Source organism: Centroberyx gerrardi, chromosome 9, assembly GCF_048128805.1.
Source record: "Centroberyx gerrardi isolate f3 chromosome 9, fCenGer3.hap1.cur.20231027, whole genome shotgun sequence".
Lineage (NCBI taxonomy): Eukaryota > Metazoa > Chordata > Actinopteri > Beryciformes > Berycidae > Centroberyx > Centroberyx gerrardi.
In genome coordinates, this window is record NC_136005.1 from 26,935,510 (window position 1) to 27,007,598 (window position 72,089).

The window sequence follows — 72,089 nt, forward strand, 5'->3', positions numbered from 1 at the left end:
AGTGTTAGCATGGAGCCTACTGTCACTCAACATAGTGTACGCTAAAGTGTTAGCATGAAGCCCAGGAGCCATTGGTCTACTGGAGACACTTGAATGATGTAATCATCACCTAACAGGTAAGTTGACCAACCAATCTCCCAAACATAGCCTACGATGTATTCCATTATTATGTGAAACCTGTTCTAGGCAACTTGGAGAGAGACCAACCTCTTGGGCTGGTGGCTAGCTGTGGCTACTGGCCCCCTGTTGGCTCATCCAAAACTAAGAACTTTTGAGTGCAGCATAGGGAAGGCAGAGCAGAGCAGAGCATTGCAGCAGAGTCAGGGATTAAAGGCTGAGCTCAAGGCAGCTGATCTGACATAGAGAGCCTTTCACTGAGGCCCCCTGCTATAGCAACCTCTAAAGCTCTGACACACACACACACACACACACACACACACACACACACACACTCACACACACACACACACACACACACACTCACACACACACACACACTCACACACACACACACACACACAGCTTCCTCAGTGCAGTGGGACTAAAGCAACAAGCACCAGGCTGGAATGCTGAACTCTACTGTGGAGAATTGATTGGAATGTTGTGTAGGCTGTGTGTGTGTGTGTGTGTGTGTGTGTGTGTGATGTTGATGTATTGTGGAGTATGTAGCACAAAGACAGCACAGTTATTGTTGCTCTGTGATAAGCTTTGCTTTATGAATCCAAGCAGATAGTACTATTCCTCATGTTTCATTGCTTTGTTGTTGTTCTACCCACATTATTAATATGTGCAACACCTCCTGCTCCTGTGTGTGTGTGTGTATGTATGTATGTATGTATGTGTATGTGTGTGTATGCATATATGCATATATGTTTGTGTTTGTGTGTGTGTATATGTCTGAAATTGTGTGTATGTGTGTGTGTGTGTGTGTGTGTCTGCATGTGCTTACCAGTGTGTATTTTTGCATTTGTGTGTTTGTGCATGCAAGTATGCCTGTGTGTATGTGTCTGAGATTGTGTGTGTGTGTGTGTGTGTGTGTATGTGTGTGTATGTGTGTGTGTGTTTGTGTGTGTGGCATATGTCTGACAATATGTGTGTATATGTATGTATGCATGCATGTGTTTATGTAAGTATGGGTGAGTGTGTACATGTGTATACCAGTGTGTCCACCACAGTGTGTGTGTGTGTGCGTGTGTGTGATATTCATCTTAGTCAATGTCACTGATACAGCCAGACCAGATAGGCGTCCATGCTGCTCTTCCCTTCCCCCCATCCCGCCAAATCTCTCTCTCTCTCTCTCTCTCCCTCTCTCTCTCTCTCTCTGGCTCTCTCTCTCTCTCTCCATCCACCTGTATCCATCTTCCAGCCCGGTGGCGTCTGGTCCGTCGGCCGCACGCATCATCAGCGGCTCAGAGGATGCTGCTCTCTCGTACGGCTGCTAGGATAAAGGCAGCACTGTATCCTACAAAACCAATGATGATGTCAGCTTGTTATTGACTCTCCCAGGTCTGAATGACTGAGCAGAGGATAGGGGGTGGGGTGGAATCTATCTATTGCAGTGGAGGTGACCAGCCAGGCGCAAGTGAGCTGTAGTGTGTGTTAGCGTGTGTGGTAGTGTGTGGTAGTGTGTGGTAGTGTGTGTGTGTGTGGTGTGGGGGATGGGTGGGATCCTGCAGTCTTCGTTTCCGCAGACATAATCTGTCCCAGTCGCTGCACAGCTCTTAAATAGTTTACAATAAGCTCTCTCTCTCCCTCTCTCTCTCTCTCTCCCTCTCTCGCTCTCTCTCTCTCCTTATGTAGAAATGGATGATTCCATCTGAGTAGCGAGGCAGAGAGATGGACATAATGGGTATTAAGACAAGAGAAGGAAAACAGAATGGAGAAACAATAATAAAGCAAGCCTACAGTGGAGTAAAAATAACCTCGGCTGCAAGCACATACTGCTTACTGTTTAGAGGACATTTTCAGCACATTATCTCAGGGGCATTTTGAAGTAAAATGGCAGAAAAATGCAAAGAAAAATTCTGATTTAGGTGGATTGAGATTCACATGGTTGAGTTGTTGCAATTTAGACTTGGGCAAATGGATTTTGGTCATGCCTTGCTTATGGGTTTATTCAAAATCTTGGCTTCTTTACGTTTCACCTTTTCATGTCAGTAATTGGATAAAAACATCATACAATATACTTTGCAAAATCTGAAACGATTAAGTCGATTTTGCATTTTTTAACAAAAATCAATGAAAGAAATGATATCCAAAACAATTTTGATATCAAAAGGAAAGGGATACTCTTGCACTGTTAGTTCTTATCAATCTGTGATGTTCAGCGTGTTCCAGAAGTTATTTTGTGATGAAGCGTTGTAATTCACTCCCGAAAGCAAATTCTTCATTGGTTTGCAATTAGCGCCACCCAGTGTGCTGGAGAGGCTACAACGTTGTGCTTTTCATCGCGGTGAGCACAATGCAAGAAATAACCCATTACACACTTCAGTTCATTTCCTTTATGTTTTTGTGACTCAACAATTCATATCCTTTCTGACGTCCTTGGTGTTCATCAGTCTGCAGATTTCTTGATTTACATAATGAAACTGATGGCAGTACTAGGGTCAGGTGCAGGCTGCCAGGTGCATGAAGAAAGGAGCGTACACCAACGTCACAATGTCAGTTTTTAGTCTATTTTCTGGCCTCATTCAAATGAATGGGAAGTAAATATCCGAGCGCTACAAACTCGTCCAGCTGCATCTGATCTTGGTGAGTAGTTTAGATTCTGGTTTTCATGGAGGTCAAGTGCCAAATAACCCCCATGTTAAAACTAAGTGGAATGTTGCTTTAACTTGGAGTCAGAATCTGCATATCGTCATGTGAAGGTGGACACGCCTTGATTTGCATATTCGTCACCTCAAGGTCGCATCGTGCAGGAGGTCGTTAATCTGTGTTTTTCACTCCAGGGTTGGAATCGGTAGAGGGGGGCAGAGTTGTAGTAGGGATGGGACAATATATCGAAATTCAATATATCGCAATACAAAAATGTGACAATACGGATCGTGGAGCGGAAAAATGAATTGTGATTTTAGCTCCATTTTATTCTGCTGTAGTAATCACAAATGAGACGGCTTGAGTTATAGATTTTGAAGTCCTGCTGTACTGTTTCCCTAAGTCAACTGGGAATTTGAGTTTAAAAGCTTTTTATTTCAATGGCTATTGGGAATTATGAGTATTTGGAGGTTTCAGTGGAAGCTGACTCCTCTTCAACCAGAATCACCTAGCATTGACATAATGTTTTTCTGGATAGATTTATATAAGTCGGATTTGTTCGCACATTACCGCCTTTATTGTTGGTGTTTTTCCCTCCTCACAAGAAGACGACTTCTGTCTCTCTTTGTCTCTCTTTGTCTCTCTCACTCTGGAGAGTCTTTGGCCGTGTGAGTTGGATTTCCTAGTTGTAAATGTTAATGTGTAGGGAGTTGAGCTGGGATCGATGCAGATATTAAACCGACCGGTCTCTCTCTGTCTTATCGACCTGATGAGGCAGAACACACACTCACGGCTCTCTCTCTCTCTTTCTCTCTTTCACACACACACACACACACACACACACACACACATACACAAGCGCTTACACTCAGCATTCAAGCAATTTCTTCCCCTCTCGATTCTTCTTCTCCCTCTCACACACCCACATGAAAGCCCACACACTCGACATTCATGCAAGATCTTTTTTTTTCTTTGTCTCCATCTCTTGCCTCGCTAAATAATTTAATCGCTTAACTGCAACAGCCAACCATGCTATTCCAGTCTCCACCATGGAGGTTAAATTATAGTGCAGTAGGAGCACACAGCCATTACTGTGAGGTCTTATGAAGATGTATTATGGAGTCATGCTTTGTTAGGACCTTGTCATTGTCAAAGCATTAAATATGTCAGGGGTGTAGTGAGGTATTACATCTCCTTTGAAGTGGACATAGTATAATATAATTCTGCTGGTGGTGTATAGGGTTAGACTGATATGGGTTTTTGAAGGCCAATACTGTTATTTTTTTGATTAAAGGTGCCAATAGCTGATATTTTGTGCCGATATTCAACATCTTTAAAGATCTACTATGTAACATTTTCAAACACATATTGAAAAAATATTGCCATATTTTAAATTTTCAAGTTATTTTGTGATGAAGTGATGTAATTTACTTTTTTAGCTGCCTACTTTTTTCTTATCAGTGTGGAAAAGCCTCTGAAACAGCACTGAGACCATCATAATAATGGTAAAAATAAAAATATTCATGCATACTCGTGTGGAATTTGATCAAAATGTCTCAATTCTAAAATTAAATGTATGTAATCAATCAAATCACATCATATCCATCATATCAGAGGTAGGTGACACTGACTGGACCTTATCTGATGTTTAATAAAAGGACAATACCAGTCCGGAACCCATATATTGTCATTACAGGGCATGAAGGCAGGCAGAGATAACCTTACTGTGTGAAAAGGAAATGTTTGTTTCTCTCTCTCTCTCTCACTCTGGAGGTTGAGCGAGGATTAGAAAGAACTAAGAAAGAGCGGCAGAAGGGAGGAGGGGTGGAAGAAAACAGGCAAGAAGAAAAGGAGGGGGGGGGATTGTGGTGACATGGAGATTGAACACTTGTTTTTTGAATGTCATTACTAGGGTTAGACTGATATGGGTTTTGAAGGCCAATACTGATGCCAATATATTTGGATGAAATATTTTGGATATTCAGTATCTTCAAATATGAATAGAAAAAAATGCATTTGAATCTGCTATTTAATAACAAAAATAAGCCAATGTTTCAATGTTTTCAATTATAGAAATACAACACAGTACATGTCAAACATATGTAAATACAAAGGACTATTACACTACGCAAAATGCGTTATCACAGGTAAAGTCTTCATAGTCACAATAACTAAAAAGGGCTTGAATAAAGGAAGTCAAGGTAAAAATGTAAAAGCCTTTATTTTTCTATGGCTGGAAAAAATAAAGGCTTTTTTAACTTTTGCGCACAAAGGTAGAGTGCCTTGAGAGGCACTCTAGGAAGCAATGCTTGACATTTTTTTAATTTGGGGCTCATATCACTCTCATTTCATTTGGTGAATGTGGCATTGTCCGCAAACAAAAATAGGTCAATAATGTACATTTAAATGTTTTAGAGTTTTAGTGTCCCATGATGGTCTTAATGCTGTTTGAGGCTTTTCCAACCCGACAAGAATACAGTTCTGGCGGAAACACTGAATACTTGAAAATCTTTGGAATTTTGGGCACGAAAATGGTCAAATTTAGATATTGAATGCTGGCACAAAATATTGTCTATCAACAGCTTCAATCAAAAAAAATAACAGCATCAGTATCGGCCTTCAGAAACCCATAACGTTCAAACCCCAGTCAACACACAGAGGTCAGGGGGTGGCAGACATGACAGGATGAGTAGACTGACAATTAATGGTTAGTGGTCTTTGTGAATGTGCAACGGCTGAAGAAGCGACTGTGGGAGGTGTGTGTGTGTGTGTGTGTGTGTGTATCTATGGGGTCTCTGCTAGCTAACTATAAGGAGAGAAAGCAGGAGGAGGAGGTGGATAAAAGAGAAGGGGCGGAGTACTGCTAACTAACTGTTACTGTTGTTCAGACACTACTGCTCCATGCTGCGGGTCAAATGATACCTGTCTAGAGGCTGGGTGCGGTGATGTAACCGCTTTCAGTCTCAACGGTAAACTTCCCTCATTCTCTCCGTTTAATGCTTAGCAGATGGTGAGGCTGACGAGGAATGGGGAAGAAACACCACGTGCATTTAAAGCTTAAGTCACACTACAAGATCTACTTCAAATCTCGCCTGATGAGGGACAGTTCAGACTAAATGATTGGTCTTAAGTATCTTTGCCTTGCTGTCCTTGCTTTTGTCCATCAACCTAGGTGATAGGGTAAAGATGGGGTGTCAAACATGCTCAAGACAAGGGATCACAGATTTTCTCAGCATTTTGTCTCAAAATGTGCAAATCTCATGACAACACAACCGGTCACATAGACACGAAAAAGGAAGTCTGGAACCATAAGACCCTAACCCTAACCCTAACCCTAGCCCAGACTCACCCCAACTAGCCATGTCAAGCACATTGAGTTTCCTTGTGCTACAAATATAGTTTACTTCGAGTAAATGCTATTTCAGAGAATTTCAGAAGTATTGGTCACATGGTCTAAATCCTGTTGCAAAGGCCTTTCCACCCTGATAAATAGGTAAATATGTCAGTGAGAAACACATAATCTCATTGTTGTGTGTGCAGAGCTGCCACCTGGCTTTATTGGGTGACAAGAGTCCCATGCTGTGTGTTGGGTGTGACAGGGGCCATAGAGAGGTAACTCATCAAGAGATGGGACAGATGACAAAAAGATTAGATGGTATTTTGTCAACACTTTATAACTAGTTTCACCGCATTCCTTCCATTCATTACTGCAAAACACACATACAACTGCTCACACACACACACACACACACACACACACACACTCAAATGACATCACAGTGGTAGAACAGACAGCAACTGGATGTTGGTTTGGCACAGGAAGACAGCTTATTGTTTTGCCATCTTTGGTTCTGACTTTTAGTTTCAGGTCCATGGTCTGGCCATGTAACTTTATATCCACATTATTGAAGATTTTGATAGGCTAAGCAGTCTACAGTTGTTCAATTTTAAATAGTGTTGAACTTTGGTGGTTCTGATATAATTTATGGACAATAAAATAACTAGTCAACATTAATTAAATCACTTCTCAAAATCATCCTTCACATGGTGTAAGCTGCACTTGCAATGACATTAAAAGATGCAAATATATTGATTTTGAGTTACCATAATGGCAGTAATAGGTGCAAATCTTTCAGGGGTTTTTTTGCGATATATTGAATTTCAATATATCGTCCCATCCCTACTGTATTGGTCCTTATGGTTCCATGTAAGGTTGCAGTAATAAAAACACATTTGTTTGTAGATACTTTATCATAGTTAGAAACATTTGAACCACAGTTTCTTTCAGTTTCCGAGGGGAATTTGGCCAAGTAATGCCGTTGTGTTAATTTCCCACTGCTCCAGCAGCGGTGCTGGAGTTTTTGCTGCTGGATGAACAGAGAGAAAACACTGCTATATTTGTATCCCCACCGTGGCTGAGTGCTGCATATAGATTGTGTGTTCTGGTTGCCCCTGTATGAAAGCCATTACGCTGGCAGCGGTCTGCCTCGCCCTGCGGTGGCTCGCTCCACAATTGCCACTCTGGAGCCGATTCCACATCGCTGTTTTCCCTTTATTCATTCGGCAGTGATAGGCCACAAAAGCAACAAAATTACTTACCACTGCTGTACGGCCACATTCCCACCCAAAACACAAACAAGTATGGGGATTGAGATGTTCAAATGAGCACAATTTAAAATGATTCCCACCCTGCTATATGAAATTGTCGGGCCCCCATTGTAGCACACACCTACCCAGGCTGAGGAAATGCATTACTGTCCCCTCTGTATAAAAGCCATTACCCATCCTCCACTCTGCTGTTACTGCCACACTCGCGCTCACTCTACACACCACCCCAGGGCTTTCAGTCTGTGTGTGTGTGTGTGTGACAGCTGTGTGTGCGCGCCTTTTTGTGTGTGAGGGTGTGTGTGTGTGCGTGCGTGCTGGTGTGCAATATGTTTACAGTTAATACGTGCATGCATGCGTGCGTCTGTGCATTTGTCTCTTTTTTACATTGTTTGCTGAATTTACTTGCGTGTGTGTGTGTGTGTGTGGGTGTGGGTGCCCTATGTAGCATCTCTCTAGCACCCTCTGCCCCCTCTGCATCCCCCCCACCCCCCCTCAGCCAACGACTGACGGCTGCCCCTCCTCTCCCCACTACCAATTTAGACTTGTTTGGCTTGCTTTTGCTTTATAGCTGTTGAAAACCTATAGTTTCTTACTGCCGGTGAAATATACTGTAATATACTATAATATAAACATATGCATACGTCACCCACTGTAATGTGGTGTAATGACTTAATTATTGCCTTGCGGAAAGAAGTCCTCATTTCACTAAAGCCTATGGCAAAGTCCCTGCGTCTAATAGTATTTACCACCAAAACTTCCAAACCATTTAAACAGGCTGAATTTCTGCTGATCAAGTGGAGCAATGACTGATGACTAGCAAGATATTATTAGAGATATTATTAGTTAGACCGATATATGAGGCCGATATTAAAAATCTGCATTAAAAAAAAAAAAAAAAAATCTGATATCAGTGTGGTTCACTTCTGATATGATGGAGGTTCCTCCCAGAATACTAGTCAATATGTTTTTATTATTACTACTTTTATATCAGATGTCTGACCAGAGAAATCATTGTTGTATTTTTTTAGTGTGTTAGTCTGTAAAACCTGATAAACTGCTAGTGTTTCTGGAATTTCTTCTTTCCCAGAGTTATTTGTCCGCACATTTGTCCAACACTGAATACTTTTTGGGATATCTTTTGGTGATTAAATTAATATGCGCTCAAAATATCGGCTATCAACAGCTTCAATGCAAAAATATCTGTATTGGTATTGGCCTTCAAAAGCCCCTATTGGTTGAACCCTAGTAGGCCTATGCATTGCTTTTTTCATAGCCCCTACAAAAAACAGTGTATTTGGTGTGTATTTCAAAGAATATCACCACTAAATATTGGCTATCAGCAGCTTCGGCCCAAAAACATTGGTATCGGTATAGGTCTTAAAAAAAATTAATATCGGTCTGAGGCTACTTCCAACTTAATATTTGTAACGTGTTTTTTTTTAGGCTTACAGCCGACCCCGGCCCCCCTACCCCCCTCCTTTTCCATACTGCGACACCCATTTTGATGTTTATGTGACTGGAGTGTGCTTCCTGCAGAGAGGAGCCCAGGCCTGCCTCATTTTCGCCTGGCAGGTCAGCTGCTCTGTGTTTCAGTCTGAAGCCGTTGGCTGCTACTGAACCGTTTGGCTCTTTTCTCTACTAGCGAGCAAACCTACAATCTAGACCCAACTGTCCATCCAGCTCGTTTTAAGGGGATTTATCAGTATATACGCCCGCGTATCCAAAACACGGCGGTCATTGGGGATTGTAAGCAGCGGCTCGTCGGGTCGGAAGGCCGTTATAACGCTTTTTTCGAGGTTAAATTAGAGCTAGAAAACAACGGTGGAGGAGGAGGAGATTCCATATTAGGAGCACAGAGGAGAAGGCACCCCCCTTGTGTGATTTGGAGCCTCCGGTGAGTGTTTTTTCACCTTTTTACGTTATAATTGCGGTTATAAATTATACCCCCTCGTACAGTGATGAAATATGACCGTATATAGAAAGTCTGGGCCGGTTATTGCGCTGTTTTGGACGTTTATTTTGATGTTTTCTCTGGGGGTGGGGGATGGGCAGCGTCAGCGCGTGAGTAGGCGCGCGCGCACACAATGCGTGTGTTCGCGGGGCAGTGCGCGTGCGTGGTGTGTGTGTTTGTGAGCGCGCCCTTCCTTCCTGCAACTTCTGCTAGTTTTGAAGTAGAACCAATTGATCATTTACTATGTATTTTAATCTTAATAATGAAATGAAATGACATTATAAATAATTATGAATCCAGTCCTATTAGAAATTCTATTGTATTTTTTTTTTGTTATTCTAAATTTATTTTATTTTTTATTTATTTACTTTTTATTTATTTACCTTTTTATATGTTGTCAAAAAACATGCTTTTAATTCTTGCTTATTTTTATTTATGTTGTAAAACACTTTGTACCTGTTTTGATAAGTACCCTATAAAATAAAGGTTGTTATTGTTTTTTATTAACAGCAACTACAACAGCAACAATTTTTAACTCAACCTGTAGTTGGCTAGAGTGCTGACAGCATTTTGTCCCATAATTTTACTCACAAAACCTGAGGTGTTGTGCTTTACAGGCCCATAGTTGTTATTGCTACAGTTTAAGCTAACCTAGCTATTTAGCTTGGTATGTTTGTAACGCTATACAGTAGATACAGAAATGTACTACAGAGCATTTTTTTTCAGTATTCATGTCACAACATTAATCAAAGCTTACTAGAGTGCCATGCAGCTGGTTGCTCCAAAGCCATGGGCGGTGTGGGGGAGGGGTGAAAACACACACACACACACACTTAGGAGGGCCACTTGCCAACCTTGTGAAGCTCAACTCAATGACACAATGTACCAGTTCCAGATAAGCCTTCAGTCTCTGCTCCAGCAAGGTAAAGGCTAGTGATGCCTACTCTATTTAAGCCTTGGTCACACTATGCGATTTTAACGCCAATTCTAAAGTTCCATTTCAATCTGGGGTAGTCCAGGGCTGATGGTGTGGGGGCGCTTGGGCCCGAGGGTCGGCACTGATGATCCTGTAGTGTGAACGAACATGCTGTCAGTCCTGGTTGGGCTTGTGTAGTGTGAAGTGGTCCAAGTCTCACCAAAACTTAAATCTGAGAGGGACACTGGTAACAGCCAATGGAAGTTTAGATACAGGGGGAAGAAAATGAACTGGACGAGAAGCATGTCTAATAACAACAACGCCCACTCGTGTAGGTAGTGTACATTGGCAAGATTTCCCATTCTACTTGCTCAACCCTTGATATGTTACTATACAATTTCATTTGGAGGAATAAATCTCATATAAAATGGCAATGTGCCTGAATCAATCCACATAAGTACGCAATTACAAATTAAGTCAAAAAAGTCTCATACTAAATTCTTCACCAGTATTAACTTTGTAATAGTGTCACATTTTTCAATGACAGAATATGGTAGTGTGTGATCCCTCTTTTTCATGTGTAACACCCATCTTTGTCTCATATAGTGTGAACAGTTTCCCAGACGGCAAGCGCTTAGTTTGAACTGCCCCAGTTTGGCAAGACTGGAGCAGTCTTGTAGTGTGACCTAGGCTTTAGGTAGAGTTAAGATACACAGGCTTATTATTAGGTTCATTCATTGTGAGAAGGGTGAATTTTTTATAAAAAAAAAAAAATCATATTAGTTGTTTTTGAACACACAACTCCCTTTCATTTGTAATGGCTTCCTGTTGTCCTGTTTTACCCATTATGTCCTGTCTGCCTTGTGTTGTGCTGATCACAGCCCTGTGCTGTATTCACACAAGCTTGGGCCTGCATCACAGCTCATTTTTAAGGAAGGTTGGTTATTGTAGGTTGTGATTTTTCAGGTTCTTTTAGGATTTTTTTGGAGACAAAACTCCCATCATTGGCATTGGAGAGTATCTGTTTTCCTGTCTTTTCCCTCCATCATTCGTGTTTTTGTGTTGTCATGATCACATCCCTTGCTGGTTTTCCTTTCATGTCGGCTAAAAGCCTGATCTAAACATAAAATACAGTTGTGAACAGAAGTCAATTCTGCATAGTGGACCAGTTCCACTTTTACGAAGGGGATTTTTACTGTTGTTATTAGGCTATGTCACAGGATTATTACAGTTATCACTGGGTTATTAAAGTGATAATTAGGCTACTGTTTAATTACTGGTTATTACACCAGTAGGTATAGTAACCAGTAATTTAATTTAAAAATGTCATTACAAAGTGTAAATAATATAATTTGGATGGAGAGCTTGTGAAATTGTGATGGTCGAGTCATCTCATTTGTGATTGAGAATAAAATGTAGCTAATATCGCGATTCTTTTTTCTGCCCCACATGCGTATTGTCACATTTTTGTATTGCGATATATTGAATTTTTATATATCGTCCCATCCCTGACACTGAGGTATTGCATTTTTGAGTTAGCTCAAGCATGTGATGACAAAAGAACGCTTTTATTTCTCTACATGTTTAATCTGTGCTGTGTCCATTTAAACGTTGAAGTTCTGGCACAGTACTGTTGGTGTTAAGCACAAGACCTGAATGCTTGGGATGCCCTGACGACGTCCCAAAAAACAGTGCTGAGCATCCCAAATGCATTTTCACCGTCTCCTGGGATGTTGGGATGCAGTTTCTCTATTTAAGCCCTGTACCTTATTCAGAATAACCAGGATAAGCTCCCAGGTATGAAACACCTGGATAAGACAGCTGGCACATGGTGATATTAGATGCAACACTGAGCTGTATGCACCTTAACTCATTTACTGTTGGTTTACATGTTCAGTGTTAGCTTGTTTTCTATAGTAATGTGATTCATTTATGTGAGGATATGCGTGAGTGGGATATGAATATAGTTTATCCTTAGTAAGACGTAAAGCTGCACAGGCAACTTCACACGTTGGCAGCGAGAGGTAACTGTTTGAAAACTGAATAATACCCAGAAATCCTGTAAGGTGACCAGTAAACTGCACACAGCACGCTAGAGCTGGACAATAAAAATGTCTAATTGTTACAATAAAATTTCCAATGATAACAATCTTGGGGCACTGAAGCACTGAGGTTATGTTATTGCCACTATTCGTTAGTTTGTCCGTCTCTGTCAACAGGATATCTCAAAAACTTATAAGTGGATTTCCATTAAATTTGGTGGACAGGTGGGCTTTGGGCCAAGGAACAATTGATTAGATTTGGTAGTGATCCGGATGTGGGATTTCCGCTGTTAGACAAATAATGTTTTTTTGCCCTTTAGCTATGAAGCTAAAAGGGATAGAGACTTGATTCCAAATTGGTATGTTTGCAGGGTCAAGAAATCAACTTTCAAGTGATAGGAATTAGGATTGGGCAAAACGAGTATCAGGTACGGATATTATGTACGATTGTCATTTAATCATTTTGGGTTTACATCTGTGATCCGATCCAGCTGTACAACACATAGTTAGCTGCTTCTTTTTTTCACAAAAGTAGCTCCAGTCAGCAGCATGAAGTTGCCTATTAAGACAACTTCTGGTTTTTCAGAATCCGATCATACGATTACTAGTATTGAGTATTGGGGCTTATTTTATGGATGCAGATCAGATTCTGACTATGACGTGTTGGCCTCACCCGTAGTAGGGACGATGCCTTTGGGTGTAACAACAAGTTGTTGACTTGTTCAGCTGTCGGAGGTTTTCGCTCTGAGTGCACTCCAGTTTATGTTGTCCTCCATATTCTACCCCAACAAACATGGGAGAGATGTTTGAAACCGAGGTGTTTAGATGTGACAGGAGTCGCACTGTAGCAGCTAATTTACTCCCTTTGTTTTACTTGCATTCCTATTTTTGTTGACTAATATATGTTGTTATAGGTTGGCTTGTATTGCCTGGTTGAGGCAATTTGAACGTGAAAACATGTGGGCGAGAGAGGCAGATCTAACGTTGCTGAGTCCAGCTTCATCTGGACGGAGCGCTGCTCACTGCTGTTTAGGAGAGAGTTTGGATGTCTCTCTAATGTTTCGATTCAACATGCTTGCACACACTGTGCAACTTGGTTGATGGGTAGCTCTTTTCTGACTTGTGTATAGGTCTCTTATATTTGACAAATGTTGTAGTTTTCACTGCTTTGGTATTGTCTTCCATGATGTCACAATGTTTTGATGAGTTAATGTAGCAAGCTTGCAAGTGCTAATTATGTAGCATTAATTGCTTAAGAGCTTACCATGGACCTCAAGGATAGATGCAGCTGTTCTCCAAGAATCGTTATTGAGTCATTTATACTTGTAGTCTTTCAAATAAAAGTAATAGACAACTGGGAAACTTTGAATGATTGTAATCAACTTTCCAGGCTAAATTGTCAATGAAACTAAATCACATCGGCAGGAAAACAAGGAAGCACTGAAATCTGATTGGCTGTAAACAGCCAATGACTGCAAAAATTTCAGCCGTGGACAACTTTTCTTGGCCGACAAGCTTGTTGAGCGTCCACACACTGTCCGAGTATCGTTAGTTGCAAGCAGCACTGATTGTGTTGCTTGCAGTGTGGACATATGGCTCCCATCAGTGACCATACCCAACACCAGAATTTAATTTGGGCAAATGGGGCAAAGTGCTGCATAGTGCAGCTTTAAACTTGGATGGGAGTTGTTATTATCCAGTCTATTGTAGGCATTACCGTGACCCTTCAGAAGGGTCTTCTAAGTAGGAAGCTGACTGATAAGACTGTTGGCAAACACTGGACTTAATTTGTCTTGGATGTTGCTTTCCCAGAGTAAATGTTAAGCACTGGACCCAAGAATATTTTATTTATTCATTTATTTTCCCTTTATTTAAGCAGGAAGTCTCAGTGAGATCAAGATCTCTTTTTCAAGAGAGACCTGTTAACAAACAACCGTACAGATATAAAAAAGACATACAAGTTCATTCATACATTGCCACACACCAAACAAAGACAAATCAGTGGAAACAGTTACAGTCAATGTTAGGAAAATCACGGTTTAAGAATTTTAACTTTTCTAAAGAAACGAGGGATTCTAATTTCAATGGGCCTCATTCACGAAACGTGCGTACGATCAGATTTGATCTTAAAGTGTACTTACGAACGTTTCCACGAACATTTCGGCATGTTGTGTTTGGAAACATGCGTGGGGGCATTACGCATAAAGTGGTTTCTACTTAGAATGCCTTATTCTTTAAGAGAAATCTATTCAAGTCGAGATGAAATGAAAAATGCCTTTTTAACCCTTTTAGATCACATCCCCGGTCATATTGTGCACCTATTTAACAATATATGCCAAAAAAAAATACAAAAAAACAATTTCTTTGTATTCTTATATCAAAATTCAATCATGTTTTCTTCCTGTAAAACAAAATATGCCGTGTGCTTACGTAAGCATGCCTCAATAATATCATGACATCCACCCATCAATCAATCTTCAACTTTTAGCGCACAGAGCTAAGATTCATTAGTTAGCTAGCTAGCAACAGCATGGTACTTCGGTGTGTCTTCGGGTGTTATGACACGCCCACTTTTCAACGTTCAAATCAAATTCCTCCCAACGTTACGTCCCACCTGTCTTTCCTGTTTCACTCAGAAATACGTCACGATACGGAAGTTAGATACTCTCGAAATGCCGTTTCATCTCGACTTTAAAGCAGTCCCAGACCTCATTATCAACAACAAAATGTGTTTCAGGCCATTTGTAAGCCTAGTGATAATAACCATATTAACAAAGCTATAGGCCGATATGAACAAATTCATAGGCAATTCTATTCAATTGGAAACATGAGTGATTAAAGTGAATAATTAGTATCGTATATATATTATCATACATATATTATTATATTATTTATTGATCAATAAAGTTCTATCTTATCTTACCACAGGAGCGATAGATGTGCGCATCAAAGCACCATGTCCAAACGCATTTCCCTATTTAAATCGCAAACAATAACACACCATAAACATTCAATTAGTTTGTGACGCCAACCTAAACCTCCTACATGTGGTTTTCCCTGTCCAGGAGGGAGCCACTACTTGTTGGTGCTGCAGAACAGCAGTGAGGTTGTGCGTCTTGACCAGGTGCTGCTGGAGACGCATTAAATTAAATTAACCAGTCTCAAGACTAACTAGTTTGTCTCTAGGTGATAGAGGTTATGCATTGACCACATTGCTAATGACACACCTGATAAACCCTCAGACCCCTCAGCAGAGATCATATAATTATCATACGGCCACTCGCTCCGCCACAGAGCGCAGCATGCTGAGCTGGAAGGCTGTGATGAGTTTGGACACCGCAGGAAGAAAGCTCCTGTCAACAACGGCTACAGTCAAAACCAACAATATTATTATAAAGCCTAAAGTCTGAGCTTACCATCAGATGGAGATGCTGCGTGAATCAAACCAGTGTCCAACTCCGCTGATGACTGGACACCTGACAGCACAGTCTCCATATTATTCCCCCAATCCTTTGCAGCGCCCTGCTGTCCGCCTGGAGCTAATAAACTGCATCTATTACTGTGGCCGACGCTTTTTAGATTCTAACTGTAGGCCTAAGTCAAACTGTTTCTTTTTCATTGAATTCAAGGTGTGTTTCTGATGTTGCAGCATTTACAGCATCAGTAATTTCTTGCCATGTTTTTTTTTCTCAGTTGCTGTCACTCCACCGCTTACACTTTTAAAAAGTATATATATTTTTTTCTCTCACTCCCGACAACACTATTTCAGAGTTTGAATTTTTCTTCTTGGGTCTGTTTGCCATTCTCCACCACTTCAGTAATGCTTTACATTTGCCCACGACCCTTCAGACAGCAGGCCTTTTATGGAGTTGCCAGGGCGTCTACCTATGCTAATCAGCATCAACAGGCACGCGCATCCAATTAAGGAACAAGTGGCATTCATCATCAGATACACCTGGAATACGCAAAAATCGAGACTCTGCTCATGCTTCATGAATCGCACGTTGGTTTTGCGTAGGCATGTTTCTTAAGAACAAAAGTAAGAACAATTTAAGAAAAGTTTCGTGAATGAGGCCCATTGACCTTTGCAAATCATTCCATTTGTAAGGCGCATAGTATTGAAAACCATTTTTGCCAAGCTCTGTACATGTGGAATATCTAAAATTAGGTAATCCTGAGGATTTAATCTGGATTTAATTGTTATTAAAAGACTTTAGAAGAGAGAAGAGAGGTAATGGGGTAATTTTCCTAGCAGAGCCTTATAAATGAACAAAATACAATGCATGTCCCTTCTTTTTGTCAAAGAAGACCATCCCACTTTTAACTTTCAGCCTGCATGAGAGATATTCTACATGGGTCTTAAAGGATAGTTTAGTCAGCCAAATTCTTAAGTATTTATAAGAATCTACAATTTCAATTTGGGTCCTATTTAAAGTGTGAATACCAATATTAGGTAAAATGCTATTCACAGAGTGAGACCTTGAAAAAAACATACATTTAGTTTTATCAGAGTTTAGGGCAAGTGAGTGATTGATTGACGATATTTGAAAAGTATCAAAGGCAGACTGCAAGTTCGAGATAGCTAGGTCAGGTGAGGAGCCAGATGCATACAAGATTGTGTCGTCAGCATAAAAATGGACATTGCAGCATGGTGTTGGAAGGATTATATTATTTATATAAATTGTGAAAAGAAGTGGGTCAAGAACAGACCCTTGTGGGACTCCTTTACTCATTTCAAGTGAGTTTGATCTAACGCCATCGGCAACAATAACATGAGTTCTCCCAGAAAGCAGAAAACCAGTTAAGAGAAACATCAAATCCAATAAAATGCTATGATCCACGGTGTCAAATGCCTTCGATAAATTGACAGAGAGTGCGGCACAATGTTGTTTTTTATCCGGAGAGTTGACAGTATCATCTGTGACTAGAGTTGAAGCTGTTACCGTGCTGTGACCAGGTCTAAACCCTGATTGCTGTGACTGTAAAATGCTATACCTGCCCCAAAAGGCTCTTACTTGTGCATTAACTAATGATTCTAAAATTTGGGCAAGACAGGAAAGCTTGGAAATAGGACGATAATTGCTTTGACCACCGGTATTGCCACCTTTATGCAGGGGAAAAACCTGTGCGGCTTTCCAAGCCTTGGGGGTGCTGCCTGAGATAAATGTTTGATTAAAAATGTGAGCAAGCAGTGTGCGAGTGGCAATTAAAGGAGCACTAAGACGCAGAAGACAAGGATCAAGGTTGTCCTCTCATGACGAATTCTTAACATTTAAATTAATTAATGCATTTGTTAGTGATAAGACCATGTTCACAGTTCATTTGGGAAGGGGATTTGTTTTTCAAAGAATTCACATTCTTCCAAAAAGCTAGATGCATTTGTGTTGAGAGGGGACAAGTAGGCTAATAGCCAGATTTTGCTTTTCTTATGAGGCTAATGCACTGGTTTCTCACTTGTCTAAAGCTCTGCCAGTCAGCCGGAGAGCCTGTAGTTCTAGCTCTGGACCATTTCTTGTCTCTGATATGAATAGCAGCAGAGATTTCTGGAGATTCCAAAGTTCTTATAAGGGGCATGCTTATCAGCAATAGAATAAATAAAAACATTAGAGAAGTGATCTAGGGCCAAGTCAGGATCAGGAATAGAACAGATTCTTCCTGAATCAGAATAGTACAAGTCAAGCAGACCTTGCTCCACAAATTGTTTAAAATTCCTTTTTGTGATGATACCAATATGGTTTGTTAAAGACTAGGAAGCTGAGTCATGTTATCTACACAGGACACATTGATCAGTTGGCCTTATTAAATCAGAGAGGAAGAGAGACCGTTATGTAAGCAGTGCTCGTCAGTGTTGTTGAATTGGCTGTGTGGAGGAAGGGAAGGAGGGATCAGAACACAGAATGAATGGAGAAGTGCAGTGAGTGAAATCCTCTTCCTTTTGCCAATTAGTCGTCAGCCCGACGTAGAAGCTGCAGAAATAAGGTCGGACATTTTGGCTGAAAATTGCTAAAGAGAGAGATGGAGAGATGCACAAGTGTGGAAAAGCTCTGGATCCTGTACTTGTGCAGAGATGGGCAAAATGTGGAGAAATATTATTTATTAATGTAAAATCAGCTCACTATTTCCCACAGCATTCAAACTGTGTCTACACATTCAAGTCAACACTTATCTCGTATTGGAAGTCTCTTATGCTGTGTTCGGTGAGCAGGCAAATATGATTTGGTTTTTCAAATCTGATGTTTAAGGCAGACTGTCCACATTGTAATTTACAAGTGACCATATCTGATTTGTGTGTTTAGACAGTATTATCATTTGCTGTCATTACAACATTGGTTGTCATAGTAATGACATGGGCGTGCAACTGTTAGCAACATGCTAGTAACGTGGAAGTTTCGCCATTGCTTATTCAGTTTTAGGGATGGGACGATATGGCACAATATAAAAATGTGGTAATACTGGGGGGGGACACTTGAAATCCAATTGGAGTGAGTAGAATTTTCATGGATGCCAATCGACTTGCATTTCAAACCACCTACAGATGTGGTTTCAGTCTCATCTGATTGGATTCCATTTGATGTTTTGCTGTTCAGACTTGAGAAAAAGTATCCGTCTTGTATCGGATATGTAGCCTAATAAAATCAGATCTGAGCTGCCTGTCAACATAATTTTAGTCGCTATGCTATAAAGCCACTATGCTATATAGCCTACAGTAAGTCACCATTAGTTTGGATGCACAGCTGACCTTTGGCCTGACATTGTCAGTCAGTTACCTACAGGCTCTGTCTGTGACTGATAGCAGCCGCCTTTGACCCACTTCTGATAGTTTGGTGGAAACCTTAGCCGAGTAGACTATTTTTGCAAGCGGTCTTGGTTTCACACTTGTCAACATCCAGTTACATCAGCCAGTCACTGTTGTCCACCTCCGATATGTTGGAGGTGAGGATAGGCTCTTCCTCAACAGCTTCAGAGGTGTCAATCTGTGAACCTGCACAGAAACCTGCCTCACCTGCCTTAAGAAGCTGCTAACCCACCATAAAGAAATGTATTAGTATAGCTTTCAATGGAGAGTGTTAGTGTCCCATGATGCTCTAAATGCTGTTTCAGATGCTTTTTCACCTTGACTAGAATACAATTTTGAATCCTTTTTGATTTTTCTAACTTGTTGGCATTAAAATGGTAAAATTTGAAGACATTGAATAATGGCACAAAATATCAGCTGGGTTGTAAAGATTACATGACAGTATTGTCTTTTTACACACACACACACACACACACACACACACACACACACACACACACACAGTTGACAGCAGTCACATGGTGTGTATGGTGACCCCAGGGGTCAAGTTCAACGTTGTGAAGAATGCCTCTGTGCTCAGTGGCCCTCCCCCTCCTTTAACCACAAGGCTTTGAAGTTTACAAGCCTGCAGATCAGGCTGCAGAAGGACCAGCACTGTGTGTGCAACCGGATACTAACCTACTACATACTAATCAGTATGAACTGCATACTATACGCTGAAGTGATGATTCAATATATGATTACCAGCAAACGTTCAGATTGCAGTATACTCAAACAGTACGTCACATGACCTGGCCACACTATAAAACAACACGGATGGAAATCACAATGAGTCTACTTCTCTCCATTAACATATAATTTATAATTTTATGTTATTCTTAATTCTATAAGCCATTGTTATTTTGGCTATATTAACCTACATTATAAGTATCAGCAGTTAATACATTTGGTAGCCTATATCATTGCTGTCAGTTCCTGGTTTAGTTTTTTTTTTTTTTAGATTTAGTGACTTTATTTCTCAAAACCTAATGACAAATCTAGCTGCTTTTTTTTAGACGTAGAAATTTCAGGGGGTCTGCAGGTTCTGAAAAAATCTTGAAAAATCTGAAAATAATTCTGCACACTGCAAGTAAAAGGCTAGGACAAAAACCTTTCTTTAGTTCAGAAAAACAAATTTATTGCATAAGTGCTCAACTTAAAAGTGCATGTGAAAAAACTATATATACAAAACAACTAAGGAGCAAACAAGCTCAATGAGCACTGATGATCAGTACTGATGATCAGTGCTCTTTTAGAGCTCGTTAGAGCTGAAGCTTCGGCTTCAGCTCTAACTTGCAGTGTGCAGAATTATTTTCAGATTTTTGATTTTGATTTTGATTCTTGCAGCTGCGTTACAATTGACCTTCATCTGAGTGCAACCAGCATCTTAAAAAAATCTAAAAATGTCTTTAACTTGATTAGCTACATTCAAGGCCACAAAATTCAAGTCCCTGAATCCTGTTTAATACAGCCTTCAAAGGAAAATTCCTATATATCATTATATATCACCAGTCTTTGTTGTTCAGTATATTCCAGGAGTTATTTTGTGAAGTATTGTAATGTGTATTGCCCTCCACCTGCCTCATATACTTCTACTTTAGTTAGTCACTTCCCACGTTTCCCAGAATGGCTTTCAACATCCGTCAGAGAACTTGCCCGGTCATGCAGTACTCTGGCGAAAATGGTCTCATAGTTCATTCCAACTGGCATTCAAAAGGTCTTGAAAAGTCTTAGATTAAACTTTATGAAACTGGCAGAGTTGATGCCGCTATCGTACAAATCAACATATTATGTCATCTGGCCCTCATGAGGAGAAATAAAGAGCCATTTTAAACCAGGAAAGACCCAGGTCCTTGAAAGGTTCGACTCAAACATGGGAAATATTTTAAGTCATCTTTCATAACCCCTCATAACTCAATACAGGCCTGTTTACTAATGTGTAGCTGTATCACTATTTGTATCAAAATCCGAGACTTTAAATCCCAAAAAATAAATATGCATAGGGTAGTTTGCACATGAGGTTCAAAATATCTTGGCTCATTCACTTCTAACCCACCCCTTGGCAAGCCTTCAGTGACTTTCATTTGATTTTGTATTTTACAAGGCAGGGTGTCCTAGGAGGCCTCTCTCTGACGAGGCTTAGCTTGTGTACTTTATGAGAGACAGAAAGCCGAGGTCTATTTAGCTCCAGCTAAATGTCATGGGATCGTTGCACTGCGCTGATGTATTGGGATTATTATCAGGGATAGCCGAAGCTCAGCGCTGCTTCAAAAGTCGGCGTGTTTATCTGTAATGCAGGGTTAAACCTCAAGGATCTATAGCTTTGGTTGGGCTTGTTTCATAGAGCCTTGGGTCGGCCCGTATTAAAAGAAGACCTTGATCTGGAAAACCTTTGGTGGATTTGCGGTCTTAACATGTTCTTGTTGATGTGACCAATGTTTACGATGTGGTGTTACTATTGTTGAGTGATAAGCTTATGGTCCATAACCCTCGTTTTTTTTTTAAAACAAGGGAGCAGCGATTGTTTTGTCTTTACGGTTGTGGCTGACTCATGATCCTGGTGGTTGTGTGTGAGATGGATTACAGTGACTGTTGATGGGAATGATGGGAGATTAGTTGAGGCCTAATAACCTGTTCCGCTTTAATGCAAACCGGGTTAGTATTGAAGGAAGAGCAGAAATTAGAATGGGGGAAGGTTATTGGTGTATTTTTTCACGTCTTTGCTGAAGACATTGTTTAAACATTCACAGTGTAGGATGGAAAAACTATGTGAGCCTCCAGGATAATGACTTCAATGAAAGGGGCTAATTGGAGTCAGGTAATCCAATCAATGTGATGACATTCAGATATGGGTTGGAGGTGCCCTGCTCTATTAAAACCCCACAAAGTCAATGGTTACCAACAGTCTGCTCTTCACAATAGAGATCTGTTTAAATGAAACATGCCCTGATCAAAAATGATTTCACAGGACCTCAGAAGAAGAGTTGTTGAAGCTCATATGAAGCTGAAAAGGGCCACTAAAGCATCTCTAAAGACTTGGGCCTCCATCAATCAACAGCCAGGCAGATAGTGCACAAATAGAGGAAATTCAGTAGTATTATGTAGTATGTAGAAGTATGCAAAGATCACCGCAAGAGCACAGTACAAATCTTGTGACAAAGAACTTTAGGGTAACGGCTAAAGATCTGCAGGAATCTCTTGCACTTGCTAATGTCTGTTTTCATGGGAGGACACCACAGAGACATGAAAAAAGTTTGATTGTATATGTGTTAGGCTATTTGTTTATTCTAGGGCTGACCCGAATGCTTCGAAGCTTCGAAGCTTCTACCGTTGCCATGGTAATCGACGTCCAAATCAGTATTTGCGTTTGGTTTTTTTGTTTTTTTTTAATTCATTGGACGAAAAGTTACGTTTCCATCCTGCACATCTCTGTACATGCGTACGGAAACGCACTGTATCCGGACATGTCTGGCGACGTGCCAGGAGATATTCGGGCCACCACACATCCGTAATTCCCCGAGAACGCACAACTTTTGTGTACCGGAGATTTCTGTCACTGTACATGCCTCGTTAAATGTCAGCTCACTCCGTATACTGTTGCAAATTACCAGATATCACTGTACACTCACCGGGAATCTCCGTGCACCTGCACACATGGTCCAAACACGTCCGGAAAAGTCAGTTTTCCACCTTAACACACGTCCAAACACGTCCGGAAAAGGCCGATTATCTCCGCCCACATCAATGCATATTTGCCAGAAAAGTCCGTGGAACACAGGGCTTTCCTATGCTGAATTTTGTGCAAATTTTAACTTGCACACTCTCAAAAAATGGTCGCATATGCAACCATTTTGGTCGCAGTCTGGAGCCCTGTAAATTTGTTTGACTTTTTCCCTTTGTTACATTTTATTATAATAGCCCTATTTATGAAATCATTCTATAAAGTGATGGTAAAATTGATGTAAATAGACATTTTTAGGCAAATATTTGGACATGTATTCATAAATACAGGATTACACACACACACACACACATACACGCAGCGTTCCTCAAACACAGCTCTATTCCCCATTAATGTTGCCACAATATTCAAAGATTTTTCTGTTTTCAAATTCAAAATAACTGTTTCAGTATTTCTACAACATATTCTTTAGAAACTCTTTTTTTGTGCTTTTTTATCCCGCAAACATGTCCTTATGTCTGTACAAACATGCAGAAATTTGTTTCCGCAGCAAATGTACTGTGGCCTTTACCCACAGAATCAATGGCAGTAGCCTAATGAATAGAGGATCTAGAAATGAGTGAATGTTATGTGTGTGCACCCCCCCCTACAACTACTCCCCCAGGCTGCTGCTGTAAATAACAATATGTTGTTGTTCAACTTGCCCGGTTAAAGGGCCAATGATGAAGTGAGAACCGAAAACACGGGTCACCGTTTCATATTTCATGTTTTATCAAATAAATAGCGATCTCGACAGCCTCGCGGTTCCCACAAATCTCATTCCCGCGAAGCCAAGGCCTCGTCCTCTAACAAGCCCTCTCTGACCTTGAACACTTCCAGGGTTTCTCTGTCCACACCCAGGCTAGTCTGGCCTTGTCCGCTGTAACACTATCTCCCCTCATTCTGCGAGCCTCTGCTACAGCCTGGAGATTTTCACCGACAGCATAGGGGGAGGGAGGGAAGAAGAGAAGAGAGGGAAGGACAGAAGAAGTGAGGGAAAGAGGCAGAGGAGGAGGGAATCGAGACTTGGGGAAATAAGAGGGAGAGAAGCAGCGAGCTGGGAGGTAGAACAGGGGAAAACAGTTCTTCACCCCAGCGCAGCGTTTCCCAGCCTCAGGACTTTTCCTTTAAACGGCCAGCTAACACCAGTCAGCTGGCTGCAAGTATAATTATAACGGGGCTTCCCACGAAAGAAAAGCACATGACCAAGGCCATGCATGGGACTGAATGAGCTGAAAACACTGTCCAAATTGTCTTTTACGAGACTTGTCTTTAACCCTCCAGAACAACACCCACAACTTCCTCAAATTTTGCTTGGAATTGTCAGTAATTTCATTACTTTGAAAGTCAAGATATCAAATTCCCAAATGTAAACACTTGCCGACTCTGAGATGAAGCCTCTGTTTGGATTATTGAGACACAATTAGAAGAACCTTGTACATAAAAATGGAACTATACAGTATGTTTCTAACAAAGTGAAATTCAGCTCAGTCAGCTGGTTGAGACGGTTTATCCCTCTATACCTAAACACTCAGAAACTACACTACTTTCTACATATCATGTCTATTCTTTTATGTGCTGAATCTAATTAGTGAAAGTAGGTTAAGCTTCTATTACTGCGAAAATTTCACTTCAATTATGAATCTTGGCTTTTTCACACAACTCCCACAATCCCACTGTATTTAAAAGAACTATACATCATTGCCACAAATGCACTGAAGGTGTATACAGTTGCACTTGTTACTTATGAATTTGCCTATTTTCAAGCTACAATTAATTGCTACTACTAAGTAACTTTGCAAACCCAATCCGGCAACTGCAGTCATGGCTTTATAGCTGGCTAGCATCCAAATTTACTATGTCAACAATGTCAGAAGAAACGTCCCACCTCCTATGTTTGGATATAACATTGGATACCTCCACCAAAATGTCAGACACCTTTATCACAATTTACGGCCATATTTGACATTCATTTCGGTGGTATTTTCACATTACCTGTGTGTTTAGAAATAATTTTTCAGTGAAATTGATTATTTGAGGCTTGCAACAGTAAGGTAAAAGGTAGGATTTGCTTGTCTAAATCCCATGTTACTCATTCCGCTCTGTTGTCATCCACGCTAAGGTTTGCAGATTTGCTGTGATCTCCATCGTTGTTTTTCACGACTGTAGCGCTGGTGTGTTGTCTTGATTTCATTAAGCTACACCTAGAATTTTGAGTCTGACCTTTTAGTGGGTGTTATTTTTGTGAGCAATTCATTTTTCATTCAAAGAAGAGCGGATAGATGGCTTCTATTGGGTTTTGGTGTGTAGAGGCATTTGTTGAGGGTGCTCTCTGGTTTGGGATTGTTGCTTAATGAAAAGAGTTCCAAGACACTCTTCAACCAAAAAATGAAAAAGACTTTATTTGAAGGTTAGTTTTAAAAGAACAGATCAAAACCGACTCCCATGCTTTTCTGCCATGCTGCGTCCTTCACCAGGGAGTAGCACACCAAACTGCATGAAGAACAAGATTCATGATCAATGCGGTTTTCATGCTGAAATAAGCTTAAGAAGCGTTCCAGTAATATACAGTACAGCCACTCTGGGGTATAGAGGGTTTTTAAGTAGGAGAGACACAACAGTTCATTGATGTCAGAAGTCTTTTGAAGTGTAGGTTGATTAAGTTGACCGTGGATGTAATTATTCAGTTTCTTTGGACTGCCTAGACTTTACACTGAAATTGAGATCTATAAGGATGTGTGTAACACCTACTGGGTATCAGCTGAAGACTGCTGAATAAGCGGCCGGCCCATAGCGTTTTTTAAAACCTTTGTCTCAAAAAAAGAAATGGTAAAACATATGAGTTAAATGGGCCTTGCTCCAGATTGTAATAACAAAACCACGTCATGGGAAATGGCTTGTGGATGAAATAAAAGGTCCGATCCAACTTACCAGCATTTGGCTGTAGGCTGGTGTTACCTTCTCACCCTGCTGAACAGGCTCTAACATTGTTATTGTGTTTCCCCTACATTAATTTAGTAGCAGTGTCAGTCTTTGTTCTATTTATTTTTAGAAGCATATGCTGCTAAAATTGTACCACTGCATAACCCTGCTGAGTCCTCAAACTTGAACGTTCTTGCCATTGTTTAAAAAATGGACAATCTTCACCTAGTCTTATTTGCCCATCTAGAAAACAATCAAATAAAGGGCCAACGATTAAAATCTGTTCTTGAATCACAACATTAGAATCCAAATACGAAGTGCTTTGTAAGAGCAAGCACAACTGAAACTGGTAATGGGACGATAACTTGATCCCGGACCAAAATCCCCCTTTTCCCCCACTTCTACAAAATATTATAGGGACATGTTGGCAGAGAACATACTTTAACGGTGTGTTGTTGTCTCCCTCTGTCCCCAGACTGAAGAGCTGAACCATTGTTAAGACTTGTGAATGAGTGTCAGTCACATGGTAAGACCATTCAGTCCCCATGCGCTGCTGGCTGCGGCTTTGGGCTGCAGCTCTGCATTGAATGCTATACTAATGAAATTCTTTGAGGTGGGTTAGCAGCTCCTTAAGGCTGTTGAGTTAAATCATATGCATCATATCGTCAAGGGACAATAAACGGTGATAATTTGTATTAAAACGCCAATATTGGCCTGATTTATCGGCCTAACCCTATTGAAACTGTCAGGCATCTTTTTTTTACTTTCAGCCTGAGAGGATAAGGTCAAAAGGTGCAAAATGGACAAGGTTCTGCGTAATTGTGAACAAATGCAATCTTCTCTTGCAATCTCTTTTTGGCAGTCTTCTTGGGAAAATGTTGCAATTAAAAGAATCCAAATATAAAAAAATACCCTACGATGCATTTTGGGTCATGTGTGTTTAGCACTATACCAACATAAACTGCTATGTATATTGAGTTTCACTCATCCAAACATTCAGGGGTGAAATGTTTGGTGAAAGCAAACCCCTCTGTTCCCTTTGGGTTTACCTTGAGAATGTGGGTCTGTAATTAGGATCATTATAGTTTACAGGTCTGTTTACATGTCCTCCATAGACAATCACCGTAGAAACTCCACCAAACATTTTTGTCTTGTTTGGATGCACTTTGGCTAAATGACATATTCTAGCCAGTTTGAGATTACATGATATGAGTTTAGGTTTTGGACACAACAATCCTGTTTTGTCTCTATAGGATATTTCCTGCCAGTTTAAAAGTAGGCTTGGGCGATATCCAAAATCTAATATCACGATACTGCCCCGCCAAAACATTGCGATATACAATATTATCGCGGGGGGGGGGGTCGTTATTCATGAAATATCGCGATATTTCGTGAATATCGTGATATTTCATGAATGATATGATATTCGATCGTATCAATAATATTGAATATTGTAAGCCTATTTAAAAGTCTATTCCTCACCCTTCTGCCTTCTTTTGCGGTGCAGGTGCTGAGCCTCTGGGACAAGGCCCCGACTGAACATACCGGCGGTGAAAACAGACTTACAACTGTGGTGAGTGAGCTACATACCAGGCTTTTACCATCAGTCCACCCACCTTTTATTTTCTGACCCCGTAATTGAAAATCTAAAATATCTCAGAACTGTCCGTATACGCAACGTATTCTGGATTTTGTGTATTTTTCTCATGATTTGCTGTGTGGGTTTCAGTGGCTTGGTGTTTGTTAGTAAAGGTTGCTGTTCACTCTGACAGTCCTCAACACCTCCTTCCCTGGTGCAAAACCCACGCTGTTGGTGATGTTACCACCAAGTCTCTCTACTGGGAAAACGTTGAAATACTTGAATTTTTAATTGCTTGCGTCATGTGTCATTGGTGATTGGTTCATTTGTTGCATTTATTGAACAGTTGCTGAAATAGGACTATCCATCTCAATCAAATGACAGGGGTTCCACTGGTCGTGGATTTTCTGGAATATGAAGTCTGAGAGGCGTATTCCAGACAGGGAAAGTCAGGGAATATTAGGGAATTTTACAAATGGGTCACTTTACAGGGATATACCAGAATGTATTTTATTTCACACATTTATTGCATTAGATGATGGTTTTCAACCCAACTGTAGTGGAAACTAAACTGCTCAGCCCTGAAGAGTTTTCCTGAGCTGAATAACAACATGAACAAACAAGGGAGGAAGACATTTTTTAGGTTATGGAAGTACTCAGACTTAGTTATGAAAAGTGATGGAAAAGTTATGGAACGGAATTGTGGAATGAGAACACTGCAACGGTCCTGCCTGTCACTAGTAAAGATTGCACGCATGGCAGTTTTTCTCACCAACTGACATTTGCTTAGTCAAAAAATCATGATGATGATGTCCTTTTGACTGAAAATTCACTCAATTCAAATGATTATGCTTGGTAGGACAGCCATACACCTTTTATGCTTTGGAGTCCTTCACACCAAATTGTTCAAGGTGCTACTGGCACCATTTTTAAACAAATACTTCATTGTGATACCGTGGTATAATTAATGGTGGATAATAATGGTGAAGATGATTAGTAGCCTATGTGTCGTGGCAGTAGTATTGTTAGTGCTAGAGTTTCTCAAAATTCAGACTATATTTCTCATAAACCCCTTTGCTTCCTGTTCCCCCTCCCCCTCCCTGGTGTCTTTGGTTTTACTGAAGAGGATATATAATACAAATGTCTCAAAATGAATTTGGTAATAATTTTACTGATGTTAAAATGCTACACATAATACTTTTTTAAATTATTATTTCATGTATTTTTATCTAATTAGTTTGTATACAGTGAAGAGTGACAGTAAAGAGACAGGGTGACTTGATGAGCGTTATGAGTTTGAATTGAACCCCAAATGCCCTGATTGCATGGCATGCGGCTGTATCAGTGAAACCACAAGGACACCCGAGGCAAACAGTTTACTTTCTGTTGCTCACTTGGTGCTCTGGCCTAGTCATGATGCGTTGCTGTGACAGCCATGCTACTACTTTCCCCCCTGTTGGCAACTAGCTGTGTTAATGTCAGGTTGGCTTCGTTGGAAGCTTTTGTTTTCCTCATTGTAGAGCTTTGTTGTCAACCCTCAGCTCTGCTTGTTTATTTCATCTACGATGTTGTAACTTAGCATTGTAGTCTTTAGTCAACCAATTTCACTGTGTTTATGTTATTAGCCCACATGTGGCTTACTTATCTTCACCAATACTGGTGGTTATATGAATTACAGCATAGCATCTCCCCTAGCACAAGGTTATAGAGGCAGTGGAGGCTTACAAGCAGCTCGTAGGATTAAATCACAGTATAAACTGTCAAAACGGAGGAAGCTGCGTGTGATGGTTCATCTATTTAAGGATGCAGCATTTCCTGCTATAACAGGAAGTAGTGTGTACTTAGACTCAAGATCAAGTTTAATTGCCAGGTGAGTTGACACTTGGCGATTCGGTTCCCATCATAAAAACACCCGAGTAATACTGACAGATGAGATATTATGCAATATACATTGTTAAAATAGAGATACTGAATTTATTCTCAAGTAGGGCTGGGCAATAATTCAGTATTATTGTTTATCATCTTTCAATAGATGAAAAAAAATGTTTCATGACCCCAGCAGCAAGACAAATCATTGTTAATGCAATGGGAAATGATATAAATGACAGAACAGGATCACAGAGTTGTGGCTCTCCTGTTTCTAGATTTAGCTGATGGGTATCAAGGTCTCAGATCTAGACTGAATTGTGCAAAGTCTTTAGAAAACAGGAGTTCTGACTTTAGGGTGGATTTTTGTTGTTGCAGTCTTGTGGAAACCTTTGTTGCTCCCACAAGGCTGCCGTATGAAACGGGAGAAGAAAAGACTCTTTGTCTTAAAATGATTTGGCCCACAGTATTGATTCAGTGCAGTGATTTTGCCTAGAAAGTAGCCTGTATGCTACGCCTCTTCCAGAATGTGCCCCCGTTCTCAAAATACACCACAAATATGCCAGACACTTCACATCCAATGTGTCCTCAAGGAAGCCAGAAATTCCACACCTCCTTCAAGGGGGCTTGTCCCTGGGTAACCCTGATGCTCATGACCTTTTTAGTCTGGGAGAGAGGGCGAATGGGAGAGGAATGAAGAGACAGACAGAGAGAAAGACACAAAGACGGAGAGAGAGTGTGACAGGAACAGGAACAAATGAATGAGAGGCAGAGGCAAATGGATGATAGAAAGAGTGATTAGATTTGCCACTCTGCTGCATTTTCTTTCATCTTGCCGCTTTTTTGGTCCCCATCTCTGGCAGAGATACAGAATGAAACTCTCTGGATCTTAATCACAGCTTGGCAATAAAGTAATCTTTTTTTATTACGCTAAAATTTGCCGCAATAGTGATGATACGCTCTTGGGATTTAGGTTTAGTTTTCAGCATCTGTTTTTCTCAGTCTACACAGAAACTTGCAATACAAACAACCAATCAAGGCGCTTGTTGACTTAGCGGTGATAAGTGGATCTAGATCAGCAAGATGTACAAATGAGCAGGCCGGAGAAGGAAAGTGACAGTGACCAGAAGCACAGAAAGGTCACACAACCTCTATCATATGGAAATGGTTTGGCTCGAGCAATGCTCTACGAAGATGTCGACAACCTGTGTTGATCACAGCGGGAAACGCCACCAACCTGTTCCACCGTGTGAAAAGGTACCGTCCCACAGAGCACACAGAAAGTATGAGTTTGCGGTGTCATGCTAGCCTCAGTCATCCTTGAGTGCCAGCCAACCTGTTAGCGGTCCTTTGAACTCAACCTCAATCGTGTGAAATGGCTTAAAGATCCGCTGCAATGATCCAATGATTAAAGATCAGCTGCAATTTTTTTTTTTTTTTTTTTGTGATGCAAGAAAAATTTCAGACTGGATCTGACAATAAAGTATTATCATCATCATCATCATCAATGAGTTCAACTCAGTCAACAGGTCCTTTGTTAAACTATACCATGAAATTGAGAAATGCAATTCTAATTGCACTGGACCTTTTTAAGAGAAACACAAAATTGCCAACAATTCTGTGCAAACAGCTACTTTAAGATCCACATATTGATTTTTAATTTATGCGTATTACCTCCACCAAGGACATTATGTTATTGCCCCTGTTAGTTTGTTTGTCTGTCTGTCAGCAGGATATCTCAAAAACCAATGAACTGATTTTCATTGAATTTGGTGGGCAGATAGGCCGTGGGTGATAGAACAATTGATTCGATTTTGGTGGTGATCTGGGAATGCCCGCCATTAGTCGATTATAGTTTTTTAGCCATAACTATGAAAGTAACGGGGATAGAGACTCGATTCCACGTCTTAACATTTGCAGTATGTTTGCATGTTTTCAAGAAATAAATGTAACTTAAAATCTAACCGATAGGAGTGATATCTTGGGGTGTGACAGTAAGTTGGAGCATTGTTTGGCTGTTGGCGGAGGTTTTCGCTCTCTGAGTGCCCTCTAGTTTATTTTGTCTTCAGTATTCTGAAGCAGTATTTCAGGCCGAAGCAAAGTCTGGGAAAATATTTTGGTAGTATCTATGTCTCAATAAGTTGTGAAATTGCACAAAAGTATGGAAAAATATTGTTGTACTGATACTATACAACTACGTATTCTGATATTTGTCGCTGTGGAGAATAATCTTCAGAAAAAGAAATATATGGGGAGTGACATGACATAGGAAGTAGGGGAAAGACGACAATTGGCGTAAATCATACTGAACACCAATAAAAATCTTCAAATCAAATCAAAATAAATCAAGGTATGGAAAAAGGAACACCAACAGGCTGTTAGAGCTGTTTTTCAGATTAGAACTAAGCCTGATATTGCGCCTCACACCTTCTACATGACTCACAAATTCACCACAGAGAAATGAGCAGGTGAAAAAGTGAGCCGAATTGTTTTTCCTCAGTATAAATGTAGCAGCTCTATCCATCTAGCTCTGGCAGGTCATTGGGGCCAGGGTGCTTAGACGGGGTGATGGAGTTCACCACATCTTATTTTAACCCAAGTCCCTAGTCTCTTCCACACCTAACCATGGCCACCTAATCACCTCCAACTGTCAATAGAGTGGCTCATCCTGTTTGTCCGCAGCGCTAACTCCTCTTCCACAGTCTGCTGCTGCAAATGGTTTCCTAATTCTTAGGTAAGGGTGTATGGGTAAACAGCTTAATACAGAAAACCACTCAATTTAAGAATGGTGCTGGACGGCCCAAACGGAATTTAAATTTGAACAACTTTCTGCCAAAGCCAAAAAAGACTTTAATCTGTGATGCAATCAAGATATAAAACCTGGAGCTGCTCCATAGAGAATGAATGCATGGGTGTCAATTGGGTGTGACAAGGTGTGACACTTGCCAAACCTTAGGCTGAATGAGTGCAAATTTCATCTTTTTTTTTTATCATTATAATGGAGAGCAAAGATAAAGCAAAAATGAGCATACATTTATTTGGAAGCCAAATCTAAAAACCAATGTTCCCTCTAAGCTAATAGTTTGGTGACCTATGTCTAATAATTTATCCAATTGACCTAATAATAATATCTTGTCAGTCATTCCTACACTTTATCCCCACAAATTTATATAAGCAGGTTTGGAAATATGGGCGGCAAATGATATTAGATGCAGGCACTGTGTCATAGCTTAGGATTTCACAAAATATGCCCAAAATATCATATTCCAATATTTTCAGGCAGTATCACAATGATACTTTTTTTTGCCTGAGGTTTTCAACAGTGTAGTAACTTTCATATTTTGTTTAAGGGCAAGTATCACACTTAAGTATTGTGGCACTTTTTTTTTGGAACACTCACCTGAACATCTGATAAAACAAATAAAAACTTACAATACTCTTGCATGTTTGGTCTTCAGGTGGTAAAATAGCTTGCGGGTGTTTCCACCCCGGCAATGACAGTCACGCTACAAAGCTTGCAGGTGATAGTTTTCTGTTTTTATAACCAAACCATGTCCACATGATGGAGGGTGCTTGTGATGAATAACTGCATTTCAAATTATACTTTGGATTGTGTTAGAATGTAGCACGATTCTTACGATCTCTCTTTGATGACAGATCGTGGAGAAATTTTCACCAGTTACGATCTAAGATCGTCACATTGCCCACCCTCAGTTTCTGGCTATTACAGAGAGTCTTTCACGATCACAAATATTGATTGGACTGTGTTAGACTGTAGGAACATGTAGGACCACTGACGTTGACTGGTATTTCCCGTTAAGCCTGGACATAGCTATTGTACCCCTTATCATTAGTCCCTGTCCAATTGTACCTCTTGTACTGTATGTGAGGTCTAGTCCAACCGCGTCAAGTTCCTAGTATGTAACAGACTTGACCGGTTAAGGGGATTCTGGGATGGTGATTGGGATTCTGACTCGGGCTAGCTCTTCTAATCCGAGCCAGCACGGCAGCTAGCAGTGAGATAACCACCGCTGATTCAGTGGCCCCCGCTGACCTGCCGCATTCAGATGGACACGAGCCGCCTAGAGCAGGTTGAACCGCACGCCAGGCTAGGGTAGCTGGCTAGGCCTACACGCCGCCATCTGTCACCGGCAGACAGCTAGCCATACTGACCACAGATAGGCCATGTGAGGCAGAGCTAGGTTCGCCGTTGCAATCTGTCACTCCAAGAGACCCCCAGCCCTGTGGAGGGGGAGGGGGAACCACTGACGCAGCTTTCAGTTCAGTTCAACTCTGTCACTCCATCTTACACAACTGCACAGTGACACAAAAAGCTTTTTTCTCTGGGTCACAGTGTGCTCCAACAGGAACAAAATGGTGCAAGCACCGACGATACAAGACAAAACAGTGCAAGAAGACAGTTTAATGCAAAATTCAAGGAATATATATAGGAATAATAGTCAAATCCACTAATTAGAAGGGGTGTCCGCATACTTTTGGCCATGTAGTGTGGGTTAGAAAAGGCTTGAAAACATTAAAGATTAAACCAGACTGCTTAATTGGAAATCACAAAATTGTATAATAATTATAAATATTCTGCTATCAAAAATATAATGGTACACACTCGGGGATGTAATTAGCAGATAAAGTGAGAATAGAGGAATAGAGAATATTTTCTGTGGGTGTTTTGTGCTCTCTCGTGTCCTGCTTGTGAGGTTGAGTTTGAGGTAATGTGCAGGGGCAAACAGCAATAAATAACCCAATACATATAAATATAAATATAAATAAATTTAGATATAAATTTTCAAGATTTTCACATCTCACATTCATTTCTAATGGAGATTCCTGTATTCTCTCGCTCCAACCCAAGGATCCCCTGCTGCTTTGTGTCATTCTGATCACAGCCGTAGCCATGAGCTGATGCAGGCTGAGGGTGAACCAATGCTGGCTCATGTTCACAATGTATTTTCCCCTAGCTGTGATGATTCTGTATGAGAGCCTCTGTTTGTGATGTGTGAAACCAGGCGGAGGCAGAGGAAAAGGATGTGCTTTGCAGGGAAAGAAAATGAAAATAGTGTCTTTTGCCCTCACTTTCTCTCCTCTCTTCTCTCAGCTCCCCGCCTTTCGTTCTGCTGCCTTCTGAAAATAGACCCGAACCGTCATGTCTCAGATACAACCATTAAATAGCAATGAGCACCATTTCCACTGGCAGAGTGGTATCAGAGCAGCAGCCATCACAGCTTGGGACTCGCTTTAGTCTCTCAGACACAACAAAGCCTTCAAAGGGCATTTGTGTGAAACCTAAATGGTGGGCAACATTGTCACAGTCCTGGGCCTCGGCCTTCGTATGTGGATAACTGACTTAGCTGGATAAGTTTGTTGACAATTTGACGTAAACCTGTGATTTTCTGTTCCTCGACTTAATATTTAGTAGGGATGGGACGATGTGGGACGAATAAAAATACCTCATATAACCACCTCAATCAGAACCCATTCTGAATGAAATTTAATTCCATTTGAGAGGGCTCGTATAACCCTTTCATAACCAGTTAAAATAAAAAAAAAATAAAAAAAAAAAAATATATGTGTGTATATATATATATATATATATATATATATATATATATACAACTAATACAAATTAGTTGTAATGTGTAATCAAATAATCAACGTAAATGATGACTTGTTGCAGCCCTACTTAGAACTATTTTTGCAGAATTAATTTGGAAAAAGGATAAATAAAGGAAACAAACTGCCTGATGCAGAGATAGTAAGCAATGCTTTTGTTAGATAATATGTTCCACTTTGGTGGTAAAATTAGCATAATAATATATTTATAACTCAATAATGGATCATTGTAACACATTTTGTTAAACAGGTGCACTAATGCTCCCTAGCTTCTCTGGTGGAGGGGAGGGGTGGGAGCTACGCATGATTGGAGCGAGTGAAACTACGTTGACTTTAGAAACTCCACTTGTTAACAGCAAAGTGTTAAGTCTGGTGTCGTGTGGGGAGCGACTAGGGAAAACTAGCTTGTGACTCATGAAATAATGTCATAAGCTACAGGCTATTTTGCTGTTCAAACACGCATCCAAGCACTCCTAAATGAGTCTGTTGTGGTTCTGCAGTCTTTCGGCATTGGAATGGAGAAGATACGTTAGGTTGTGCTTCTAGAGTCAAAGGTCATTTTACCCTTCAGACCTCATTTCCCATCGGTGTTTAGCCTTCAGCTTCACTTCGACAGTCAAGTCTCAGCCCAAGTCTGCTTGTTGTTGGTTATCTAAGCCAGTGATTCTCAAGCTTTTTCATATCAAGGTTCCCAAATGTAGTCCACATTAGGGCCACGGACCCCGATTTGATGAGATTTTGCCTCTCGGACCAAAATCTGAGAATATTTTTATTGGTAGATATGATTTTGTCCAGAATTCCATGACTATCTGTATTGTAGGTAGAGAGATAACAGTGAAACTATGATCAAAACAGTCTTTCTTCTACATTCTCTAATTGTTTTAACTTGAAATAATGCTGAAGTTAAACAATTGATCAATTTGCTGGGGGCCCCCTGGAACCCCCTCAAGGATCCCTGGTGGTCCCTAGACCCCACGGTGAGAACCACTGATCTAAACTACTCAGTGAAACAAAACTCAAATTCAGGTTCATATACTGTATTTCTATTGCCCCTCATCTCAAGCATGTCTCAAAGCACTTTCCAGAGAAAGAGCCTAGCTAGATCTAACTAATCTACAGTCAATCACAGAACAGACTGATGTAACACAAACTCAAGGAAGCACAACAAAGCACAAGAAACAAGTTTTAGCAAGACATAGCAAGCCTACCAATCCTACATAGTGAGTTGGTTGGTTTAAGTCTTAAAGACCTGGATTAATGCTCATTCTGAATGGTCCACCAGTCTAGACCAGTATGCTAAAACCTGAGCTGGAGACAGTATTACCTTCAGTGGTGGCAAATGAACCACAGCATGTGAAAGGCATGCCACTGCCAGTAGGTCCGTCTACTGACCAAAGCATACATATGTTGTGATTGATATATAGGCCACATTGTGGACAGCAAGTAGCCTATTACCATATATTGATACATTGTGGTTATTTTTTTTTTTTATCACACCCCTTCGAGTGAGCTAAAATCTTTTAATTGATCTTTCATCAGCCGGTGTTTGAGTTGTGCCATTGAATTATGCATGCCTAGCTGATAAACCAAAGCAAATGTGATTCACTTAGCGCTATTGATTCCATATTGTCCGAGACGGGCTCTGCCTATACTCCCATCGATATCGTTCCAATCTTGCATTCTCAGTAACAAATGGTGGTCAGGAAACAGGCCTATCTGAGTATGGTTATAAGCTGCGAGTCTCCATTTGGAGTGTCCTTGTTTTGTTTTGGCCTTGACTGATTTTCTGTGTGGGTGCATCTACAGTCCCCTCTCTCTCTCTCTCTCCCCCTCTCGCTCTCTCTCCCTCTCTCTCGGCTGTGACTTGATTTAAAATGTACTGTACAGGCCAGTTCGCCCGCTGGCAGCAAACACAAGGGGAGAGAGAGTGAGAGAGAGAGAGAGAGAGAGAGAGAGGAGGGAAGAAATGCAGAGAGAGATTCCCTTCTCCTCTCCCATCCCCCCACTCTCCCACACTGTCAACACAGAGGCTGCTGGCTCCGGCTGGCGGCTCTGCAGCGCCACTGCAGTGGGACGGCGGCGGGGGGAACTGCAGATTGTTGTTTGCAAAGCCTGCGGTCAGAGCAAGCAGCGCTACTGTCAACTGGGGTTAAAGCAGTGGTTCTCAACCATTGTGACCCAAGAGTTACTACAGGCTAACACTACACTACAGCAGCTCATTTCAATGATTAGCTCTGCCTCTCTGGTGTTAATTAGTGAAATCAGCTGTTGTAGTGTTTGGTTGGAATGAAAACCTGCAGACTCTTGGCCCTTAAAGGTACTTGGTTGAGAAACAATGGGCTAGACCACTATATCAGTTTATCGATTACATATTAATTGTATATTATCGGATACATGAATCTGCTCTATTATTATTATTATTAGTATTATTATTATTATTATTATTATTAGTAGTAGTAGTAGTAGTAGTATCTTGAGTTTCAACAGAGTTTTAGTGTCTCACGGTCTACATGCTGTTTCAGAGGCTTTTCCTCCCTGCTGAGAGTAAAATTCTGAGGGAAACACTGAGCACTTCAAATTTTAAGATGTTGAATATTGCCACAAAATTATCAGTTATTGGTAGCTCAAATCCAACATGGCAATGGCAGAAGTGGAGGGGGGTCCGTCTCAGACGATATGGGATCAATAGCGCTATGTGAGTCACATTTGCTTCGGTGCTTTGGCTATCAAATAGGCATGGATAATGAACAATATGTACGTATTCATCTGTTTTTTTCTTTGTCTCACTATGCTCTACTGGTGTTATTTTGAATACCGCCATAATGCTGTGATCCATACTTTTTTATACTTTTCATCTCTTCTTCTCTTATATATTCTATTTTCTTTGCTGTTCCCGTTGCTGTTGCGAATACCAGTGACCCAGTTTCCCCACCGGTATCATTAAAGTTTCATCTCATCTCATCTTTCTCTTCTAATTACTGTTGGACAATCTATAGGATGATAGGATCAGTGTGAAATTTTAGGACTTGGATTCATGTCAGGTGTTGAGAAAAGGCAACAAATGGCCGTTAACAAGGTCTAATGCCGACTGCTGCTGTCTCCCCGGGGTTTGGTAGTAACCACAGTTAAAGCCACAGGCCATGCTCAATGTTTTGCTGCACCAGACAAAGAAAATCCAGCATCCTGGGAAGTGAAATGTAACCTAGCGCTCACAGCACCCAGGAGACAGTGTTTCATCCACCCAAATGCCATTAAATGCAGGGTAACGTGTACTTACTTGAGAAGGGAGCTGCAGTCACCGAGCTCTAGGCATTACATGCTTGATTATTCTCAGGGGAAATGGGCTTTGAGCTGGCCCTTATTTGGAGTCGGCTCTCTGGCTCTCAGAGGGCTTTAGAGCCGTGGTTCCCAACCTTTTTGGCCCGTGAAACCATAGACAAGAAGCAATGCCGACTCATGATCCCCTGACGTGGCCTTGCATGCAGAGACCGGAGGACTGTGACTCCCCCCTTTCAGATTATTTCAGTTGATTAGTTACTGGAGGAAGCACAGAGGCTGCAAATACTCATTATTTCTCCAGGATAAAAAGGATTTATTACAAAGATTAGAAACATAACAAGTGCGCTAGAGCTTTCTAGGTGCTCAGGTGGAGGTGGGCAGGCGGTTTGCAGTATTGGATTGAGTGAAACTACGTTAACTTTAAAAACTCCACCTGTTAACATCAAAGTGCTGTGGTAGCACAGTCTTGTTGGAACTAGGAGAATCTAAGAGAACAAGATGTTTGTGCACACCATCTTAGAGCTGGCTCTTGTGTGACTTCTACCGTACTGCCTGGTGTACGAGCGCACACTGTATCTCCCTTATGCAGGGCTCTTAAAGCTGGTTCATACTTCACGTGGAAATGTAATGGAGGTCAAAACGGCGCCGCAGCGTCTCCGATTCAGATTCAATTGTGATTGAGTTTTAGAGCTCTGTGTGGCCTAAAGAGTGCATACGGTAATTCCCCTAAGCAGTGTGCCGTATATGGTAATAAAATATTTATATGTTGGAATTTAGCTGCGATGATTCTTTGATATGATTAATCACAATGAATATGTAAAATTGTCTATTTCGCAGATTTATAATCAACACGTTTTGTTTTGAGCGTGGCTGCCGTAAGCCCAAGTGTACATAATGAGATCATCCAGAGTATGCAAATGCTGCAAACAGATACCTGATAATATGATGCCTTGTAGTCCCACAAAATGATGCACAGGACGGCGCAGTAGCATGGGAAGTGTTGTTCAAGCTAGGTCACTTGATACCTAACTTGATACTTGAAGCCTTGATAATTGCCACTTTATTAGTGGCCAAATTGCTGTTTTCTGATGGAGCGTTGAAAGCTTTTTACTGATCATGTAGGTTCTCCAGGATCCCAGGATTCTTTCCCTAGAAATCAGATTGTGTGCTACAATACAAGCTACAAGTTGGTTGGTCTATACGCTGGAATGTAACGTAATGTGCTAATATGTAGTTGGGTTATAATGCCATATACCATGAAAATACATTTTCAGATGTTCAGTTGCAATCGTTTTTTTTTTTTTTGTAAATAACCCATTTAGATTATTGGATAAAATAAATCCACAGAACCACTAATAACAAAATAATCATTTGTAGCTCTAATTAAAATATAAAATACACATGAATGTTTTCCCAGTCATGTGATTTTTTTTTTCTTCAAAACCTATTAGACCAGTTGTTTCACTTGTTAAACTCCGGGTGTAATAGGAGTGAAGATGAAACCTGTTAAACCTGATGGTTGCATCTCACTTTCTGTTTTTCTGTCTGTCTCTGTTTTTCTCGGTCATCCCTCTCTTCCCCATGCTGACCTCAATGGCTTCGTTAAATATGCATGCAGAATTCCCTTTTTTATTCAAGTAACCTGGTTTTGGGTCGATGCATGTAAAAATCATAACTGGGTTAGAATAACCTGGTAAGCTCATACTCTGATTCTGAGAAACCTGGTTAAGATATTTTGGTTTACTGCCATATTAAAGAGTTACTGTGGCATGGAAACATCTTATTCCTCCCTGTTTGCATTTTGATCAAACTTTGCACATTATGGGTACATTTTGATGTCAACAAAATACATGGTGGTGAGCAATAAGCTCTCATTTCTGAAGAGATGAAGAAACTGCATTTTACCTTTCAATTGTGAAAGACATAAATAGCCTAATATGAGCACTGAAACAAGTTATCCAACGACCACAGGTGGACAGGAATATTTTATTAAATGGTTTATTCTCAACAGGGAGACTCATTCGCAGGGTATCAAAGGTTCATGTAAACAGCTTAACCTGAATAAGACCTTACCCAGAGTATGACCAATAGCCAGGCTCCTCGCACAATAATGAGACGTGGTTTTTTATGACACCTCCCCTAATAATCCAGTGTACATGTTATATGTGGTTATTGCGAGTATTCAGATGGATATGACAAAAAAAACTGACTGAACAACATGAGCTATGTCACCAACTACACATGAGTAAGTTGATGACACTTAAAGAAATGTGATGAAGGTGTATCCATGTTCTGCCTGGTCTCTATTAATGGCAGTAAAATCACACTTAAAGAAATGTGATGAAGGTGTATCCATGTTCTGCCTGGTCTCTATTGATGGCAGTAAAATGAGAGCACTCCACTTATGTTACTACGATTACGTTAACTCCAACTTAGAGCATAATGCCACTGACATAATCAGGGTGTCTGCAAGTCCTGAAAAATTCTTAAAATGTCTTAAATCCTATTATCTGAAGGCTTTAGCATGTTTGGCATATAGTTACATATAGCATTTTAAGTCTTGAATTCAATTTTCCAGGTTTCAAAACGTGGTTTCTTTGCATGCTGTTTTTCCAGTGAGAATTCAGCCCACTCAATAGTGAAATAGATCTTATTTGTCATTCTAAAAGGCATTAAAAAAAAGTATGACAAATTTCAGTTGTAAGTGCGACTTGCAGACACCCTGATAATCAGATTACGGTGTTTACGCGGATTCTGCCGTATTCGCATTACTGTCTAAATTGCATTACAGCATTTTTGTGCACATGTAAACGTGGTCATTGAGTAATAGAAGTAATGACAAGTGTTTCCCCCCTGATTAATGTCTCTCTCTCTCTCTCTCCTCCAGGCTAGGTGTGTGTGTGCTGACCTCATGGTGTAACAGGAGTAAAGATGAGCATTAGCAGTGATGAGGTCAATTTCCTGGTCTACAGATACCTACAGGAGTCAGGTATCCCTCTCAAGTCATTTTATTCATCTGGCTGTAATTGTAGCATGCAGCTGTGTGTAGCAGTACATGCAGACGGAGCACGACCACTTTGCTTTGCGTCGCTTCGCTCTATCAGAAGTCATGACTTCTGGCCTTTTCACTGGGTGTGTTCTGGGGTCAAGCATTGGAGTAAATTCTCTGTTTAACATTATTTGTGTACGGTATATAGACTTATTTTGTATTATATTATTATATATTATATATATTATTTTCTTCATTTAATTTTGCCCAAATATAATCCATAATCAAATGTCTGGAAAATGTAATCTTGAAATTATGCTAGTTTGTTAGCATACAGTTAACATAGCTACAGCTATTTGGATGCGATGGGATAGTTAGGCTAGTAAGCTAATTTGTTTAGCGTGCCAGACCTAAAGTTAGCAGCTAATATATTTGAGGCTACTTAATAATGTCTATAATCAAATGGCTGGTAAACCTAATCTTGAAATGACGCTTACTCTAGCGAGCGAGCTAGCTAACTGGCTACAGCTATTTGGATGTGATGGGATAGTTAGGCTGGCAAGCTAACATTGGTTACATGTTTAGTGTGCCACAGCTGAAGTTAGCAGCTAAAATACTACTTCAGGTAATGTTAACCGCAGGAAGACTTTCTGAAACTGAGAAACTGAAACTGACTGAAATTGTGACTAGTGTGGCGTAACTGGCGTAATTGTGGTGAAATTGGTCTTTGGTCTGCCATCCAAAAGTCTTAAAAAATTTGACTTCTCTCTGTGAAATAATTGACAGATAATGACAGTTGTATTTTACATGTATTTGGAGCCTGTAAAAGTTTTGATGTATTTCTGATCTGCATTTGAGTTATGATGGGTTAAAAAAACGCAAAAAAAAGCAGATTTTTCAAATTCTTTAAGGACTTCAAGAATTGAGATGGTATCCCTCCTTCCTCCTCTCACCTTCCTTTCATCTTTCCATCCCTCACTCTTCCTCCTCCTCTGCGCTCCTCCTCTCCAGGGTTCTCCCACTCAGCGTTTACATTTGGTATAGAGAGTCACATCAGCCAGTCCAACATCAACGGTGCTCTGGTTCCCCCTGCTGCCCTCATCAGTATCATCCAGAAGGGTCTGCAGTACGTCGAGGCCGAAGTCAGCATCAATGAGGTGGGACTGCACACACACACACACACACACACTTAACTATTCAAGTCTGTTCTGTTAAGATAAGATAAATTAAGATAATACGTAGAAAATCTACTCTATTCCTGTGTATATTCTCTTCTCCTCTAATTAACACTGGTCTATTCCATGCATTTCATTTTCTTTCTTCAACTGTTTTTTCCTTTCTTCTCTTCTGACTAATTCTTCCCGCTCTGCAGGACGGCACGCTGTTTGACGGGCGGCCCATTGAGTCTCTGTCTCTGATCGACGCGGTGATGCCGGACGTGGTTCAGACTCGGCAGCAGGCCTACCGGGACAAAATGGCCCAGCAGCAGGCCGCCGCCGCCACGCCGGCCTCGGCCACCGGGGGCAGCATCGCCGGCAACGCCAAGAACGGAGAGAATACCGCCAACGGGGAGGAGAACGGAGCCCATGCCTTAGCTAGTAAGTAGACGGAGACAGACATTCACTCTACTGATAACAGGACTGAGATTTTTCATAGCCCCTTGTGTATTTTTATGCCGATTCCTGGTTCGTTGATTTAAAACCCTGCTTTGCTGTGTTTTCCTCACCATCCTCTCTGCTTAGACAACCATGCAGACCTGATGGAGGTGGACGGAGACGTAGAGATCCCTCAGAACAAGGCCATGGTCCTGAGGGGCCACGAGTCGGAGGTCTTCATCTGTGCCTGGAACCCCGTCAGCGATCTGTTGGCGTCCGGGTTAGTTGCCTCCTCTTTCCTCGCTCTCTCCTCTGCCTCCTGTCTCTCCCTCTGTCTAAATAAAACAAGTGGAAACTAGCTTAGTGTTAGTGCCGTGCTTGCCAGCTGTGAGTGTCTTGTTGACCAATCTAAAAACACTTGTATTCTTGTTTTCCAACTAGATGTGAAATCCTCATCCTCAGTGTGTTGCCTGTCCCCTCTCTCTCTCTCTCTCTCTCTCTCTCTCTCTCTCTCTCTCTCTCTCTCTCTCTCTCTCTCTCTCTCTCTCTCTCTCTCTCTCTCTCTCTCTCTCTCTCTCTCTCTCTCTCTCTCTCTCTCTCTCTCTCTCTCAGGTCTGGCGACTCGACGGCTCGTATCTGGAACCTGAGTGAGAACAGTACAAGCAGCTCCACGCAGCTGGTGCTCAGACACTGCATACGAGAGGGAGGACAGGACGTCCCCAGCAACAAAGACGTCACCTCGCTAGACTGGAATGTAAGGACATAAATGTGCACACAAACGTAACATGTTATGCAACTGGGCTGGCACAGATGTCAAAACTGCGACTTAAAAGCACAGCAGCAAAGAGCACCACCTAGTGGTGTCATGAGTGACAACTTAATTCCACTGCTTTTGTCCTTGCTGCAAAACCTCTCACCTCAGCGACTTGCCTTAAGTCGGTTCATATGGAAGCTAGCCTAACGGTACACATAAAAATGTCCACCACTCCGACCATCCAGGAACATTGATTTGAATGGGAATGACCTTTCTATCCATTCAAGTTCGGTGGTTGTGGGGAATCATTAATGAAAATTAATTACACAGCTTTGCTGAATAATTATAGCCAATCAAGGCATTCTGAGGTCTGTTAACATACCACTGTTTCACACCTAATCATATCACTTCATAGTCAAGAAGTCCGCTCAGTTGTGCTGATTGCTAATCAAACTAATTAGTAACACCTTGTGGCAAAAAGGCATTGCTCCTTGGTTACTGTAGACAGTAGGGATAGGACGATGTGGTAATCTCACGATTTGATTTGATTCACGATGTGGGAATCACGATTTCATTCAGCCACGATCGATGTGATAAAAGTTTGATTGTACAACATTGCCATTATATATTTGACAAAACTATAAATCTTTTTAGCAATGTTTCTCTTGCAATGGTAAAGAAGAATAGTAGCCCAATCAGAATAAAAACGCCTTGTATAACCACCTCAACTGTTTGAGAGGGCTGTTTAACCCTTTCATAATCCGGTCAATGGATACAGTTTCATCATGTAAACACTCATTCCAATCACTTTCTTTTGCTGGAATAAGCTGCACTTGTTATTAACACCAGGCCGCTCATCTTGATGTAGGCGGCGCAGCCCGTTTTTATATCAAGTGCTGACTCCGCCTAACCGGCCAGTTTCGGCGTGCACCGGTGACAATTACAAGTGCACCCGATCATTGTGGGTGCAAAACAAAACGTCTGTTTCTGACACTTTTGGAGTCGTATGTTCTGATAAAGCTGTTGCTTCATCATCCTCTTCCTTGTCCGCCATGTCTGCCACTTGGCTTTGCGGTTTTGCAAAGTGTTTGCACCCTCTGCTGGTCAAACTGTGTAATGGGTGGAGAAGGAGGGGCAGAGGCAGCAGATTACAGTAAGCGGCAGACAATGTAGGTCACAGGGTGTACTGTACGTCCGATGCACATCGTTATATTCCACTATGTACATCGTCATGATTTTACATCGCAAATTATCGTACTACGATATATCGTCCCATCCTAGTAGACAGTCCTGCTGGACTGTTGTTTTTGGCGCACGCTTGCAAATTACTTAAGCTTGCAATAAATAATTTAAAATCAATATTTCATGTCAAATGATTAATGTCTTTGGTAAGTAGCCATGTAATAAGTGGGATAATGATCAGTGAACCTCCGCTTCATGTCGGTGTCGATTCACCCTCTTGGGACTGACTTTGTTATAATGACCGGCTCGCTTTACATTATCCCTTACATATGAGCTGCCTTTTGAATGAGAAACCTCATTCAGCAGTAAAATTGTGAATATTGGTTTCTGCATATTTTTCTTCTGCATATTTTCTTACTACATCTTACAGTCAGTTACGACTAGCCATCCTCCCTTTGTGAATGTGGCCGTAGTTTATGTTGCATTCATGTGACGTGGGAATATTTAGCCAGCCACTTGACTTACCTTGATGTATGCTGCGTTCATGTGGAAATATTCGGTCAACAACTTGAAGGTTCAAAGCACAGTCCTCGGCAGTGATTGTGCATTCTGACTCATTTGAAGCCGTCAAACGCCGTGATTACATTTTTCTGTAGACCTTGGTTGAGAATTATTTTCAGTGTTTTCACACTCCACACACATGCACCTAGTGAGTGACAGTGCGGTGCCATTCTGACTTCTCTCTCTTTCTCTCTCTCTCTCTCTCTCTCTCTCTCTCTCTCACAGAGCGAGGGCACGCTGCTAGCGACAGGCTCCTATGACGGCTTTGCCAGAATATGGACTAAGGACGGTAAGATGCAGATGACTCTTAGATCGAACACAAGTACAAAGGAACTGGTTTCATTTGGTTTTGTCACATTAACCCACACAACCAGCTGCTTTGTGTGTGTAATTCAGGGGAATTCTCTGGGGAAGTCAGGGAATATCAGGGGAATTTTACAAATCGGTCACTTTACAGGAATATAGCAAAATCTATTTTACGACTTGTTTCACACATTCATGGCATTACTTGGTTTTCAGCCCAACTGGAGGGGAAACCAGACTATTCACCCACTTAGAAATCAATATTAAAAAAACAGGACGGAAAAAATTGAATCACAGAAGAACTCTGACCTAGTTATGGAAAGTCATGGAAAAGTTATGAAATTTTACATCAGGTCACAGCAGGAACCCTAAGACAGATTGTGGTGTTTTTCTTGATGTAAATATGGAAATATTCTTCTACTTCTACACTTGAGCTTTTATGCCACTGGGCTTGCTTTATTCTTAACCAATGCTGCCATCTAGAGGCAGCATTGTTTAACATTTGCATGCTTTTAATCAATGAATCTTGTGTGAATTGCATTGTTTTCTCTGTCATGTTGTTACCTCCAATCCCAAAATGGGCTATTGTCATACCTAATTTTATTTATACAGAGTTTGTTCCCTCTCTGTGTGTCTGTTCTGTTCTGTCCTGTAGGTAACCTGGCCAGCACACTCGGCCAACACAAAGGTCCCATCTTTGCCCTCAAGTGGAATAAGAAAGGCAATTTCATCCTCAGTGCAGGAGTAGACAAGGTAAGTCAGGATCTTTTCTATACGTCAGCTCATTTTGCTCTCAGTTTATCAACTTGGGAAGTGAATTTTCTTCAGAAGTCTTTTGGCATGATGCCGCATCCAACCTCAGTAACATTAGTAATAATTGCTAATGATTGTCGTTCTGAATAGTCATTGTAAGCCCTAACTGTCCACTCCCCCCCCTCCTCCCCTCCCTCCCCTCCTTGTCCTCCTTCTCTTCCAGACAACAATCATATGGGATGCCCATACAGGAGAAGCCAAACAACAGTTTCCCTTCCATTCAGGTACAAAAGCGTCTAATACACCAGTATTTCCCTGAGTGTTGTTGTCCTGTGGTTTAAATGCTTCAGAATTGTATTTGTACTGGTTTTATTGGAGAGTTGTAGGCCGGTTACATAACCTACGCAAGCAACACATGCAAGAGCACAAAGGGAAATGCATTTATTTTGGTTCTTGCATAGCAAAATGTTTTGTCCAGAGTTTGTAAAGAGACACTAACACCTTGCATTATTGCATTTTAACACATCATGGATATTTGGCGGATGCACTAAATGCAAATACTGCTAGATGAAGTACAAATGATGAAAAAAATAAGATGGAGGTTGTCAAATTTTGATGCTGACATCTGAATATTGGAAATGCATGTCTTCGAAAGGTTTTCAAACAGCCTGCTCAGTGTCACTGGCTCCAGACTAGTGGTTTTGCTGCCCCCTTGTGGATACATGGTTTAAAACCCCAAACAGGCTCAAGGAAGCCGCTTGATGTGCTTGTTCTTACAAGGCGTCGCATTAACTATTTACCAGGCCGTCGTGTCTCATGGTTTATTTTTCATCTGGCTTACATCCCTCTCTCTCTCTCTCTCCCGCAGCTCCAGCACTAGACGTGGACTGGCAGAGCAACAACACGTTCGCCTCTTGCAGTACAGACATGTGTATCCATGTCTGTAAACTGGGACAGGACAGACCCATTAAAACATTCCAGGGACACACAGTAAGTATGTAGTGAGTGTGTATGTGTGTGTGTGTGTGTGTGTACTATCTTGTAGGGTCCAAAGCACCTTTAAGAATAGGTGGTTAGAGGCAGAATCTGTTAAAACGGCCTCCTTGAGTGCACACACAACAGATGTATGTAAAAATGAGACACTCTGAGGTTCATTTTAGTTGTTAAAATAAGCTAGAATGACTCAGAAATGGAAAACTCCAAGTCTACCATTTGCCCTTCTAAACAAGCGACGTCCTCACTGACCCAGCACCGCCTCCAGCAGATGTATCAAGTTGATTGCAACATTCTATCTGTTCTGCATGCTCAAAGAGAAAGCCGTTGCATCGGAATCTCAGTCAGAGTCTCTGGCCAGCTTCCTTTTTTTCTGCACGGTATGTGGTCAGGATTTCCTCCAAGCGGGTTGCGTTCAGACTCGAGACTCGCAAGAAAATGTACATGAATTGCAGCAACAACTTGAGGTCGTTCGCGGTAGGCATAGGGAACGAATGCAAGCCAGTAGAATGTCTTCACAGGTGTAACAGTAGTATGTGTGTGTGTGTGTGCGCACCACTAAATCCTTCTCTTCTCTCTCTCTCCAGAATGAAGTTAATGCAATCAAGTGGGATCCCACAGGGAACCTGCTAGCCTCCTGCTCAGATGATATGACGTTGAAGGTGAGCTGAAAAGTCAAATCTTTCATTGCAGTATGGCGCCCCCTGTTGAAACACTGACAATAATTACATCCGCCATTTTTTTGGGATTGAAGACTATCTCTTATCACTCTGAAAGTTGTTCACATGTATGTAATTTATTTTCATACTGCACACATTTCATACTTTTTGTATATTTTCAGATCATATATCCTTTTCATTCATTTCTTTTTTGTTAGTATGCTCTACTGCTGGTATTTTGCATACTCTACATGCATGCCGTAAATCATATATCTCATACTTTCCATTCTTATATTTCTACTTAATACTTCCAAGTCCAAGTGTTGTAATTGTCTTTTATGTGATGTTTAATACCCCTCATTTGCTCTATCCTTATTTATATTCTATTTGTCTTCGTCTTATCTATTACTGCTTCCTGCTGCAACGATCCAGTTCCCCACAGCGACCATTAAAGTTTCATCTATCTATCAAAAGCTTCTTTAGAGTGTCGTTAACTATATAGAAATGGTTTTCAGACCCATTTCTGCACTGGTAATAAATGCCAATCACATCTGCTTCCAAAATGTCACAGCAAAGAGGGAAGTGTCTTTTCTTCTGAAAGCACTTCAGTTCACAATACATTAGAATGATGTTTCTTTCTGCTTTGGTGTGCCGTGTGTTTTCAGATCTGGAGTATGAAGCAGGACTCGTGTGTCCACGACCTGCAGGCCCATAGTAAAGAGATCTACACCATCAAATGGAGCCCCACTGGCCCTGGAACCAACAACCCCAGCGCTAACCTCATGCTAGCCAGGTGTGTGTGTGTGTATTGCTGGAACAAACTACTTCACAACATACTGCTACTACTGAATGTACAGTCTACTGTTGAATGGAACTCGGCACAAAGACAAGACGGCTTACTTTGTCACAGTAACCTAAATTTGGAAACATATCTACCATATTGCACCATCCACTTTTAGTTGCAACATTAATGAATGGACCTACATCTAGATCACAACTAGCATTTTCAGATATCTCTCTTTTTCTAGCCTGGTTGTTATATAGCTAGCCATTTGCGATGCAGCTAGCCTCTGTAACCCTTCCTGTATTCCTTCCCTCCACAGTGCGTCATTTGACTCCACAGTTCGTCTTTGGGACGTGGAGCGAGGCATCTGTATCCACACGCTGACCAAGCACCAGGAGCCGGTCTACAGCGTGGCCTTCAGCCCCGACGGCCGGCATCTGGCCAGCGGCTCCTTCGACAAATGTGTCCACATCTGGAATACACAGGTAGGAAGAAGATAGGAGAGAATATGTGTGTGTGCCATCAAGGGAAAGGTATATTCTTGAGCCCATGGTGCATTTGTGGTGATGACATCTAGACCTTGCATTCAAGATGAGAAGACTTTGTTTTTTTACTCACTTTTTTACTTTTACTTCCTTTTATTAATTAGATACTGCTCATAAAGAAAAGACATGATTTGTGAAAAGTGATTCTCACAACTTTGTAATGTTTGATAGAGTCCTGGTAGCGTCTAAGTGTCTAACCCTGATTGACTGACCTCTGTTTGGTATTTTCTCTCCCTTCACTCTCTTTCTCCCTTCAACTCTCTGTCCGCCTCCACTCTCCTCTCTGCAGACGGGCGCATTAGTCCACAGTTACAGAGGGACGGGGGGGATCTTTGAGGTTTGCTGGAACGCAGCAGGGGACAAAGTGGGAGCCAGCGCGTCAGACGGATCTGTAAGTCAACACAGTGCTCTGGGTGGATATATTGATGCATGTCTACCAGAGGTGTGACCAAGTCAACTTTGCCCCATGTCAGTCTCAAGTCTTGAGGCACAAGTCTCAAGTCGTCTCAAGTCTAGATGTAGATTACCAAGTCAGGTCCAAGTCAAGTCCATGTCATTAATGTCAAGTCTAAATGTAGAACAGCAAGTCAAGTCAGAACAAATCAAGAGTCCAGTATCAATTTAATATGTTAAAGAAAACTAAATATCTAGGACTTTTCAATGCAATATGGTTTTAATAGGATAAAAACTTGGTAAGAGCATCATGAGTTTGATTTCTATAATCAGTTTCAACTTCAATAAATTAAATCATTCCATACAAATTCAGAAAACAGAATTTAAATTCAGTTGTCTGCTGGAACAAATCTCATCACTTTCAATCTAAGTCATTTACACAAACACAAGATCTCAAGTCAAGACTTTAGAAACTTTTCAAGTCATCAAAGTACAAGTCAAAGTCACAAGTCACCAGAACCCAAGTCCAAGTCATGTGACTCGAGTCCCCACCTCTGATATTTACTCTTCCCTTGGTGTCCAATATGGCCTTAGCCTTGAGGTTTTATGAAATTCAGTTTTTCTCTCAGGTTCTGGAGATTTAACTTCTTACCTCTCTGTCCCAGGTGTGTGTATTAGACCTTCGGAAATAGTGACTGCTGCTTGTTGGAAGCCATGGACCGACCATGAATGTGTACATAGCCAAATGACTGTCCCTGCCTGCCCCGCGTACTGCTCACGCTCACGCTCACGACCATGGCCCCGCCCACCGACAGACAGGAAGCAGGAAACAGGAACAGGAAGCAAGCACCCGACACAGCAGGTCCAGACACGGGGATGGACGAACGGATGGAGAAATGGAAGGACAGAAGCGCCCCTCTTTCTTTATCTGTGCAGAGACTCTTACAGAGATGCAGAAGGGACGCAGTCAAAAAAAGAAAAAACTGAAAAAGACAAAAAAAACAAACAAAAGAAAAAAAAAACAGATCCGTATATGTACCAAAATTTGGAAGCTATTTTGCTTTTTTGATCTTTAAACCATGCTCATCATTGTCATCAAAACGAAAAACATTGAAAAAAGTGTTGATCTTTGTTAGTAGTTGGATCTCAATGTGCAGACATATCAACTTCACCATAAAACAGGATGGCAGTTAGTTTTTTTTTTTAAATTTCGAATCTCTTATTTCAATGTTTTTATATTTTTTATCTTTGGGGAGGGGGCAGGGTCGGGTCAGATCAGAGTTATATTAAGTACATACACACATGCACACCAAACAGATGGTGTCCTCATCATGACTTCAAACCAATATGGCAAACTTAAAGAAAAATTCTGTTCCATTTTTATTTTTCCCCTATATTTTTCAGTCGTAATAGCTGTTAATGGGTTGTACGGTTAACATCTAAATGCAGTAGTTGATGTGTGACATGCTATGGATCTTTGTAAATCCACCTGGGCACAAGACAGATGACGCATTGTACATCTAGATGCTTTAAGAACCATTGTTCCTTTGTGCAGTATTTGATGGATCTAGACGTTTTTAACCCACAGTTCCCTCAAAGGGTGAATGGTCAAGAAGCCGATTGGCTCGCGGAGAAATGTTTGTTCTCTCCTCTTGTCTGATTGACCGAGGCTGTTGTCTTTTAGGTAATGACGCAACAGAAAATGAGGTCCAACCTCAAGCCAAGAACTCAGCCGCTAGAATTCCCGATAGTTCGCACCTTTCTGAACACACAACTTTACCTGAACAACACACTGAATAGCGTGCTACCTTACTTTGCTGGAATGTTGCTAGATAGGTGGCTGAGGCCGTCCGATAATCATTTGGTATGGATAGAGGGTCCAGTGAATCCACTCAGCCATTTGTCAACAAGCAGTTGAGACTCTCTCCTAGTTCTACTTGCAGCAACAAGAGTGCGCACACATCAAGTGGTGAAGTGGCTGAGTTGAAGTGCTTGGTTTGAGATTGGGTTTGTAGAACTGAGCAAACAAAACAAACGGTTAGTTCAAACGTGTCCACTTTGAGGCATTGTGACACTCCCCCTTTAAATACAGACAGTCCATGTGCCGTTTTCAAAAAAGGCCTCTTCAGATCATCAGACATGATGATGCCCAAAGTGTAGTGTTAACCGGTAAAACGTCAGCTGATTATCCCATTCAAAGATCGGATCAACTTCTACAGCCGCAGATTCATTCTAGGTATTGTGCTAATTTTAGTTTTTGCAGATTGGAGTTTTAGTTACACAAACATTTCTCGGAGGTAGAGCTGCTCTGGAGGCAGAAATAATCTCACTGGTTGAATTTAACCTCAGTGGGCGGAGCCAAAGAACCACAGTTTTTAGGCTGAAGCCCAATTAAAAAGGTAAGAGAGGAGGAAGCTAATATTATGAAGCCTAGCGTTCTGCTAACTGAAAAAATGCAATCTAGCCATACTAAGTATCTAGGTTAGCTAGTTAGCCTAGCTCACCTTCCAAGTTCAAACTGTCCTTACTAGTCTATAACTGGAGGTAAACTAGTTAAGCTGCTGACCTTCCAACATCGTGAATGCCATGGTCATAAATGAAAAGAAGTCTTTACCATTTATATTTTGACCAGAGTTCCTTTGCCATTCAAGTTTGCCAATAAGCTAACTTGTGCTCCTAAAAGCTGTGGTTCTTTGGCTCCGCCCTTTAAGGTTTAACTCAACCAATCCGATTATTTCTTCTCCCAGAGCAGCTCTGCCTCCGAGAAATGTTTGTACAACTAAAACTCCAATCGGCTTCATTTTTTTTTTCTTTTTTCTTATAAATAAAACGAGGCAAAGCCATCCTGAATTTCCCTGACGGAGTGGAGGGCTTCATTGTGTTCTCCAGCACTTCTAGGACCAGCCATCAGTGAACCTGGACTGATCTGTTGCGGTTTGTCAAACGGCTGCCTTTACATAGGAAGAGAGAGACGTCAGATTCTGTGTGTTTTCTCCCTGTCCAGACGGCTGTGAGAAGATCACACCTGCGTCGAGAGCTAAAAATCCAATCTCGTGCCTGTGTAAACGCAGCCAAAGAGGATCTTGGCACCGAGATTGTCTTTCTTCTGTTGAATCCTAATGGATGATTCTGGCGCTAGGATGCTTTCGGGAAACCAGCCCCAGAGCAGATCCAGCATTAAAGCAATATCTGGACATTTTGAATTTTTGTCTGTTGTTTTTCTTTGCCAGGCACACAGTGTGGCAAAAAACCTTCTGCATCACGCCTGTGCTGCCTGTAACCTAGTTTGTTAAGCATTGCTGGAAATATTCATTGAAACCAATGAGGCATTAGCTTAAGGCTAGCAGTACCCATTGGTTTCAGCGGTGCCAATGCTAACAGACTGTTATTATGGTAGCTGAAGGTCAAATGTAGAGACTTTTTCCCATAATGTGACAAGGTCTCGGTGAATAAAAACACCAAAGTGAAACAGAAAATGTCAAGCTATACCTTTAATGTCATTTTAGTTCATCTGCCCTCTCGCCTTCATTCTCGGTTCTTTTCACTACCTGAATTCTACTCGCATTTTATTATGAGGTTCCCTACTGACAAGACATTTTATACTCTTTTAAAGAAAGATTAAAAAGTTACATTTTTGTAATTTCTTTGTAGATTTAAAAAAAAAGAAAAAAAAGTCAATTGATGATTTATTGGCGGCGATAATTTACATGTTCTTTAAGTTGAAAGATTTTGTTTCTTTGATGCTTCAGCAGATGGTAAAGGTCGACCCTGTGATGTCAGGCTGACTCAGCTGGGATGTGTCACTCTGAAGGCACCTTGCATGGGATGGGTTTCTCAGAAGCAAATTACCACTAAATTTGTCTGTGTTTTAATGGAGAAAAAAAGTTGATCTTTTGCTTAAATCTTTTGGGAAGCCTAGTCCCAGAATGCACAGGGAGAATTTTTTTCTTCTGCAGCTCCTCTTAGCAAATACACAGTTTAGTTCAAGAACAACAGAACGCATAATTGAATGGAATTGTATATTTTCAAGCAAATTTAGACGGTGTATGGGGAATTTTTTACCCCTCATTCTACATTGCTAAATGGAGACTGGCATTTAATTTGCAGAAACATATTTTGGAGGCAGAAATGATCACATTGGTTGAGTTAAACCTCAGTGGGCGGAGTCAAATATCCTCAGTATTTCTGGATAAGTAGTATTAGACTGAAACCCAGTGAAAAAACAAGAGCTAAGAGAGAAGGAAGCTAATATTATGAAGGCTAGCGTTCTTGGTACCAACTGAAAAATACAGTCTAGCCATACTAAGTTATCTGGGTTAGCTAGTTAGCCTAGCTGACCTCCCAACATCATGAATGCCATGGTCATGACTGAATGAAAAAGTCATCTCATTTATATTTTGACCTTTTCCTTCTTGTAGTTCCTCATTCTTTGCCAGTTAGCTAAATTGGCCGAGGTTCAACTCAACCAATGAGATTATTTCTGCCTTCAGGAAATGTTTGTAGAACTAAAAGTCCAATCTGCTTATTGGACATTAGTTTCCCCTGTGGCACCCGTCTCCAACAAATTTCTAATGGAGATTCCTTTGTTCTTATTCTCCTTTATATTCCCAGCGTTAATATTTCATTATTTTTCTAATGTTTACCTGGTCACATCCCTGAATCCAAAGCACTTGAGCCAACAGTTTATGAAACATCACAAATTCATGAAAACATCTCAATGGCTGCATGCACACAGGAAGACAAAACTCTGTCGCACAAATCAGATGTTTTCATGGCTGTCTACATAGGTCAAATCACAAAAGTTTCTCCCCATAGCAGACAAACAGAAAAAAACATCAGATCTGTGCCCGAGTTAAAAACTGATCTTTTTTTTTGCCTGTGTAAATACGGCCAAAGTTGCTGAGTGTTGACATGACATTGCAGAGTCGACCTTTACCTGTGCCCCCATAATAAAGAGCATCATGTCAGCCCAGCAGCGTCTCTCTGATGGGGTCAAAGCCTTTTTTTTAATTTTTTTTTTGTTGTTGGTTTTTGCAACTTGCATCACATCGATCTGTTATCATTTCAATCAGATCAGTGACACAAAAGTCCAGAATAAAATATATTTTGATATTAAGAATTTGGAGTTTTTGTGTGTATGTGAAAGAAATGCTGTCAGTGCTGAAATCACCAGGACACCATGGAGTAGGAGTACTCATAACACGGTCAATGACAAATCCATGTTAACATCTTTATTAATGTCAGTAAATCAAAATGACAAGCTTTAATGGCTTTAATAAACCAATAAAATATTGTTTGACTCCAAAGACCTTGAACCTCTCATGCTGAGGTCCTCAGGCTGGTGCATCACAGCAGTGAGCAGAATACATTGTGGACGTAAGGAGGTATGCTTCATTTGCATTGGATGTTTTCATGGCTGAAGTTATTCAACGTGGAAAAAGGGATGCCTTGACATGGATTTGTACGTTTACTTGCATGATTACATGATAGGAAGTTTGTCTGTCAGCTTCCCGACAAACTGTGTTAGGATTTTGGGCTTTCCTAATTGAAAACAATAGGTAGCAGGTGAGCTAGCTTATGGTTAGTGCACCTATTGCCTATAGCCTGGTTCCAGACTCCTGAATCGCGTCCCACCCACTGTTCAGATTTTGTCGAGCGATTCAGAGAGTCTGGTGTTGCTCTAGTCAACGGCTTGTTCTCGCTCGGGGAACCAATCAAGCAAATCAGCACCTTTGTGTGCGGGACTAAAGTTTGAACCGTTTGTGCAACGGTTTTTCACTGGCGTTTCGGCAGTGTGACTGAAGTAATGTCAAAGGGGAAAATCACCCCCCCACGCAGAAAAAATAGGAGGCAATCTCAGGCTGAATAATGGAGTGGCAACGAAATAGCCATTCTGTCTGAATATCAGGCCAGCATTTTCCACACAATATGACTAAAAATTCAAACTGTCAAGGTGTCCCTTTAAACCAAATGCACTTTCCAGCCAAGTTCCTGAGCTGTTGTAAAAGCATCATGTGCTTTGCTCAAGTTCAGTGCAGACAGTGAGAGTTCTGTCTTTATTGAGTCCAGAAACCATTGTGGCCCGATTACACTACAGCAATGGGCTGGGCCTGGCCAAGGGGATCCGAAGACCTGAAACCACCAGCGACCCCAGCTAACATGATGTGTCCAATTGCACCGGAGGATGTATGTTGTGTAGAAATCATGTTTTCTACGTATGTTTGAGCCTAATCTTCAGGTCAACTCTCAACTCCAGTGATGACTCAACTGTCTCACCGTTTGCCTTTGCTATGTGTTGTGCTGTGTTGTTCTTCAGGGTGTCATGCAAGAGGAAGACACAACAGTAGAGACTGGACTTGCACCCAAACAATTTGCTGACCATATGTGGCACAAAGAATGAGATTTGTAGGCCCTAAGCATCTCCGAGACTTATCTGATTGGGTCATGCAATTTGTCTGGACAGTCGGATCTGATTTTTGTTAGCTTCAAGAGGTAAAGGCAGGACCAAGGATGCCAGAAATCACTGTTGAGCCTTCTGGAGGTGTCATGGGCCTAATTCACACACTTAGCTTTTACATTTGCTGTTCTAAACACCCGGTGTCTGGTAGGTCTTTGCCAGGAAAAATCCTCTTGCGCACAGAAAGTGATGCGTTTCACATTTCTGGTTTGGTTGGAATGAACAGAAGAAGAACTGGGTAGTTAGCATGAGCAGTGATAGCCACCATGGCCGAACAGACAAAGAAAAGAGCGACACCTACAGAAACTCACACTTCATCAAAAGTAAATTGTCACAGTACTGGACACACTGTTTGATTGACAGGTGATTTCTGGGAAGTGCAGTGAAGAAACACCACAGCAATGAGCGCTTAGAGCCAAAGATTAAAAAATAAAATAAAATACACGGATATTGTAGATTATACCTTTAAATATCCTAAAATAAACCTGATAAGTCTGAATACAAGAGAAAAGCACTTGCTAAGCCTCTCAGTCTTGGCAATGTAGACTCCTAGCGGTCCATCTCTATCTGGCTGCCTGCAGATCATAGCAGAGAGGAGGGATTGGTTGCTGGTAGGCTCTCAGGTAGGCTGTGATTGGTTGGCCCACGGCTGTGGTGGTAGATGGGCAGGTTATGAGCTGCCTCCACCAGGGTCTGCAGCACATCATAGGCTACTGCAAACAGGAAGTAGATAGGGAGAAGCCAACTGAGGCTGAAGACACGCCCACAGACTGGCAGAGGGATGGAGAGGTGTCTGGATGGACAGAGAGAGAGCGAGAGAGAGAGAGCATGTTTGATAGGAGTATCATCAAACATCAACAGTGACCAAGCACCACCTTGAGACATCACCAGGTTTAGACTTGTATATCGTTATATGGGTCCAATATCAGTGTGGTCCACCTCTGATATGATGGGTATGATGCAGTTTGATCAATTACATATTTATTGTAGAATTGATCAATACTACACTGTTGACTACAGGAAGCCCTTAACCTGAATTGATTCTAAAGTGACATTTTGATCATATTCGACTCATGTATGCATGAACATGTTTTATTACACAGCTTTGTTGAATACTCAATTATGACTGGCCAATGAGGGCATTCTGAGGTCTTTCTGAATAAGAGGCCGTTGTTTCACATCTCATCATGTCAGTCAATAGACTTTTTTCACAGCAGCCATTTACAGGTGTAACTAATAACATTAATGATGGTTCCATTCCAATGAGCCAGCATGCACAATACCAGGCCCTGGCACTGGAACACCTAAATGGAATGGAACCATCATTAATGTTATTAGTTACACCTGTGTTTACCTGCTATGACACGTCACAATGGCTGCTGTGAAAAAGGTCTGTAAGTCTGGGCTATTTTGTTAATTTCTAATCAAATTAACTAGCGACACGTTGTGGTAAAGGACGTTACTCCTTGGTTACTGCAGACAAACACTCAACTAACTTAAGTTAGGAACATCGAAGATTTTTCCAATATTACTTTTAATTTATTCACAGAGCACAAGTTTCTAGTTACAGTTCTCCTACAGTGTATCCCATGGATGCTAGCTACATACATTTCCATGGTTACTGTTCTGCTACAGTGTAGCCATGACTGAGCCACTGCAGTTTTTTAACTTTTACTGTTACACTGCCAGGTGTACGAAGGCAGACATTATTCTCCTTTTGCAGGGCTCTTGGGGATCTGTGCATCCGAAACAGTGTATACTGTAATTCCCCTAAGCAGTGTGCATTGCAAAAAACCATTACACATGAACAAACAAATGAACAAACAAACGAAAGAACACACAGAGCCTGGCTCTAATAGAGATGCTCCTCCCAAGCACCTAATAATGACAGTCTCTCTGTACATTATCCTTTTCTGGGGTTTCACTGCCTTGCTTGAAGGCATCTTGACAGTTGTTGTTGAGGGAGAGTAGTAGTAGCAGAAGTAATAGCAGTTGTGATAGTAGTAGGAGTAGGAGTAATAGTATACTTTAAAAATGAAAACTGAAAATGACAAAATTGAAAGATAATGAATATCGGCTTAAAATGCCAGCTTCAATCCAAAAACTAAGTATCAGACATCAACAACCCATATATTGGTCAAACCCTAGACATACCAGATATATCTGGAAAAACGTAGGGTACTCACTGGAATCTGTTGGCTCTGGAAGCTCTCAGCATAATGAAGACAAACAGTCCTACTTCAGTGTTGAGAGAGAAAGACACAACTTTATCCAACATCACAACAAAACCCTGAGGAAACAAAGAAACACCTTTAGTGACTGTGAATAGCAGACCAGGAAGATCTGCCATGACTAGTAGTAGTGGCAGTCATGGCAGTAGTAGCAGTAGTAGTAGTAGTAGTGGTTTGTGTGTGTGTGTCTGTGTGTCCAATTGAAGAATGAGCCATTTACCCTGGGATCACAAACCGACACGATAAAGATGACACCAAATGCAAGCAATGACATCAATCCATTGGCCATGCTGAGAGAGAGAGAGAGAGAGAGCGAGAGAGAGAGAGAGAGAGATCTTTGGTTCAGTACCATGAAATCAACTTAATTAGTCAAAGTAAGCATCCTGAATGCTCCAAGAACTTTCCTATTACGCTGCCACGGGGGAGAAATAGTCCTCCTCCTTCTCGTTTATGTGGCTGAGCAAATGACCAGAGACAGGGAGACAGAAAATATAAATAAAATAATAAACCAGCAACAAAAGAAAAGCAAAGAGAGAGGACGGGAGAGAGAGAGAGAGAGAGAGAGGGAGAGGGAGAAACCAACAGTAAATAGCCTGTGAAATGACCATAGCTTTGGCTGACGGCTAGGGAAATAGCATAAGAGCAGTGGAAAGAGAGCCAGACAGTGTTGGGGAAGCTACTTTGAAAGTCTAGTCTTACATGCTGCCTTGACTAAATTTTGTCACAATTGCAAAAAAGTTTACACTTGCTTGAAGCGGAAAAAACTTTTTGCTGATAAAGAAATTATATGATAAATCACAATGGAAATGGAATAAATAATGATGGTAGGCTTGGCATGGTGAGCCCTTTTTATGACATCTAAAACTGAATTTAAAAATGCTTTACTTAAATGTATTCAAGAGTTTTTAAGTCCTGGAGTTTAGATTATACAATTGCAGACATTTTAAGACGTCTTCAAGACCTTTTCAAGACATGGCATCAGAAAACGATTCTTTAGGCTTGCAGAACCCTTTTTGGCACGATGACAAACCCTTTAAGAATGGACACTCTAAAGAAGCATACATATGGCAAGTGAACTGCTGCACCTTCTCAATCATTTCTGTTAAGACGTCCCATGACTGGCCAAGTTGGTTGAAGGTCTGCTGGTAGGTGATGGACTTCAGCAGCAGCTTCAGGGCACCTAGCCATCTGCGACCAGCAAAGGCGCTCATGGTGTCACAGCGGGTAAAGGCATGTAATCCTATCAGGCTGTGACAGGCGCTTTCTCCTATTGCGCTTCCTAGATTGGTGATGTCGACAAACCGTTTGCGGTTCTGTGTGCCACGCTTCTGGTAGACCTGGTAGTCTGGTAGACTTCCGCACAGTCATCCTGTTATGTTGTAGCAGGTTTCCTCACAGGTGACATATAGAGCCTTTTCACCCAGCTTCTGTCTTCCACTGTTGTACCAAGAATTTGATGAGGCCGGTCTTGTTGCCAGAATTGCACAAAAACTTTCTCCACTGTTGGATGTGGTGTCCTCCTGCAAGGTTCTTAAACTGAAGGGTTTTGCTTGCAGCTCCCTGGTTACATCTCTCTGCATCTTTGATCGATATCTCACGATAAACACCGAAAACCACATAAATTCTTTGACTGTTGCCCTCATTCAAGACCAGGTGCATGGCAGATTCTGCCAACTGTGAGAAAGTTTTATTGTTGCTATTCATCTTCTGCACCAGGCTCATCCCATCAATGATGCGTAGAGTAGAAAGCTGCACATTAAGGATGTCTTGGCCCACCCACTGGACCCTCTACCATGGGCATTGGCAAACAATGATGGTTCTCTACGGAAGACCCACAAGGCTGCAATTGCTACTGAGCTGGAGAAATATGTCTCTCCAACAGAAAGCAGGGTAGTTAGCTTAGAGGGCGGTTAACTTCATGTGCTGATTACTGTGACAAAGCTGCGGCAATGGTTATCATACCAAAATATAATCTACAGACATATACCATTTCAACATTTTTGATTCGAATTTGCCACTTTGAGTGGTACCAAAAAGTGAAATTTTGGGCTTTGGTCCATGGCCTACATTGGTTCTGACTGATTTACCTTCTGGCTGAGCAGATGTGTAGTGCGTTTGGCAGACGTCTCTCCCAGGCTTTAGACAGCAACTCCAGTCTGCTGGTCCACAAAGAGCTCACCAGGCCGTCAACTGGAAGAAACGGTCAGTCAGTCAATAAAACACCTGACTACTTCAACATTTAAGAGAAAAATAGAACTAGTTTTACCTTTTAATTTTAGTCAGTCTTGAGTACTCAGATTCCTCTGCAATACCATTACCACTACTACTACAACTTCTACTACTGTTACTACTGCTGTTACTACTACTTCTATTACTACTACTACTACTACTACTAGTACTTCTCCTCCTACTGCTACTGCTAATACTAATAACATTAATAATAACCCTTTTACCCTCCCTGCTTCTGTGGTATCAAGGTTAAGCCTAGAGTGTTTGGCAGCATAGAGTACAGCACTGTACGACACACAACCAGGAATAAACCTACTGGTGTGTTTCATGGCAGACCCCATCACTAGGAAGGACACGGTGATGCTGATGGCTATAAACACTTGGATCAGCTCAGCCACCCAAGAGTAGGTCCTGTAGCGCTCATTGATAATCTAGATAGATGGATAGGGGAGGGGAGGGGAGGGGAGGGGGGAGAAAGAGAGAGAAACACATTATGTAAGAATCAGTTGATCATTACAGTATGTAAGTACAACATAAAACCTTAGTTTATCTCTGTACTCATCAGTATGGTTCGACCAATAGGGGTTTTTGAAGGTTGATATGGATACCAATATTTTTAGACTGAAAATCACTAATAGCCAATATTTTGTTCATATTCAGCATGACCAGTTTGACCACTTTTGTGGCCCAAAATGACAAGTATTCAGTGTTTTCCCCATGAATTTTATTCTTGTCAGGGTGAACAAGCCTTTCCATTGAAATCAATACAAATGTATATATACAATAACAATTTGTTTAAGGTTAGTAACTCCTTTAAGGCAGAGTGAAACTCTGGAATTCATTACTGCCTTTAAATGAATTATTCATTTACAAGAAAACATTGTCAAACAATGACATGAATAAAATGTGTAGAGAGAGTAAAATGTCATTGCAGGTTTTACAGACTGTTTTTTTTGTAGGAACCTCCATCAATAATAATAATCATCATCATAATGTTAGACTCACTCACTGAAATTAATCTGAATTGTGTCACATTTGACTTACATTTTATTGGGGGTGGTTTATGGTCACTGCTCTTGTGACGAACCGATCTTTAATGGCTAGTATTGGTTGCCCTTGGCTGGGCAGCAAAAAAAACTTTGAGGCAATTATTCTCAGTCGCTCACACTGAGCAGTCACTGGCTTTTGCCTTTGTGTGACAGTATCAATTAAAAATGTCTCTCCGAGCCCAGTGGCAAGTTGACAGTTGACCATTTTTCTCTCTTCATAGACACAAGAGTCAGCGGCAGCCTGGGAGTGAAGAGTGAGGAGACTGACAATATTTCAGAACTACTATTTCCTTGCGTAACTTTGAAAATCTAACAACACTGGTTTGTACATAAAGTGGATCTAGAAAAAGTCATGGTGGGATATTTTGAAAGATGTGATATTTCAATTCTAGCAGTCAATTGGCGGTGGCTTGGCCTTTCTGGTGTCAAGACAGATTCATTTAAATGTCACATTTTAAGGGTGAAGACTTTTTTGCAAAATGTAAAAATGTTGCACTAATACATACATAATACATTAATAACATTTTTCTCAAAATATTCTGGTGAAGAACCTTGCTTCATAAAACACTACTGTGGAAAAAAGTGGATTATATACTGTAGAGGTTAACTGTGATCTTGTGATGAATGTTCAATTTAATTTATATTCTATTGGCTCAAGTGGAAAAGTAACCAGATTAAATGACAGTCCAAAGGATTACAATGCTGATTACATTTTAGCCAGGGTTTATACCTGGAGAACAATGGGTAAAATCCCTGGTGTGTTTGGACAAATCTGGATTGGGGGTTGGAGCGAATGAGTTCCACTGTCTCCTCCGTCAACAACCACCGCTGTGATGCCTGTGTGAAAGGCACTTTAGCCCCCGACTGCTCCAGTGGAGCTGCACAGCGGCCGCCAGCAGCAAACTGATAGTGCTGGGCAGCTCCCAGTGTGAATGCATGTGTGAGTGTGAAGCAGTGTGAAGGTTGCAGTCGACCTTCGCCGGGTTAATAAATGTTAAAAAACAACAACAACAACAACAACTAAATATGTCATTCGTAACCAAGCGGAGAGGATGACAGGCTCTGTTTTTCACTTCTCTATCAAGGTCATGTTACAAAAAACACACTGGAGTTCAACAGAGAAATCCAGTGTTCACTACAAGTCTCTGTGTATGGAAAGTCATTCTCAGCCCTGGCAGAGCTTGTTCTCATCCATATATTCATCACCGTACAGGAGATTATTCACCTTTGACAAATGACCTGCAGTGCGCCCAAACAGCCACTAGGGAGAGCTATTAAGTTACTGGTAAGAGTGTTGGGTGGAAGGTTCACATCCTTGTACAATAATGTGTTCAGGCATATTTGTTGGATTTAGGCTGTTAGAACAGTTTCTCACCCTCCAGAGTAACAATGTTTATTCCAGTGCTTTGATGTGCTTCATGATTGCAATTCTCATGTAGTTTGTGAAGACTGTTTTTTGTTCTCTCTCTGTTCGCCCACTATGTCTTTCTCTGCATACCCTCTCTCTCTCTTTCTCACTCTTTCTCTCCCTGTCTTCATCTGTCTCTCTCTATCCCACTCCAGGCATTTCAGAAGTTTACAAAAATGCATTCATAAAAGCAGCCTTTGCCACTATGAAACAAACAGAAATAAAATGCACTGAGACCTTTCTCTGACATTTAACAAGAGATGCAATCTCTGCAGGTAACCCTTTCCCATATCTTGTGGATTTAGACCGTATCAAATACATGGTAAACTGTAAGTTGATATACAGGAGTATCACTGCAAGAAAAAGGGGGACTGGACACTGGCTTTTTCTTTTAGCAGGGATTTATTTCTCTATAACCTCCGTAGAAACTAGGTGATTTCAGGTGAAAGCTCTAATCTCTTATTGATTTCATCCATTAAATCCACGTTAGTCCCAAGGGGAGATGTAGATGAAGGCGGACAGGAGACAGGTAAAAGAAGGATTTCAAACTGTCAGACAACTGAGACACGAATTGTGCTAGACTAGACTAGACTAGACTAGAGAGGCTGACATTTTACCTACTGAGCCAAACTCCTGTTACGGTTTTATTGAGGAGAAACTAACTAAAGGGAGAAGTATTGTGATACAGATAGACAGCTTTAACCACTTAATAGAACTTTGTAGTGCTCTCCATTAACAAATAAATCAATACTAAATCACATGGGTCAGAAAACTGCTGCTGCACTGCTCTCTGTGGGTTGAAACTTCTGGCCACACCCCAATCTGTGATGCAAAATCAGGTATTTTGCCATTGGCAGATGATGTCAAATACCTGCTTTGAGTTTTATGTGATTTAGTGTTGATTTACTTTTCATGAAACTTCAAAAGGATCACAACCTGTCAGGTACTTGAACTCACAATCTCACAAGCTCAAGCAACACTCGTCAACATGTATGGTCAATGAGTTATGGCCAATTTAGTATTAAGGCCTGTTGGGCCAGGCCATGTGGTCAAACAAAGGAAAGGCCTACATTTAAGATTGAAAGCCTAAAACACCGGCCTAACAAGGGAATCAGAAACCTGAACTCTAGCCCACCCGCTGGGCTGGGACCTTAAACAAAGGAAAGCAGCGCCAAAATTCCAACAGGCCCTGAAGTTCACACCTAGGTGCGAACTGGCTGAAAGCCAACCTCTGGTCTCTCATTGGACGAGACTCGGGAGAACCCCGGGATGTCCCCATGACGTCACCAAGAGTATAAATTCCAGAGATACCTTTCCTCATCGCCCCTTATTGCGACCCCGTTGCTGAACAAGGTGGTACCTGAAACGTTCGAACTGTTCTTTTGTTTAGCCGAGGCGCAGTCTTCAACTCGCGGGAGGAGACCAGACTGTTTAGTGTTAGCCATAACACTGTTGGATCCAGAAGGATTAGATTAGCTGTTTGTGCATCCGGCATTCTAACTCCTTACACGCACTGCCGTGTGTAGCAGACCTGCAGAAGTGGACTGGAAGAGAATACAGCTAAGGACACTCCTTCCCTCCAAGAAGACAACGTAAGGATACGTTTCTTCCACCAAGTCGACTCCTGGCTGACATCTTCGCTGCCTACGAGGAAAGCCAGCTGGCCGTTGTTCCGTGCACGGAGAGATAACGGCCCCGCAGATATCCTGGGAAACCCCCTGGAATCGATAAGACGGACTCAAACACACACCAATCACTCGAGAGTGAATCCCAAGTAAGAGGTTTTGGTTCTGGGCAGAGACTAGAATAGGTGTGTTGAATAAGCTTACTGATCAGAAGCTGTATTTGTGCGTATTGGAAAGCGCATCGGACCGCCGCGTCCATATTATGCTGTATGAATAATACCTCAATCATTATGCTTGCTGCTTAATTTGATTGTGTTAATGTGAAGCTGATTTGTGTTCAATTGCATGCCGCTGAGCTTGCATCCATGTTAGTAGCCACCGTATAAAGCCAATATACTGCATTTTACCAGTTCAAAGACCAGTAACCTGGCGTACTATTTCCAAGTCGTACCCCGAGTTCCTGTGTGGTAAAAGGCTATTGTTGTGTCTCTAGACGGCGAGCAGAACCTCTAGGTTTACCCTGAGTGTTTCCCCCTTTCTCTCTCTCTCTCGCTCCCTTACTAACCCACACACACACACACACATCTCATTACACATTCATTGCTACCTAAGAATTAGATGGTGTTGGTTTAGCTGCCTAACTCCAACTCCATCTTGGTTCCAAAACCCCTTTGTTCAAACTGCGCGGTCACAGCCGCCATCTTGAACTCTCGCGAGACGTCCCACTCACGTGGTCACGTCCGCCATCTTGCTCGCTCTCTCTCTCTCTCTCTCTCTCTCTCTCTCTCTCTCTCTCTCTCTCTCACTCACACTCACACTCACACTCACACACACACGCACACGCACACACACACACACACACACACACACACGCACGCATCCATACGTGCCATATGCTGTTTGTGCCTTTATGCTTGTTAGTTAGACTGATAGTTATAGTTGTATAATAAGTTGTTGATTAACTGCAGTGTTATTGATTATTGATTGATATTGCTAAAGTTAAATAAACTCCATTATACTTTTAAAGAGAAGTTGTCTGTGATTCCTTGTGCATATGTGTTGCAATAACTGCTGGTTGTGAGGGCCTGTGTACGAATTCACCCTTCACTGTTCACTCATAAATGTACAGTGGTACTCAACCACTGTCATTTGGGGGTGAACAGCCATTCTGAGACTGTATTGAAGGTTCGGTTATTGGTCCCTGATTCCAGGGTGGTGCCCCGTTTATATTGACTCCCGTCAATAATTTTATGAATATTAATAATTTCACAATTATTAATTATTAATTGCTAATAACCAAACCTGCCCCTATCAAAGCCCAACAGCCTGTTTTGTTAAAAGTTTATTGGTTGATAAAAGCCAAACCATTTGGCCTATCAGTAACCTTTATACAACTTTGAAAGAGGACGGTCCCAAGATTCTCCACACCAAGTTTCATGTGAATCAGATGAACGGCCTAGGAGGATTTTCTTAAAGAATTAAAAATTCTGGAAAATTCAACATGGTGGACATTCAAAGTGATATATGGATTGGACTCAGCACCTTCCAAAGAATATATGGACACAAGAATTTTCTCTCTAAGGCACACGGTTCAGAAGTTATGGGTCAAAACGTAAAGTTGCTTGTTATAGCGCCACCATTTGGCCAATGTGCATACACTGCCTTGCCTGAGTAGTGGGCGCCATAGGAGCCCACCTGCCAAATATGGTTGCTGTAGGACTTACGGTTTCTGAGCTGCAGATACTTTTAGCGGAGAAAAATAAAAATAAAAAGAAAGAAGGAAGAACAATAGGGTTCCAGCACTATGTGCTTGGACCCTTAATAAATAAAAGATAAGGGGCTTTCCAAGACTGTCAGAAGCTCATGTTTCTAACTTCCAATCTTTACTCTGGCCTATGGCGTCTCACCCAAGTTGAAATCTCAAGTTTTATACTTTTGTTTTGGTAACATTGCTCTCTCACTTCCACTGATACTTTAAAAAGCTTTCAAAACGTTCTAGGTTTAAATGCCGATTTGTTTCAGATGTTAAACAAAAGCTTTTCCCATTATAATTAGCACATTATCTCACTTTGGCCTTTTTTGTCTCTTAGATGTCCAAGCATGATAATTAAAAGGCTGATATAGAAGTTTTTAATTATAGTTTGATGCCCATTGATGGATTTGAGCTTTGTTTCCTAGCAATATCAAAAAAAGATAACAAGGTTTCTTCCTCTTCCTCACAAAAGTCAAGCCCAGCTTCTGATGTATATCTTGACAGAGGACTAGGACTTGTGACTCCGTACAGGAAGGGTTTGAATTTTTCTCTGCACAGACTTGGATAAAAACAAGAGTTTGTTGAATCACTCCTTGCTGTATTACAAACTGCTACACTGGAAGTAACCTGAGTCGGGCTGGGACTGGCTTGTCTCAGAAAACACTGCATGATTTAAGGATCTGCTCCATATTTGCCGCCAGACGTTTTGAACCCAGCGCAATGGGATGGATTCCATCTGTTTTAAATAGAGAAGGTCTGTTCCAGAAGAGAGTAAAATTGTCTACAAAAGGGATATCAGCGGAGTTACAGCAGCATTTCAGCCAAATGTGTCGCTGGCGACGGCGGCTTAAGCTGAGGGAACCGTGGTGGCGGGAAGGCAGAGGGCCTGAAATAACAGGCCACCTGCCAGACTCTCTAAAAGTGCTGATACGTGTTCTGAAATCATCTTTCAGCTTCTCTGAGCCAGCCAACTTCATGTTATTACACCCTACATCAGTGGTTCTCAACCACGATCCATCATGATCCAAGAGTCTGCAGGTTTTCCATCCAGCCAAACAGTCCAGCAGCTGATTTCACTGATTAGTTCTCTCTGGTTGAAGGTTTGCTAATCTGTGATATCAGCTGCTGTAGTGTTTGGCTGGACTGAAACGACCTCAAAAACTCAAATCGGTCGAACCCTTCTGTTCCGTTTTAAGTTGTACTGTCTGTTCTGTGATTCAGTTTCAGCACCACCTAGTGGCGATTTGTTATATTTTCTCTTTTTGCAAACTGAAAAAAAGTGAGTATTTTGTATCATGGAGACTGCTGTTGGTCCACATGTAGATTTACCTGCTACATACAATCCATGTGTTCCTGTTTGCATCCTTATGCCTGTGGCAGCATCGTCCGTATGTATTTATTCATTTACAAGTTATCTACATTTCTACAGAAGTATTTTTGTGAAATATAATTATTTAGTGAGTTTTAAAAATATCAATGTTGTTTAATGCTATTTTACCTGTAATAGCTACATCTTATGCTAATCTAACTGAGAAAATTGATGATTAAAGATCTGGAAATTAGAGTACTCCACTGCCAATTTATTTCATAACACATTGTTAATTAAAAACTCATACTTAAAGTTACATTTCGGGCATTTACAAGTCTATTGTCAGGTTACAGCTAATTCATTGAGATGTACATTTTCTGCTTTGTTTTTCAGTTTCACCCTTTTTTTTAGCTAATAAACCTGTGGACAAAAGAACGTTAAAGATGATTTAGTCTACATCATCATTCAGGCCCCATTACTGACAGTCCTGAACTCCATAAAATGACTTCTGATGAAAGCTTTTTGAGACTTTTCCAAAAATAATCAATATGTGTCTGTTTCAAAACTGTCCCTCCCAAGAGATGAGTGGAGTTCTGTTTGTATCTGAGCAGTACGGCGTTTCAAAATGTCACTCTAACAAAGAGGACACTGATTTATAAATAGACAGTGGGAGATTATAAGGTCTTTTGAATTGAGAATGGGGGCAACTCAGTTCACAGAAACATGTTTTCTATGTAAAGTGAGTTAACTTTATTGCTTCTTTTGGGAATTGCATTGTGAGCTATCATAAGCACATTATACACTGCAAAAAATCTCCATCTTAACAAGTCATTTAGGAATTTTCTTAAAATAAGTGAAGACATCTGCCAGTGGCGTTAGATAATTTCACTTGTTTCCAATGAACATCAACTTGTTTCAAGAATTTTGTTCTTTTCTTGACAGTAGTGCAGTGATCTGCCTTATTCTGACTTATTTCAACATACTGACACTCATTTCTTGAAACAAGTGAAGCTGCATTGGAAACAAGTGGAGTTATCTGAGCCCATTGATAGGATTTTTCTCTTGGTTTAAGAAAAATAAGATTTGAAGGATGAATATGACACTAAATGACTTGTTAAGATGAACATTTTTTGCAGTGTAACTGCCTTATAAGACTATATGCAGTATTCTTACATTATGGCCTTATCTTATCTTAAAATGATATGCATTTATACTGCATTTTGACATGTATGACAATACATTATGAACCTTGTGTGGCTCCTGCTGAGATTGCTATTAGTTTTTTTTTTTTTTTTTGTATTTTGTAGTTCAGTTTATCATGTTTGAATATATATATGTATATGTATAATTAGAAATGTACTTGTAATGCCTTTAGAATGACATGTTGCCTTGTACTGCTTTTTGAGCAACAGTTCAGTAAGTATAAAGTCTTGGCAAAGAGCTGCACATAAACTCATCCAATGCCATAACCAAACGGCTGGGAATACGTTTTCATTACCAAAGCAGCATCTTCACAACTCTATTCTTCTCCCATGGTGAATTATTATAAACACACATGAAACAAAGTGCATGTTTTCTTTATCAAGAAATAAAAATAAATCATAAACAATATACATACTGAGAGATGTGGATAAGTGGAAAAAAGAAAAACACATCATCAAACCAAACTCAAGCCATCCGTGGTCCATGAACCAAATTGAAATAACTATGTTGTATGTTTGTTATCCTGTTATGATGTTATATATATATATATATATGTATATATATATATATATATATATATATATATATATATATATAGTTATTGATGACATATTTCTCTTCTCTGTCAACAGACTGTACAATGGTAAAAGGTTAGAACTGTGCCTACTCTGCTTCTACCAATTATTCCCCTTCCTGTGTGAGCGGGCGATGCCATCGGTGAGGCTGTCTCATTGTCCCGCTGCTGTTTGAAGTGTGTTGTTTCACCATGTGAAATCATTCATTTCATTCAAATTCAAATCATTCATTCTGAGCCTCTAAACTTTTCACTCGACTCCGTGACGGATCCATTTTTGCAGTCCGCTGTCTGATCTGCAGCATTATCCCATGAGCCGGTTTGTCCTGGGGCAGCTGCTCCATCAGATGTGTGTCATTATAAGTTTACATTCTCAATTCACAAACTCAGAGTAGATAAGGGTGAAAAAATGTGTTCCAGTACTCAACAACACTGGTTTAGGACAACAGGTTACAGTATGTTATTGGCAAATGCGTATTGATTCTCAAAACACTGACGGAAGCGGAACATAATATGAGCTGGGGATTAATGAGTGATTGCCAGTAACATAAAGTCTTGTTCTAGATCAGTGGTTTTCAATTATGAACCATCAAGGCCCGAGAGTCTGCGGGTTTGCATTCCGACCGCACATTACAGCAGCTGATCTCACTGATTAGTTCCAGCTCTCTGGTTGAAGTCTCTTCAGTAATGTATCAGGTATACACAAAATAGCAAGTTTTGGAAAGCCTGTGTGTAATCTCTGCTCATGCAAGGTTGTGGAGGGGTCACACTGTAATAAAGAACATCAGACACACCGAAGCACGCGACTGCTTTTATTTAATATGTAACATCTGCATATTGTGTGGGTCCACATTACTTTAAAAAGTAAAATATGCAAATGAGTGCCTGTGTATGGAAGTTAATATCAGGCAGGGCCGTGGCCTTACTACATATGCATAATCCACTGCAGCACACATCGGCCACTATTGAGAGGAAGAGGAAACCTTGTGCAATGCTCTGCAATCTAAATGTGGCCGCATGAAAGACCAGAGCAGTTGATTGAAAGAGTAACATATCTTTGTCCCAGGCAAGCTGACTAAGAATACATCCAGTTTTATATCGTTTTGATGACATCACAAGTGTAGTTTTAGTTCTCAGCTTCTAGAGAGATTCAAAGGATTCTGTTGGTATTACCCAGCATGCTGATGGGACGTGTGTGAGAAGTGGCTCGATAATCAACTGAACTTTTGATCTGAATGCTTCTTCATTGCTGATTTGCAGATCACGCTTTCATCTATTTTACACATAGTCATAGTTCTTTGTGTTGTTTTACCTTTAACTTTTAACCTTTTTATGTTAGTAGTAATCACTGTACAAAACCTCACGCTGTGTGCCCGAGCCTTTATTGCAGCATCATAAATAACTCAAAGGTAGTTTGGAAAGAGTAGGGGCTCAAAAATGGCGGAGCAACGAGATGCAGCAAGAAAGCATCATTGCAAGCAGGCAGCATTGAAAACTTGAGACTCGTTGAGCACCATTTTCATTTTTGTGTGGGGATGAGAAAGAAAGAAAGAAAAGAAAAGAGACAGAAAGGAAGAAAGAAAGAAAAGAGACAGCAGAGAAAAAGAAAGAGGAAGGTAAAAGAGACAGGAGACAGAAAGAAAGAAAGAAAAGAGACAGAAAGAAAGAAAGAAAAGACACAGGCGAGGCAGAGAGAAAGAAAGAAAGAACGAAAAGAGAAAGGAGAGACAGACAAAGAAAGAAAGAAAGAAAGAAAAGGGACCGGAGAGACAGAAAGAGAGAGGGAGGGAGAGAAAGACAGAGCGAGAGACACTGACATTGAGCATCACAACACTTCATCATTTTGGGGTGGACTATTCCTTTAACAGCCTAGAGTGTGGGACAATAAAAAATTCTCCTGCCTCTCCTCTTCAACCCTCTTCTCTCCCCCGTCCGCCTTTCAACTTTTGACGGCGAGAAGCTTTGATTATCAATGCAGACTCTGAGAAAGTATCCAAAAAAGTAGGACTCGTAAAAAAAAAGTGTTGTAATGATGAAGACGGCACCGGAACATATTGACTAATGAAGGGCTCTGGAAAATGAGATTGGTGGAGGATACTTCAGAAAATGAACCATCCACTCTCACTCAGTTCTTTGTATCTCAAGCTTGAGAGCCAGGTCAAAAAATGTGATTTTTGCTGTAAGGTGATTTCATTATGGTAAAGATCTCATGATTCTTGTATATAAATGGAAGTACAGACATTTGAGGCTCTATTATATATTAGTTTAAAGATTATATACATGCCGGATTTACCAGAACACCCTACCGATTAGTAATAAAGTCTCAAATTACATTTTTTTGTTGTGTTTTTTGTCGATAAGTAAGGCAAAAACAAATTGCCAGATTTCTGAATGAACCTTAGTGTGGCAGGAGGGCCTTCAAACAACAAAAATATCAGCCTTGGCCCGCTCCTGTGTTTTTGAATCGAATAATACCGGTGTAATTTTACGTCCTACCGTCATTATTGCCCATGAAAAGTCTAAACCCGCTGATGTATTTGCCACAGTCAAAAGCTACAACTGTCTGTTCTACTGTGGGTTTGCCCGACCTCCTGGAAGTCATAGGCACCCAACCAGTACGTACCATCGCAGACTCGCTT

General features: G+C 41.0%; 1 protein-coding gene across 1 annotated transcript; it reads left to right on the forward strand.

The window, feature by feature from the left end:
- The first annotated feature begins 8,993 nt into the window (after window positions 1-8,993).
- On the forward strand, window positions 8,994-50,812 carry tbl1xr1a (TBL1X/Y related 1a). The gene is made up of 16 exons (XM_071906918.2): window positions 8,994-9,256; window positions 27,257-27,322; window positions 40,989-41,090; window positions 42,102-42,247; window positions 42,463-42,688; window positions 42,833-42,965; window positions 43,298-43,439; window positions 45,408-45,471; window positions 46,141-46,238; window positions 46,462-46,522; window positions 47,107-47,228; window positions 47,819-47,893; window positions 48,556-48,683; window positions 48,994-49,159; window positions 49,509-49,610; window positions 50,278-50,812. Exons 3-16 carry the CDS (start codon window positions 41,033-41,035, stop codon window positions 50,302-50,304), a joined length of 1,548 nt encoding a protein of 515 aa, XP_071763019.1. The 5' UTR covers window positions 8,994-9,256; window positions 27,257-27,322; window positions 40,989-41,032; the 3' UTR covers window positions 50,305-50,812.
- The last annotated feature ends 21,277 nt before the right edge of the window (window positions 50,813-72,089 follow it).

Bases quoted from the DNA above. Each gene is read 5' to 3' on its own strand.
- tbl1xr1a (XM_071906918.2), top strand. From the start codon at position 41,033: ATGAGCATTAGCAGTGATGAGGTCAATTTCCTGGTCTACAGATACCTA. The intron at 46,523-47,106 runs GTACAAAAGCGT...TCTCTCCCGCAG, and splicing joins ACAGTTTCCCTTCCATTCAG to CTCCAGCACTAGACGTGGAC. The intron at 49,611-50,277 runs GTAAGTCAACAC...TCTCTGTCCCAG, and splicing joins CCAGCGCGTCAGACGGATCT to GTGTGTGTATTAGACCTTCG.